The sequence below is a fragment of the Abrus precatorius genome, unplaced genomic scaffold (assembly GCF_003935025.1).
Source record: "Abrus precatorius isolate BTA unplaced genomic scaffold, Abrus_2018 Scaffold11, whole genome shotgun sequence".
Taxonomy (NCBI): domain Eukaryota; kingdom Viridiplantae; phylum Streptophyta; class Magnoliopsida; order Fabales; family Fabaceae; genus Abrus; species Abrus precatorius.
In genome coordinates this window covers 3,364,865-3,425,812 of record NW_020874303.1, presented here as the reverse complement: position 1 = coordinate 3,425,812, position 60,948 = coordinate 3,364,865, and the positions used below count along the sequence as shown (strand labels likewise).

The 60,948-nt window shown below is 27.2% G+C and overlaps 8 protein-coding genes across 9 annotated transcripts; 7 read left to right on the top strand and 1 right to left on the bottom strand.

Moving 5' to 3' along the window:
• The first annotated feature begins 422 nt into the window (after nucleotides 1-422).
• On the top strand, nucleotides 423-2,956 carry LOC113856062 (cytochrome P450 71D9-like). Its single transcript, XM_027487691.1, has 2 exons — nucleotides 423-1,304; nucleotides 2,345-2,956. The coding sequence occupies exons 1-2, from the start codon at nucleotides 423-425 to the stop codon at nucleotides 2,954-2,956; spliced, it is 1,494 nt and encodes a 497-aa protein (XP_027343492.1).
• A 2,448-nt stretch (nucleotides 2,957-5,404) lies between these two features.
• Nucleotides 5,405-7,796, top strand: LOC113854812 (cytochrome P450 71D9-like). Its single transcript, XM_027486050.1, has 2 exons — nucleotides 5,405-6,357; nucleotides 7,087-7,796. The coding sequence occupies exons 1-2, from the start codon at nucleotides 5,452-5,454 to the stop codon at nucleotides 7,705-7,707; spliced, it is 1,527 nt and encodes a 508-aa protein (XP_027341851.1). The 5' UTR covers nucleotides 5,405-5,451; the 3' UTR covers nucleotides 7,708-7,796.
• Nucleotides 7,797-15,341: 7,545 nt separating this feature from the next.
• On the top strand, nucleotides 15,342-18,480 carry LOC113856069 (cytochrome P450 71D9-like). Its single transcript, XM_027487704.1, has 2 exons — nucleotides 15,342-16,262; nucleotides 17,608-18,480. Exons 1-2 carry the CDS (start codon nucleotides 15,387-15,389, stop codon nucleotides 18,217-18,219), a joined length of 1,488 nt encoding a protein of 495 aa, XP_027343505.1. The 5' UTR covers nucleotides 15,342-15,386; the 3' UTR covers nucleotides 18,220-18,480.
• A 3,548-nt stretch (nucleotides 18,481-22,028) lies between these two features.
• On the top strand, nucleotides 22,029-25,228 carry LOC113855391 (cytochrome P450 71D9-like). The gene is made up of 2 exons (XM_027487018.1): nucleotides 22,029-22,907; nucleotides 24,411-25,228. The coding sequence occupies exons 1-2, from the start codon at nucleotides 22,029-22,031 to the stop codon at nucleotides 25,020-25,022; spliced, it is 1,491 nt and encodes a 496-aa protein (XP_027342819.1). The 3' UTR covers nucleotides 25,023-25,228.
• A 7,407-nt stretch (nucleotides 25,229-32,635) lies between these two features.
• LOC113854387 (cytochrome P450 71D9-like) lies at nucleotides 32,636-35,067 on the top strand. Its single transcript, XM_027485344.1, has 2 exons — nucleotides 32,636-33,502; nucleotides 34,453-35,067. The coding sequence occupies exons 1-2, from the start codon at nucleotides 32,636-32,638 to the stop codon at nucleotides 35,065-35,067; spliced, it is 1,482 nt and encodes a 493-aa protein (XP_027341145.1).
• A 4,739-nt stretch (nucleotides 35,068-39,806) lies between these two features.
• On the bottom strand, nucleotides 39,807-44,475 carry LOC113856524. 2 transcript variants are annotated; one of them, XM_027488369.1, is made up of 3 exons: nucleotides 43,318-44,424; nucleotides 42,748-42,867; nucleotides 39,807-41,664 (listed from the first exon to the last, which is right to left on the bottom strand). In XM_027488369.1, exons 1-3 carry the CDS (start codon nucleotides 43,519-43,521, stop codon nucleotides 41,194-41,196), a joined length of 795 nt encoding a protein of 264 aa, XP_027344170.1. In that variant the 5' UTR covers nucleotides 43,522-44,424; the 3' UTR covers nucleotides 39,807-41,193. The 2 variants fall into 2 exon arrangements, with proteins under 2 accessions (XP_027344170.1, XP_027344169.1); XM_027488368.1 differs by having other exon boundaries at nucleotides 39,823-41,664; nucleotides 42,778-42,867; nucleotides 43,216-44,475.
• A 3,454-nt stretch (nucleotides 44,476-47,929) lies between these two features.
• Nucleotides 47,930-50,169, top strand: LOC113854754 (cytochrome P450 71D9-like). The gene is made up of 2 exons (XM_027485951.1): nucleotides 47,930-48,877; nucleotides 49,383-50,169. The coding sequence occupies exons 1-2, from the start codon at nucleotides 47,975-47,977 to the stop codon at nucleotides 50,001-50,003; spliced, it is 1,524 nt and encodes a 507-aa protein (XP_027341752.1). The 5' UTR covers nucleotides 47,930-47,974; the 3' UTR covers nucleotides 50,004-50,169.
• A 4,530-nt stretch (nucleotides 50,170-54,699) lies between these two features.
• Nucleotides 54,700-56,761, top strand: LOC113854385 (cytochrome P450 71D10-like). The gene is made up of 2 exons (XM_027485341.1): nucleotides 54,700-55,563; nucleotides 56,141-56,761. The coding sequence occupies exons 1-2, from the start codon at nucleotides 54,721-54,723 to the stop codon at nucleotides 56,759-56,761; spliced, it is 1,464 nt and encodes a 487-aa protein (XP_027341142.1). The 5' UTR covers nucleotides 54,700-54,720.
• Nucleotides 56,762-60,948: the final 4,187 nt, after the last annotated feature.

The following is a 60,948-nucleotide window of genomic DNA, read 5'->3' as shown; positions in this document are numbered from 1 at the left end:
TGTAAGAGGGACATAAAAGTGTGAGGGGTATCATGTGTAGTTGTACTCTGTAATTTGTCCAATTATTACGAAGCTTATAGTTTCATATAATATATGTGAAGGATTGCTCTAAAATTTAATGATTTCCACAAGTTGTGCAAGTTTTTAAGCCACCTGATTTTGCTTTGGAGTTTTTAACAATTAATGTTTGTTACATAATGTATCAGCGCAACCACTATCTTATATATAGAAATATATATATCTGTTTTTAGCTTTTGTCTATGTTAACATCCTGGACTATTTTGAACTTTGTGTTGCATTCATCAAATACATCATCAAATGCACAATAATGGATGGTGAGGGTTCTATAATCTATTTATTAGATTACCAAACTAGAGTTTCATCAGGAAACTGAAAACCTTGACATAAGTTCTGCTTCCACCATGGATCTTCAAATCCTCTACTTTACATCCATTTTATCCATTTTCATTTTTTTGCTTATGGCACACAAAATAATGACAAAGAAATCTACCTCAACTCCAAATTTACCACCAGGGCCATGGAAGCTACCTATCATAGGGAACATACACAACCTTGTTGGCTCACTTCCACATCATAGGCTAAGAGATTTATCAGCAAAATATGGACCCTTGATGCATCTGAAGCTTGGAGAGGTTTCTACTATAGTGGTTTCATCTCCTGAGTATGCTAAAGAAGTGTTGAAAACCCATGATCTTATTTTCGCATCAAGGCCTCCTATCCTAGCTTCAAAGATAATGAGTTATGATTCTCTTGGAATGGCTTTTGCACCTTATGGTGATTATTGGAGACAGTTAAGGAAGATTTGTACATTGGAGCTATTAAGCTCAAAACGTGTACAATCTTTCCAACCAATTAGAGAGGAAGAGCTCACTAATCTCATCAAAAGGATTGCTTCAAAAGAAGGGTCATCTATTAATCTCACCAAAGAAGTGTACACAACAATATCTACAATCATTTCAAGGACAGCACTTGGTAACAAGTGTAGGGACCATAAAAAATTCATATCAGCAGTAAGGGAAGCCACAGAGGTTGCTGGAGGCTTTGACTTGGGAGATTTGTACCCTTCTTTTGAATGGCTTCAACACATCTCTGGGTTGAAGCCTAAGCTTGAGAAGTATCATCAACAAACCGATCGGATTATGCAAAACATCATTCATGAGCATAGAGAGGCCAAGTCAAATGCCAAAGAAGGCCATGATGAAGAAGTGGAGGATGATGTTGTAGATGTGCTCATGAAGCAAGAGTTTGGTTTAAGTGATAATAGTATCAAGGCTGTGATTTTGGTAAGCATATTGAGATATTTCACCAATGTTATTAGCACAGTAGAAAAGTTTTTAACAATTTATATCTTCCCTATGGTAAACCAGTAACTTGTGATTTCCTTACTTTTTAATAACTTGCTACTATTTTCTGATAACTTCTGATATGGATGTTAACTTCTAGATAAACATAGAAAAAGTGTAAAATTTGCATACTTCTAGAGTAAGCAAATAGTATCTACACTAATTTTTTTAACTCAATTTCTTCTTTCTCAAATACGAATATCAAATATTTTAAAAACTCTTTTTCTCTACTCAATATTACTTTTAGCAATTCAAAATAAATTCTGGTACTATTAGTTGACCCAAGACACTATGCATCCATTTACTTGGCACATAATAAGTGATTTTCAACTTTCAAAGCACAAATTTTTGTACGATGTTGTGGTATATATACAGGTTTGAAACCTCTAATTTACTATAATTCCTCAGTTTCTCGTTTTATTAGATTAATTTGTTGCCCTTTTGTGTATTATGATATTATCTATGGTTCATTTGATTTTCTTGAGTATTCTTCCAAAATTAGTTAGCAGTTAAAATGAATATCGATATTCCTTCAAACGTTTCCTATAAATTTTAGATAAAATGTTTAATAGTTGCCTTAAATAATGTGTGTTATTCAGTACCCATATGGCTGTTTCTTTCATTTCTAATTTCTGTAGTAAGAATTTCACTTTAACTTGTTGCCTAAAAAATTGCAACAGGGTATTTTAAACAATCTAGTCTTTGTTATATTGGGTACCATCTACCCAGTCTCATAACTGTATTTCAGATCTATTTGGTGGATAAAATAAGAAAATAGGATATGATATATGTTCTTATTTTATCTAATTTCTAGTGTTGGTTAATGTATTTGTTTAACCAACAAGATATAATGAGTCTATTTTACTTGTATTCCATCATCATCCAACTTCCATATCTTGTCCTTCCCTATCATATTTTGCTCACCCAAGTCCTTAAGTGTCTATGAAACAATTAATTAACATGATGTCACTGTTTTGAAGGATATATATGGAGGTGGAACTGAGACATCATCTACTACCATAACATGGGCAATGGCAGAGATGATGAAAAATCCAAGAGTAATGAAGAAGGTACAAGATGAGGTAAGAGAAGTATTTGATAAAGAAGGACAACCCAATGAAAGTGACATGGAGAATCTAAAATATTTGAAATGTGTTGTGAAAGAGACATTAAGATTACACCCTCCAGGTGCTCTTTTGCTTCCAAGAGAGTGTGGACAAGCTTGTGAGATCAATGGATATCATATACCTATGAAAAGCAAGGTCATAATCAATGCTTGGGCAATTGGAAGAGATCCAAATCATTGGACAGAGGCTGAGAAGTTTTATCCTGAGAGGTTCATAGAAAATTCTATTGACTACAAAGGCAATAATTTTGAGTACATTCCATTTGGTGGTGGAAGAAGAATATGCCCTGGCCTAACATTTGGCTTAACCAATGTTGAGTTTCCACTAGCATTGTTGATGTATCATTTTGATTGGAAACTTCCCAATGGAATGAAGAATGAGAATTTGGATATGACTGAGGTTTTTGGGATATCAGTTTGTCGAAAGGATGATCTATACTTGATTCCTATCACTTTTCATCCTTAGGAACACATGCTCTATAAAATATTAGAGGGGAGAAAAATAAGAAAGCTAGAGCTATGAATATAGAAACTTGTTGTCAATTGTAGATTTGTAATGAGAATGGTTCATCCTTTTTTTACTTAGTTTAATCCTTGGCCAACACATGCAAAATTATATTATTCAATTAATGCACTACTTATTCATAGATGGCTTTTAAGAGGGTGGTCTTGATATTTTTAACCTCAACGAATTTTTGTATAAGTAGACCAAGTTGATTGATTTAAAATGAAAAAAAAAATTCCATTCATTTTTCCTTCAAATACACATTTAAATACAATCAATACTTCATCAACATACTATATTTTAATAAATAATATATTATTAAAATATAAATAGATAATCACTATTTAATTACATATCTATCAATTTTAAAATTGTATAAAATTTTATACAAGTGATTTTCGTAAAATACTACAAAAATTAACTGTTGAATAGATAAAATTTACTTTTCATAAAACATCGTCAGAGGTCTCATTTTACTAAATCAGTTTCTAGACTTTTAATGTATTTTGACATTTTTATTACCTTAGAATTTCTTATAACATGAAAATATTATATGTGAAATTTTTTTAAATTATATAATTTATAAATAAGAGAAACGAAAAACTATGAATGTTATGAGAATATATATTTTGTATTCTCTTTATAATAATTTATTAAAGACGAAATTAGTAATTTAGCTTTTTTATTTTATTTGAATATTCAGATTTTATCTTTTATTTTATTTTAATTCTTTATTTTTTACTTTATTTTAATTCTCTAACTTTAGAATGTCAATTAAATAAATATTTTTACAATAAATTATGTTTAACCACCTCAATTGAACATAAGAAAAAATAATGATGACAATAATTTAGAAAAATAAAATTAATTTAAAAACAAGTAAAAATAAACCAAAATAAAAAAATAATTTAAAGATACTAATTTTAAATTTCCTACACATTTAATTATGTGGTGCATGAAGAGAAATGGCCGTGTCAAGTGACAAGATAACCTACTCAGAAGAGCCAACAAATGAGGGGTCTGTGAGATGGACAATTATTATCTTATTCTTATACGTTATCGTCACACTTTGTCTCATGCGTTGTTTTCTTTATTTTGAGTGTTAAATTCATGGAAGGAAGAATTTTAAAAAGGAAAAAGAAAAAATGTAAAATAAAAATATATTTAAAATTTTAATAGTTATTTATATTATTAGACCCCAAACACCAATTGTCCTGCATATAAATGCAAATGATGACCTAAGAATATTTAAAAATTTAATAGTTATTTTAGAAATTTATTTTTTTAGTTCTTATATTTTTTAAAAATTTTGTTTTAATCTTTATTTACTGTTAATATAACATAATAACATAATTAATTCAAATATTATCACATGTCAATTTTTTATTATGTGTAAACTAAAATTTATAGTTTTAAAATATGTAAACTAAAATAAAAAAACTTGAGCATATTTTGAATATATATATATATATATATATATATATATATATATATATAAGTCTGAATACTAAAGATGAAACTTTGATAAGGAATATTCTATTTGAAGAGAAAAAATTGAATATTTGTTTTAGATTTTATTAACTAATTTAAGAAAAAATATTATTTACAGTATATTCATCGTTTTATATAAATTTTTTTATGTGCATATTTATAAAATTAACTTTGATAAATTAGTTAATTTGATAATTTTATAAAAAAAAATTATTCTTTAGATGATCTTTCAAAGTAATGTCTAACTTTTAATTCTAAATAATTTATATATTTTTTTAATTTTTTCTTTAAAAAATGTAACTTTATCAAAAAGGATAACTCTTTTAAAAGAAAGGAAAAAAAGAGAGTAAAGAATACATGTGAGGAAAGATTTATATTATTGGAATTGTTTTTAGTATTTCATTTAGGATATATAGAAGTTGACTTTATAGATTGAATGTTGTATAATTCATTAGGACTTTAACAAGGTATGGGGTATATTCTCGAAGAGGAAGCGATAATGTTTTTTATTTAAAATTGTTGTTAACATATTTTCCAGTGGCTTATATTTGCAGTTCTCAACTACATGAAAGCGATTTTAATCATTTGAAATAGATGAGAAGGACACCAAATAGTGACTTCAAATTGACCCATTGCTGCTATCTTTTTCTTTTTTTAAATCGAATGCTGTGTCTTATAGTTTTGGAATGCTATGAAAAAGTCTTTCTCTTACAATTAAATTATTAATTTTTAATGTGTATTTTAAAAATATAATAACATGATAACATACTATCTAGTAATCTTATTACAATTACATAAACTATGTGAAAATCCCATCAATTCGACAAACAAAAATGAACTAAAGTACATATTTGATGTCACATTTTATTTTATTCTAAAATATAATTAAAATAAATGCCTACATTAGCCATGACTTTTAAGTTATAGAATCTGACATCTGATATGACAAATTTTCCTTCACAATCATGGAGTTGGGTACCCAGAGTATTCCCTCACCTGCAATCATAACCTTCTTCCTTTTCTTGTTCACAGTGTTTGCCATATTTTGGAGAACAAAAACCAAGCCTTCAAGCTCCAAGTTGCCACCAGGACCACCAAAACTTCCTCTCATAGGAAATTTGCACCAGCTTAGTGCAATGCCTCATCAAGGCCTAGCTAAATTATCACAACAATATGGTCCTCTCATGCACATTAAACTTGGTGGACTTTCTACAATAGTGGTGTCTTCTCCTGAAATGGCCAAAGAAATAATGAAGACACATGACATCATTTTTGCAAATAGGCCTTATCTTCTTGCTGCTGATGTTTTATCCTATGGTTCTAAGGGCATGAGCTTTTCCCCCTTAGGAAGTTATTGGAGGCAGATGAGAAAAATTTGCACCTTTGAGTTACTAACTCCAAAGCGTGTTGAATCATTTCAGTCAATTAGGCAAGAGGAGGCTTCAAATCTTGTTAAAGAGATATGTTTGAATGAAGGGTCATCAATTAATCTCACTAAGATGATATCTTCATTCTCCTATGGCTTCACATCACGTGTAGCCTTTGGAGGGAAATCTGAATATCAACAAGATTTCATTTCTGTTATGAAGGATGTTGTAAAAGTTGTTGCTGGTTTCTCCATAGCTGACTTGTATCCTTCTATTGAAGTGCTTCAAGTTTTGACAGGGTTAAGGTCCAAAGTTGTGAAACTACATCAAGAAATAGATAGGATTCTTGAGAAAATTGTCAGAGATCATAGGGAGACAAGTTCAGAAACTAAGGAAATCAATGAAAAAGCAGGTGAAGATCTAGTTGATGTCCTACTAAGGCTTCAGAAGCAGAACAACCTTGAGCATCCTCTATCTGACAGTGTTATCAAAGCAACCATTTTGGTTAGTGATTTGCAATTAAAAATCAAATAATTTCCAGAAGTAGCTCCAAATAGATATAGTCAGATGTAAATTAACTTATGTTGCCTTAGATGGTTATAACATTTTCTTTGTAACTGTTTGGTGCTTGCTGCAAGCAGAGGAAAAACATGATTCATATTTCATAGTACACTTGGATTTTGAATACAATTTGTTAGTTAACCATTAATTGACTTGAAAACTCCACTTTCAAGTCACTCTCACATACATTCAAAAGAAGAATGCTTAAATATATTTGAAATCATCATAAATATGATTAAATTTAGCTTTAGTCTTACCAAAAAAAAAAAAAATACAAGTTTGTTGATTCCAGTCCACAACAACTTTTTAAGATGTATCAAGCTATGCTACACTAGCGAGCATTCTAAGATGACAAGGTAATAGCATGAACCGCTTTTAGAAATTTTAAAATTTATGAGAGCCAAAAACAATTTTAGAGGACTAAAACCAAATTCAATCGTATTTACATGGACTAAACATAGTTTAGCCGAAGAAGAAAGTCATATAGAAGGGCTCAAGTAAAATCTGTCTATGATTCTTGAATTTGAAAAACAAAAGTTTGCCATGGAAATTACTTGATAGGAAAATGAATCCTTTGATCAGTTAGAGTTGTAAATTGTCATAAGATATACTAGTTCAGTAGTGCTGCAAAAATATTGTTGGCAATTATGTTCACGATAGCATTTCTTTCAGGATATCTTCAGTGCTGGAAGTGGTACTTCAGCTAAAACCATAGAGTGGGCAATGTCAGAACTTGTAAAAAACCCAAGTGTGATGGAAAGAGCACGAGCTGAAGTAAGAAGGGTCTTTGACGGAAAAGGGCATGTAGAAGAAGCCAACCTCCGTGAACTGAAGTACTTAAAATCAGTAATCAAAGAAACTATGCGTCTACATATTCCTGTTCCATTATTACTACCAAGGGAATGTAGTGAGAAATGTGAAATTAATGGGTATGAAATACCAGCTAAGACTAAGGTCATTGTTAATGCTTGGGCTATTGGTAGGGATCCACACTATTGGAATGAAGCAGAGAAATTTTATCCAGAAAGGTTCCTTGATAGCTCAATTGATTACAAAGGTGCAGATTTTCAGTTTATTCCATTTGGTGCTGGAAGAAGGATGTGTCCTGGCACTACATTTGGCATTGCTAATGTTGAACTCTTACTAGCAAATTTGCTTTTTCATTTTGATTGGAATATGCCTAATGGTAATAATCCTGAGGAACTTGACATGAGTGAATCATTTGGCTTGTCTGTTAGAAGAAAAAATGATTTGTACTTGATTCCTAATATGTATCACTCATCTACTTATTAAAGCCAGTGCATACACTCTTTTTTATGCTCTAATTCAGTAGGCGTTACTACTTTTGGGTAAACCTTGACTACATGCTGAAAGGTACAATGAAAATAATGGGAATAAGTGCAAATAAAGTCATTTTTTTATTTTTATTTTTCACTTTTTATTTATGGGTTGTATGTTCACTAATAAGTCATTTGCACCCTGTTTGCTGTTGTTGAGTTTTAACAATAATATAGAAAAGATGCATATTATTAACATATTTTACTACTGCACTTTTTATCATTAGTTAAGATTTGTTAAAAATTATTTTAAAAAACATATGGATTTTATTTTTAGTTTAATAATTTTTATTTTATTTATATAAATTTTAACTAATATTTAGAGTTGGCAAAATAGACTATTAGTTCATTCGGATCAATTTATTGTGGGCAACAAGCTTTAGCATATTAAAAAAATGTTAAATCTAATTCAAGCTTAATTGTATCAGATTAAAAAAGACTTAAAAGTTAATCTCTACATTTTCTGGGATGAGTTCTAGTTAACCTAGTTAAATAAGTTTATTTTAACAACTTTACTAATAAATAAAAATATATTAAAAAATATGCTAACTATGTGTTGCGAATATTCTTCAGTAAAAAAAAATTACTTATATGCCTTAAAATTTGAAACTTTAAGCAAATACTTGTGTGCAGAAGGCTTTTGACTTGAGCGGCTTGGGGAGAAAAAGTTGGGTAACCTGATATTTTCACACGCTTTCACAGGAGTGTGAAATAATTGTTGGAAAAAAAAGAGAATAAAAGAAGAAAGAAAAAGTAAAGATGTAATGAATGATATGATAAAAATATAGAAAAAATCGATATGAATAAAATGCAAGAGAAAATAATTATAAATATATGATATTATAAAATGTTATTCCTTGCTATTACTTTTTCAATCCTTGTTTTTAGTTTAAAGAAATTAATTTAAATTAGTATATGTGATATGAAAATAAAAGTGAAGGCAAAATTATTTTTCAATCATACAAAATACCTAAAAATGTGATAAAGAGATTTATTTCCATTTTGAGTGATTTTTCAGTTGATTTTACATTGCCATCTTTTTTATTTTGTGAATTTGGTCTATGCTTTCTTTTAATTGTTTTCAATAGAAGCACTTACTAATATTTGCAATTATACATTTATGTAAATGTAAGTTAAATGATGATTGTCAACCTCTTAAGAGGTTTATTTATTTTAAATAAACATAGATATAAAAAGACCAAAAAATAATATAGAATTAATAATGTAATTTAAAAAATATAGAAAAATTAGTGTAAAAGGAAGCTTAAAATTTTTGACTATATAAATATATTAATGTTGTAATTAGAATAGTTTGATATCCGTACCAAATCTGGCAACATACCTGACTTACCTTCAGCCTAGCAAAAGCAGGGTGGGGTTGGAGTGCACAAGTTCGGCTAAAATTTTATACCATATTTTATATTATATATAATATTTATATTTTATTTTTAATATATTATTAATTAATTATGAAATAGTGTAGATACGATTGTTAAATAAATTTTTATTAGATTAAAAAATGTTTAATAAGGTGATAATTTATGATTTTTTTATGAGTAAAAAAAAGTAATTACACAATAAAATAATAGAAGTTTAATATTTTTTTAAATCCCTTAAACTTATAGGATTATTTGTTTTAAGATTTTTAATTTTTTTAATTGCATAATTTTAGTGTTATTTTTTTATTAGACTAATTTTAAATTTTCATATGGTTGTGATCCAACTTTGAATACCTCTTCTCCTCTTAATAAAAGCTCTCTCACATAAAGCTTGTGAAATGGCCCAACTTCATGGCACTCTCATAAACAAGAAAAATGGTGTCCACACTGAGTTCAAAGCTGCATTAGTTCCTCCTCGAGTTTGACCCGTTCGATCACTTATGACAACATGATTTAAATTTTTTTAAAAATATAAAATTAATTTTAATTTATAAAAGAAAAATTATTTAAAAATAAAAAATTATAATTTAATTAAATTTAACTATTTAATAAAATAGGTTATTATATAATTTAATTTTTAAATAAACTTAATAATGCATGAAGATAATATTTACATACAAATTTTTTTACAATTTATTATGTACAAAAGCCAAATGTTAATATTATTAATTGATATATTTAATTTAGTTAATAAATTAATTATTTAATAATTAAAAATAATATTATTTAAAAGAAGATATTTACATTAATCAATAAAATAATATTTAATTAATTTAAAATGAATGATAAATTATTGTATCAATAAAACATTAATTGTTTGATAATTAAAATAAAAATATTTAAAAGAATATATTATAAAAAATAAAATATTTCATTAATTAAAAATAAATTATTATTTAATTTAAAATTTTATATTACAATGAAATCAATAGCAATGTTAATATATATTTTTAGAAATATTTGTCAAGTTAGTTTAGTTGAGATCAAAATATTATTTTTTTAAGAAAATTTTAAAATGATAAAAAATTGTGTTGTATAATATATCAATTAAAATAGTATAAAAGTTTTTTATTACGTGTAAGGTAGAAATATAATTATTTTTTTCATATAAAAAAAATATGAGAATGTTTGAATGTTGAACGTTGAATGATTGCATTTTTTTGACCCATTCAATTTGATGTTTGAAAGTTGAATGATTCTCGGCAAAGCTTCGGTAACCTCAATCAGACACCACCGCCAGTCACATGCAGACGTAGACGTTTTTTTTTTTTTTTTTTTTAAATAAATGTCAAAAGTAGTTTATAAAAAAAATAGTAAATTAATTTACTAAAACGATAATATTTAAAAAGGATAAATCGCTAAAATAATATTTTGAAATATATTAATATTGATATTGATATCATCAAAATCTTTCATTAAAAAAAATCATAATCTAATAGCGAAGTTGTTTTAATGGATGGATAAGAATATATTTTAAAATATATTTATTAAATATTTAAAATTACTATAAAACTATACATTTAATATTTTTATAAATTTAAAATAATAAATATTTTAGTGTAATAAAATTTATCTTTAAATTTTTAACATGTATTCTTAAAAATACATTAAATATTAATTTAATTATATCTATTAAGTTTTAAAAAACTCAAACATTAAAATAAAATCATTTAATAAATATTTGATTAATTATTTATTTATTTATTTTTATGAACTTGGTTTTTGAATTTAACTTTTGAATTGGTGAAATTTAATTTATAAAAATTTTAATTAATTGATTTTTAAAAGTGCATTGTTTTACTAAATTAATTAGATATAATACTATATCCCTAAAGATAATTATTTATTTTGTCCTTCAACAATATTCGTGGGATCCTTCCATTAATTTAAGTTTGAAACACTAATTTTCAAACTAACTTTTCGTGGGATTCATTTTTGAAGGACCAATCATACGGCAAAAAGGATAAAAATTGAAAAAGAACTAAAATATTTCTTATTCATAATCTTAAAGCAGTAAATGATATTTTTTCAAAGATTAAAGTATCATCTTATTAGTTACAGAAACCAATTTGGTTCTTTATTCATTACTTTTCTAGAAACGTTAGAAATTTCAAAATAAAATTTTGAGATTTAACCAATTTAACTTTGAAACTTATTTCATCTTAGTCATTTAATTCAAAGGTAATGGAAGTATATTGAAATAGTTTATGTAGTTAAGAAATAATTAAACTAAATTATAAATGAAAAGTGCATAATTATAAAAGAAATGTTTAAATAGTTTTTATATTGTTCCTCAACATATTATAATGCCTAAAAATAGTTTGAATATGTTCTTTTATAACTAAATTTATTTATTTTAATAATTTTTATTTTTATTGTCATCCAAATTAAAAAGTTTTATTGAGTACTCCATCCTAACTTAAACCTTATGCGTTAGAGGACCAGTAACCATATTTTAATCTTCTAAAACATTACAATTTTTTTAGTTCTTTATTTTTAATTGTATTAGTTTTGCTTGTCAAAAGTATAAACATTATAATACAATAATATATATATATATATATATATATATATACACTTTTATTAGTTTTTACGTTATTTTTCTTCATATATCTTTCATTATTATTTTTATCTTTCGCCAAAGTTATATTTAACGCAATTAGCTTTTATAAAATAATTAAAAGTAAAAAAAACACTTTTTTTTTTCTTCTTCTAATAAAAACTATAAGTTGAAGTTAAAATTGTTAAACTATCTTATGAAAATGTGAAATGACATGAAACATATGTCTGCATGATATGTAAATTTTTTTTTAATAAAATATGACTATATTTTCAGATAAATAAATTTTAAAAAATAATAAAATATTAAATCATAAATAAAACATGATTCATATCGTTAATTAATAAATATAAATCTATAATTAAATGAAATAAACTAAAGAGTGTTACATAAGAGATGTCTTTTCTCGTCAGAACTACCTGTCCAAGAATGAAAACGACGCCATGACACGGGTTGTGGGACCAATTGGCAAGTGAGAAGTATATGAGTCATGGTGGAATTGGACTTTTCTGCCACTTCCAACTCTTCATCTGCATCACACTTTTCTTCTTCTATCAGAGGAAAATTTGTTTCAACTCAAAAATACTGCTTTATTTTACATTTCTCATCATATAATAACTTTTTAATATAATCATATTATATTATTCGTTAATACAATAATATTTTTCTGAAAATCATTTGATCAAGAAGCAACTTTAGTCGCACTTCTCATCATCGTTTTTCCCATGTGCAAGACAAGCGTTTTTTTTTTAAATATATTAATTAATAAACGAACAAATAATATTTTTTATTAAAATCACGTTAAAGTATATTAAAAATATAAAAATAAGTGCACTCTCATATTTTAATAAATAATAAAAATCTGTAAATTAAGAAATTTAACAACTAAATAGTATTTTAGTAAAATATATAATCTCAACTTTTAAACTAAAATTTGTCCCAGAGTCAAAATTTGAAGACAGTACATTCTAAGATTATATACCTAAAGAGTGTATAATGTTGACTTTTTCATAATATTAATTGTAGAAGCCCGACAACAAAAGCTACAATTAAGTGATTGTTATGTAAAGAGGGAAAATTCGACGTTACCAACTTGATTTTGTTTTTCCTATTTCAAAATAAAATACAGTATATAACATTTCTCGTTTATATATATATATATATAACAGTTACGTGCTCAGTCGTATGCATGAGACAAAATGTGACGTAGGCTGAACTATATATATAAGAAACATTAAATGTATTATACTAATCTTTGAATTTTTCTTGAGATTGAAGTTTTTTGTTTTTTGTTTTAAAGATCCACTGAATAGCTTCTCAAAAGGGAATTAAGTACAAGATTAAAAAAAGGATTAAATAACTTCAATTTTATTTTCTTCTTTTCTTTGCTTTTAATTTAATTCTGTTTTTTAATTTTAGTTGCTAGCTTTTTTCTCTTTCTAATTTAGTTTTAATGTCTTCTATAACGCGTAAATATAGATAGAAACTGAAAAAAAAAAAAAAGGACTAAAGACAATAAACAATGATTAAAAGACAGAAAAAGCAAAGAGTACCGGCATTTCAATTTTAAGGCTTTTGTATGGTTTTCTTTAATTATAAAAATATGAATTTTTTTATAAAACTATATAAATATATATTTTTTTTAAAAAACTACATGTCAGCTATAATTTTTGGTTAAAAATCGTCGCTAACATATTTTAGGACTTTTCAAATATTTTATTATTATTTAAAAATCGATGCGGGTGAATTTTAAATTTTTTACCTTTTAATATTTTTAAAAAAATTATGATTGATGATTTTTAATATTTTATTTATTATTTTTAAATTTTTGAATTTACACTAAAAATTGTTATTGATAATTTTTAAATTTTATATTTTTTGTGTTTTTCAAAAATATCGTATTTTAATATATATATATATATATATATATATATATATATATTATTTCTTTTTTAATGGAACGCTGTCTTTTGTAATTTTGAACTACTTCCTTACTTTTAACGCCCCTATCTTCTCGGCCCCTTGGCCCTTCCCTAGAACACAACGCTCATAATGAATCATCTCATGGACGATCATTAATTAAAATTTAAAAGTTATGCGAATTTTTAATTAATGTTCCTTATTTTTTTATTTTTAATTCATAATTTTTCAAAAATTTATTGTTTTCCATTTTTTTCACTGATGTGACATATTAAAAATATATTAATATTTTCATAATCACATCATCATTAAATATAAAAATATTTAATTTAGAAAAATTAAGAATTAAAGTCAAAAGAGATTTAAATCAAAACCTCGCAAAAATATAGAGATAAAAACATATATGTAAGCTAACTAAAAATAAAAAATTTTATAAAAATTTTAAAAACAATTACTACATGCTAATGCTATAGTCTTATTTAAATTACTTCAACTATCTCGTGGTTACTAAGAAAAATTCTCTATTGAAAATGATGCAATTTAAAACTTAAAACCTAACCTACCTCATGAGCTTCATTACAAATAAATTGACCAAACTTAAAATACATTATTTTAACTAGTCTGGTTAATTAGGCTTGCAAAGTATGTGCTATAAAGTGAATATATAAAAGAATGATCTTCCTATATAGATATAAGTTTAAAAAATTTTATATTTAATCTAAATTTTTTATTTAACTTATATTTATCGAGATATAATTTATTATTTACTAATATAAATTAAATAAAAAATTTAGATAAATATAAAAAATTTTAAATTTACATTCATATACAAAATTTTACCCTACACCCTCTGTACATAATTTTCTCGAAAGATAGGGATAAAAAAATTGGGGTGATGCTGCGATCATGAATACGTTGAACTGTTTTAAGTGAATAAACTACATTCTCAAAGCAAAAGTTTCAAATCAAGTTATGACTAAGACAAGTTTTAATGTTTTACGATTCCATTAACAAGACGTCATCAATTCACGCTAATCCTAAGCAGCCATTGACCCAAATGCTGGAAATGCACATTCAATTATCACGACGATCTATAAGAATCCCTGAGTTAGTGTATTGTATTAAACTTAAGTACAATATTTAAGTGATTTTAATATCATTATTCAATTAAAATCCAAATATTATCCTGTTAATCAACATTGACTTTGAATATTGAGCTTTACTATGCATATTATTAAAATAAAATCTTAATTTTAATAATATTAAAAATACATTCAGCATTATACATAAGTTTTGACATATTTTATTAGCCATTTTTTTCGGTACGTTATTAGCTATTTAATATGGCTAAGAAATTTTGAAAACAGATTTATTCGGTTTCTTAAAATATTATTTTTCAATGTTTATTTTTGAAGAATATGGCACCTTTTTTTCATTGTGTATAGTATATTGTGTTTAAAGATTTATAAATGAAATAATGAAATATAAAATGTTGCATCCTAAAACCGTTGCTTTTCCCTATGCTGACCAGCAATCCATTCTGAACTGCTGTTGTATTAATAAAATGTAATGTATGTTGAAATAAGGAGATTAATTAACAATATTCAATGACGGACTATGAAGGTTACACACTCTATATATTAGAGTTGCAAACAAAGTATCCCCAACACTAAACTAGACAAAGAGAAGCTTTTTGATCCAAGTGTTATTTTCCCAATGGATTTTCAAATTCTCTATTTAACATCCATTTTCATTTGTATGCTTATGGCATACAAGATGTTAACCAAGAAATCTCACTCAACTCTAAATTTACCACCAGGGCCATGGCAATTACCCATCATAGGGAACATACACAACCTTCTTGGCTCATCACTTCCTCATCATCAACTAAGAGATTTAGCAGCAAAATATGGACCCTTGATGCATCTCAAGCTTGGAGAGGTTTCTACCATTGTGGTTTCATCATCAGAATATGCTAGGGAGGTGATGAAAACCCATGATCTTTTATTTGCATCAAGGCCTAATATTCTTGCTACAAAGATATTAAATTATGATAGTAAGGGTATAGCTTTTACACCCTATGCTGATTATTGGAGACAGCTAAGGAAGATGTTTACATCGGAGCTATTAGGTTCAAAGCGTGTCCAATCTTTTCAACCAATCAGAGAGGAAGTGCTCAATAATTTCATCAAACGAATTGCTTCAGAAGAAGGATCACCCATCAATCTTTCCAAAGAAGTGATGTCAACAATATTTGCTCTCACTTCAAGGACATCACTTGGCAGCAAGTGTAGGCACCATCAAGAACTAGTATCAACAGTAGAAGATGGCACAGAGGTTGCTGGAGGTTTCGACTTGGGAGATTTGTACCCTTCTGCCGAGTGGATTCAAAACATCTCTGGACTGAGGCCTAAGCTTGAGAAGTTGCATAAAAGAACTGACAACATACTGCAAAACATCCTCGATGAGCATAGAGAGTATAAATCAAGTGCCACACAAGATCAAGGTGAAGAAGTGCAGGAAATTCTCTTAGATGTGCTCATGAAGGAGGAATTTGGCTTAAGTGACGAAAGTATCAAGGCTGTGATCTGGGTAAGCTGCATGTTGATATTTTCCACTATTTTTATTTTTCATGGCAGAAAAATGATGAAAAATACTTGCATGTTCCCTTTTGGTAAACTAGTAACATACCTATAGTTATGTTCCCTTTGGTAAACTATAAAGTAACTTACCTAGTTAATTACCTTGCTATTGAGTTGTGATAGTTTTTTAAATGTGAGTTTACTTCAATACCGATTAAAAAAAATTATCAACACAAAAATGTAAAATATTAAAACAAATTAAGCATAAATTACTCTTTTGACAGTGATCCAGAAAGAGTAAAATTCACACTTGTATAATAGAAAAATAATATTTGGACAACTTCAGTTTCTCCAAGGCACTTCCTTAAATGAGTGTAAGAAAAAAATTAAAAACTTTCCTTTTTCAATACTTGATACTATTCTTGCTACGCAATTCCAAATAAGTTAGGTGACCGTGTATACCATGCATCTTTTTAAAATTTAGCATAAAACAATTAAAGCATAATTACATCTTTTAAATTTGGCATAAAATAATTAAAACATAAATATATTTTCAACTTGCAAATCAAAAAGCCGTTTACGCTTTTGTCTTGTTCGGATTTAAACCTATATATTTTTCTTAAATGTTTTGTGCTGGTGTGTTGGACTAATTCCTTATACTTATACTAGTATATTCTGCTTTTAATTGAGTTTGATTTTCAAGCGTTTCCTCCAAAATTTGCTATAACATTCAAAACGATTTTATTATTCAAATAGTAAAAAAATTTCACCACATGTAAAACATGATTTGCTTCTTCCATAATAAGAATATTTTAAAATGAAAAGTGAAAATATATTAACTGTTGATTTATTTACAAAGTATTTTAATTAAATTAACACTAGATATAATCTTACTTTATACACATCTTCTTACTTTAAAACAGTTAAATTTTACAATACTATATATAATTACTTCTATTTCTCACTAACAGTCCATCTTTTCTATATGCATACTTCTCATTAAAACACTAGAAAAATAAACGGACAACTAAAGTCGTCCAACAAAGTTAATCAAAAACATATTATTAAATTTAGATACATGTTTAAGAGTTGCCCATCAAATAATTAATTTTTTTTTATAAAAGAAAAAACTCCTCTTCAGTACTTTGTGGGTTTCAGGACTCACAAAATGCATAGATTTTTCATGCTGCACCATCAAGTAACTAGAAAGACCAGATACTCATTTTTTTAATGGCTTCGGCACAGCATATCTACGTACCCATATGGCTGCTTCTTTCCTTTCATGTTATTGTAGCAAGTAAATCACTTGACCTAGTCTTTGAACTTAATTATAATTGGTCTCAATTATTTTGAAGGATATCTTTGGAGGTGGAAGTGATACATCATCTACAACCATAACATGGGCAATGACAGAGATGCTTAAAAATCCAAGAATAATGGAAAAGGTTCAAGCCGAGGTAAGAGAGGTATTTAGCAAAGGAGGAAAGCCAAATGAAAGTGGTATTGAGAATCTGAAATATTTAAAATGTGTTGTGAAAGAGACATTGAGATTACACCCTCCTGGTCCTCTTTTGCTTCCAAGGGAGTGTAGACAAGAATGTGAGATCAATGGGTATCACATACCTATCAAAAGCAAGGTCATAGTAAATGTTTGGGCAATTGGAAGAGATCCAAATAATTGGATTGACCCTGAGAGGTTTTATCCTGAGAGATTCATGGAAAGTTCTATTGACTACAGAGGCAATAATTTTGAGCTCCTCCCATTTGGTTCCGGAAGGAGAATGTGCCCAGGCCTCACCTTTGGCGTCCTCAATGTTGAGTATGCACTTGCTTTGTTGACTTATCATTTTGATTGGAAACTTCCCAGTGGAATGAAAAATGAAGATTTGAACCTGAGTGAGCATTTTGGAATAACAGTTAGGCGAAAAGATGATTTGTATTTGATTCCCAAAATTTATCATCCTTAACCTCCTTCACAAGCTTTACAGTGGTGCAATTGTTTGTAACCACATTGATTGTGTCATCAGTTAAGTGCTACAAGATGTAGCTTATGTATTATCGATAAAAATTCGTACAGTATATGTGAAACTTACTAGTTATCATTAAATATGTAAACTTTTCGTCAATGTATTTACGTCTCCCAGATCATAAATAGTTCTAGGAACACCACTGGATGTGCTATTTTGCTCAATATTCCCATATAATAATGAACTATATATTGTTGTCATTTATGTTTTCGTTCTTGATTGGAATTATTCCTATTGATATTTTCAACAATTTCTTCTTCCTGAATATTGCTATTATCATTATTCTATTACCCTCGCAAATCAATATTATGAAGAGTGCCACTTTTCCTTTGAGTTAATATACATTGAATGGAAGGATATATTGAGTTAAAGTAGAACATTAAGAAACTTATAAAAAGAAAAGATAAAAAATATTATAAATATAAAATTTAATTTTATATTTATTTATTACAACAATATATTGTTGTTTAGTGTACTGGAGCTTTAAGTTTTATCTAATAAAAAATTACAAAGTAATAGAATTATATTAGAATTTAATAGATGTAGGTAAGAAGTAGCAAGCCAAGTTAAATTTTGTGTGTTTATTATTGTTTTTTTATATGGGTACTTCTAGAAACAGAGAACACAAAAAAATCATTTTTAAATTTTATTTTATATTTTATCCTTTTAATCTCTGTTTTGTTATAGGTATTTCTATCGGTGTGATTGATAATTAGTAGCTGTGCCGTTGAAGAATTTAAGAAACGGTTTGGGTACAGTTTTGAGATATTTGGGGTGCATCCGCGGGTAGTTGCAATGAACGGTGATCGTGCGGGTGCGTGGCTCAGTGACAGCCTCGAGATACAAAGTAATAAAATATAATAATTCAAAAAATATCAATAATGATTTTTTAATATAAATGCGTATTTAAATATAAAATAGTCAAAATATAAAAAAAAAAGTATCATTATTTGTATTAAAAAATTATTAAAATTTAAAAAATCATAAATCGCCAATTTTAAATTTTTAAAAAAATAATAAAAAATTTAAACTACTAAAAAGTGCTAAATAATTATTTTTCTGTTCAAAAAGTAATAATTAAATTTTTTATTTTTGTAATTTTTAAATTAATATATTTTGATATTTAATTTTTTTCTCCATATAAAAAATCTTCATTTTCCTTTTTCTTTTTTCATCTGACAACAAAGTGTTTATTTTTATTCGTTTTACAAATATTGTGAGTTCTATAAAATGTCATTTGTTTTAACCCTTCCAGTGATCTGCAATTTTTTTTTTATTTGGCACGATAAAAATTATCAATTCTGTAGTCTCAAATTCCAAGATTTCAAAGTGTACAGAAAATGCTAAAACGGAGTAAAATTTAATAGTAAATGTACCAACACACTTTTAATTTTTGATTAAAATTTTTAAAACTTAAAAAACATAAATTTTAATAATTTTTATATAATAATTAAAATACATAAAAAATATATTAAAATTGTGATACCGACCTTCATCTTATTTAATATTTAAATAGACAATGACAATTATTTTAAAAGTTGTATGTTTAAATTTGAGCTTAAAAATTTGTAAATTTATATTTATTTTAATATTATTAATTATAACTTTTATGATAAAATCTAATTCAATATAATTTAATTAAATTTTCAGACAGGGACTTATATGAAAAAGTAAAGCATATTTTTTTTTGAGGTTGACAGCATATAAAATTGGAACTTGTGAGGGCATTGTGCCTCGCAGACTTAAATGCAATGCAACAACTTGGTTCACCAAAAAGACAAGAAAGTTTACTGAGAGCTTTCAATGAAAAGGACACGTCATTATATACTGGCTACTCCTGTCAGTCACAAATTCAATTTTGCTCAGTATTATTACATATATTTTTAAATTACTTCATAAAATTCATTTTTTTATAAAGTTTATTTAATGATATGTTATTCATATTTAATATTATTAAATCTAATTTTACTATCAAAATTTGTTAACTTTAATTTAAATTTCAACTAACTTTATTTAGTACAATTAGTTAATAAAAAATGTAAAAAATATTGAAATTATTACAATTAGTTAATAAAAAATATTTTTAATAAATAAGAGTATGATTTAAAAATGATTAATATTTTAATGGTTTAAAATTAAAATTATTTAGAACAAATAAAAATCTAAAAACAAAAGTAATAATTGTTGATGTTGATAGTAGTAGGACTGGAGCTTCCTTGTTCTTTGCTATTCTATCAACCAAAGAATCAAACCTATGTATAAATAATTCAATTAAAGGAAATAAAGGAAAAGCCCTCCAAAATTCTCAAGGTGTGGTCCAGTTATGTTAATTGTGCTGTACACATCCAACACTGTCACGTGATATCTATCAGGGTATGATGTGCATTCCTAAGGCTACATACTTTAAAATTTATTTCACCTTTCGATTTTATTATACACATAAAAACTATGTTTAATTAATTTATTTAGGTAATTAATTTTAATTAATATTATTTCAATAAATAGCTTTAAAATTCAATATTGCAACTCAGTCCCCAACCTAACGATCACTTGAACAACTGTTATATTGCAAACATAATCATGTGTCGTTTCCCAAGTTGGAGCATTAAGTACTTGATTGAAAGAAAAGGAAGGAGAGAACCGTTCTAATGCACCAAAGAAGAAAAAGCTTTCCAAGATGAGGCATATATAAATGGTGTATCCACGTATCACACACACACACACACATATATATATATATATATATATATATATATATATATATATATATATAATTATTAGTACGCTAGAAAAGAGATCGTCAGAGTAGTTGTGTTTTAATTTAGAGAGTATTTAAGAATGTAATATAAATTTATAACATATTACTTTTAATTAGTTATTTTATATAAAGAGAAGGCTAAAAGTAAGTGGAGTTTCTAAGAATTGGCTCTTACAATTGTAACTAAAAGTAACTTTCCTTGGTCATTTAATTCACCATGCAATTCACTTCTAGTAACCTTCAATGGATACAATAAAGATTTCCAATCTAATTTATGATAGGACTTTACTTAAACAAGAAGAAAATAAGGGTTCAAATCTCATCTTAATATTGATTTATTTATTAAGACAATGAAACGTAACTTAATTTTCATGGAAAAATTTTGATTTTTATAAAATGTCATCTGATATGTAATAACTTCAACATTATTGTTCATAGAAGAAAAAAGAGAGACGTAAACCTGATTGCCTAATACAGCATATACGTGATTTTGAGATATTATATTCTTATAATAAATTAAAATCTGAATCCGTGATTTTAGCTTTATTCTATGACGACAAGCGACCCATTTTTAACTGCTGTTGCATTAATCAAACGTCATGTATCTCGAAATAAAATATTAATAACGACAATTATGTAATAGAAAATACAACAAAACTTCCCTTCATAAAAATTTTATCTACAAATAAGGTAAGAGTTCCTAAAATTGTACAGATTAACTCTTAAACCTATTTTGACGAAATCTTTTACAGAAGAATTAAAATAATAAAATAAAAATTGATATATAATAATTCGTGTAAAATTAATAATATTATTAAATATTATAATTTTTTCAAAAAATTGTCACTTTTTAATTATATATCTTCAATCATGCCCAAAAGAATACCCAAAGACAGAGATGAACAATGAAGGTTGTGTGCCCTCTATATAACAGGGTGGCAAACAAGGTTTCATCTCTACCAGAAAAGCCTTGATCTAACTTCTATTCCCAATGGATCTCCAAATCCTCTACTTTGCATTCATTTTCTCCATTTTCATCTTTATGGCACACAAAATAGTGACCAAGAAATCAGATTCAACTCCAAATTTACCACCAGGACCATGGAAACTACCTGTGATAGGGAACATACACAACCTTGCTGGCTCATCACTTCCTCATCATAGGCTAAGAGACTTAGCAGCAAAATATGGACCCTTGATGTATCTCAAGCTTGGAGAGGTTCCTACCATTGTGGTTTCATCCTCAAAGTATGCTAGAGAGGTGTTGAAAACTCATGATCTAACATTTGCATCAAGGCCTATTGTGCTAGCTCCCAAGATAATGGGTTATGATTCTCTTGATATAGCATTTGCACCATATGGTGATTATTGGAGACAACTAAAGAAGATATTTGCATTGGAGCTATTATGTTCAAAACGTGTCCAATCTTTTCAACCTATTAGAGAGGAAGTGTTTTCTAATTTCATCAAAAGGGTTGCTTCAGAGGAAGGATCACCCATCAATCTCACAGAAGAAGTGATGTCAGCATTGTTTACAACCACTTCAAGAACTGCAGTTGGTAAGAAGTGTAGGCACCATGAAAAACTAATAGAAGTGGTAAAGGATGCAACAGAAGTTGCTGGAGGTTTTGACTTGGCAGATTTGTACCCTTCTGCAAAATGGCTTCAACACATCTCAGGGACAAAGTCTAGGCTTGAGAAGTTGCACCAAAAAGCTGACAACATACTTCAAATGATAATCAGTGAGCATAGAGAGTTTAAATCAAGAGCCAAAGAAGAGCAAGGTGAAGAAGTGGGGGAAGCTCTTTTAGATGTGCTCTTGAAAGGAGAGTTTTGCTTAAGTGATGATAGTATCAAGGCTCAGATCTGGGTAAGCATACTCACATCTTCTACCTATGCTGTCTGCATGTTTAATCAGTATTCAAGTTCAAGATATCCAAAACTAATTTGCTGATAGTAAATTTTAGTAAAAATTACATAAAATTAAAGAATTTAATGTATTTATAATACTAAATATTATAAGCTTTATTAAATTTTTAGTGTGTGTCCTATACTCGCGTTAAAAATTATTATAAAGCTTCTTACTCTTTATATTAATGATTTTTCTTAATTATTGACAAAAATTAAATATTTTTAAATTAATAAATATATTCTTTTTATTTAATATTCATTTTATGAAGTAATAAAAAAAGTTATTAAAAAATTGTACGGCAGCAAGAATAGGTGGTTATTTACTTGCCTGCACTAGGCACAGTGATCATTCTAACTTATTTATTGTATTAAAATATTTATATTTCTTATTTTTTTAATAGATAATTTAATAGTTTCGATGTTCAAGATGCTTTCTGATAAAAGTGTCACTGTACAGTACAGATCCATTTCTCTCCCTCTCTCTAAATGCACCATGCATCTTTTTAAACTTAAAGAGTAAAACTACCAAAGGGTATTTTTCTGCTTCTCTCACAATAATTAAGGGCAAATATGTTAATAATGTTACATCATTATTCATACAATTTTTAAATATTACAGTGTAGTATTTCATTAAATTTTGTTATTTAATCCGATCTACTGAAAAGTATCTCTAAAATCATTATTATCCTCCAACCTTGATCTTCTAAATAATATTTAGATGAAAAAATTTAAAATTAAAATATATATATATATATATATATATATATAAGAATAAAAATTTTAAATTGAGATTAAAGTATGAGAGAAATTATATAAATGATAATATAAAAAATTAAAAATAATAAAGAAATTTTTAAATTCATTCTAAAAGATAAATTATTTATTTTACAGTCTAAATAAGTCATATTAATATTTATGCTTATTGTAGCAAAATGCTTAGCTTTTCAAGAATAATTTTTTATTCAATAATGAACATTAAAAAATTCACACTCTCTTCAAGATTTCATCCACCAAAGCTTATGCAGTATTGACCGTATGCAAAGTTATGCAGTGCTCGCATGGTGTGTGTAATTGGATGACTTGGAAAGCTCACATCGAATTGCAATAAGAGTTCCTTATTCCTTGCAATTTCTATGCCTCCATTTATTATATTTTCTTTATACACTTTTCTTTGATGTGAGCAATGAATGTAAAGCTGCTAGCAAACGTCTTAGTCATCTCCATTAATAAAATTATATAACATCATTATTAAAGCATAATTAACTTCTAGTGTAGGGTACTGAATTTCAACCTCTAATTTTCTGTGCTCTCTCTGTTTCTTGTTATGTTTGACAAATTCTTTATACTTGGTAGTGTATTAAATTTTCTTGTGTATTATTCCAAAAGTAGTTGCAATGAGTACCGACATTGCTCCAAACATTTCCTACAAAACACAATTTGACTTGATGCGATGATTTTGAAGGATATTTTTGGCGGTGGAAGTGATACATCATCAGTTACCATAACATGGGCAATGGCAGAAATGATTAGAAATCCAAGTATAATGAAAAGGGTACAAGCTGAGGTGAGAGAGGTATTTAAAAAAGAAGGAAAGCCTAATGAAAGTGGCCTTGAAAATCTAAAATATTTGAAATGTGTTGTCAAAGAGACATTGAGATTACACCCTCCTGGCCCTCTTTTGCTTCCAAGAGAGTGTGGACAAGCTTGTGAGATAAAGGGGTATCATATACCTATGAAAAGCAAGGTCATGGTCAATGTTTGGGCAATTGCAAGAGACCCAGAACATTGGAATGAGCCTGAAAGGTTTTATCCTGAGAGGTTCATGGAAAGTTCTATTGACTACAGAGGCAACAATTTTGAGTTCCTCCCATTTGGTTCTGGAAGGAGAATGTGCCCAGGCCTCACCTTTGGCGTCCTCAATGTTGAGTATGCACTTGCTTTGTTGACTTATCATTTTGATTGGAAACTTCCCAATGGAATGAAAAGTGAAGATTTGGACATGAGTGAGGTTTTTGGAATCACAGTTAGGCAAAAAGATGATTTGGTCTTGATTCCTAAAACTTTTCATCCTTAGCCTATTCCTCTACCTCGATCCTAGTGTTATGTTTGGAACCATATATGTTGCAACACAGAGAACATGTTTACTGGAACGCTACAAGATGTAACTTACGCATGCATTAGTACTTAAATTCCAGGGTTTCGTGCATAATTTATATCTATTATCTACTCTTGATCATCTCATGTTAATTACTTGTTTGAAAATAAATGAAGAATGTCCATTATTTTCTGCTTTTGGATATATTCTAACTATTATGTCTAATTATATATATCATTATCTATTATCGTTTGATTTACTATTATCAATCCTCAATATGTTGTTCTTGATTGAAAATAGGACTATTGGTATTTCAACATTGCTATTACCATTGTTATATTGTCCAAGTAAATTAGCATTATTCATCATGCGTACCATTTCATCATCGACTAAATTTACGAAGAGCACCACTTTTTATTTTAGTGTAATATCAGTATATTTTTTTTATATTATTGATTAATTAAAATATATCATAAATATAGTTTTTATATTGTTATACAAATTAATAAATTTTATTAATATTATAATTTATAATTAAATAACAGTATATTTTTATATCATCAATATATTCAAATTAATTTAAAAAAAAATTAAATTCGTACATTTTAGTTAACAGTATAAACGACAGTCCCAAGTGATGGACTGAGAGTAATCGAAAACCCTGAAAACTGAAAACGACAAGACTACGTAAAAAAATATTATTTATCATGGACCACGTGCGTTCGAAGTTCCTTGTTAAAATCAATATTTAATATTTTTTTTTCTTTTAAAAGAAATGAAGAAAGAAAAAAGTTTATTTAGTAACAATTTTTATTTAAATATTTTTAAATGAGAGTGACTTATAAACTTTTTTAAATACATATTTTTTTAATTTAAAATATCTTTTTATTAAACTTTCTTCATTTTTCTTTCTCTATTCTTTTCTTCCTTTTCACATTATTTTCTTTAATTTTTCTACAAACGAACCCAAGTAAATGAAATAATAAATCATTAGCAAATATCTGTTAAGGACCAAAAAGATATGGTGAGGTCTTGGAAGCAATTAGATAATTATATGATGCAAAATGCAACAAATCCCTTTGAGGCACACATGCTAAAATTCAGTGATAGTTATTGAATAAAGATAAAATTATATGCAGCGATCATTATTACAGTAGTTAAGGAGTGTGCTAAGTTTTCTCTTTTCTATTTCAAGTAAATTTTAAAAATACTACACGATGACTAGTTTAGAACAAATTTTGATCTAAACTAAGTTTAAGTTCAAACTAATTATAAAAGTATTAAGATGAATTTATACAACTAAATTTATATAACCAGTTTGTCTTAAACAGTACTAAACTATAATAATTATGAAGAGGGATTGATCTGATTTGATTTTATTTGATAAGTTCTTCAGTAAGTATATAACTATCTATGTATATAATCAAATTTAAAACCAAAACAATTTTCGCCAATTAAATAAAATATGTAAAACAAAGCATTAATCGAAAAGTTGACAAGAAGCACTTGGTGGGATTAAACTAAAACGAAACTTTTCGACTATAAAATAAAACAACAATAACATGTTGATGTTATAATCTTATTTTACTTAAATTACATTAATTGGCAAGGAGATGTTCTAAATTAACTTATGGTTTTGCAACTTATAGCCTTATATATATATACATGCATTACATTTAAATAATTATTATATCTTAATTAAAAAATATTTATTTTTAACATAATTATTAATACAAAAATATCAATCTACATACAAATAACTAATACATCATCTTGATTAAATAAATAAAATTATTAAAATATCTATTAATACAAATTATTACTGAATAACAACATTTAAAATTTACATAATGAATAATAATTTTTGCTAAATAAAAACGATACAATTAAATTAAATATAGTAAATTATTATTATACACTTTTCTTAATTAACTCTAATTTTACTATGCTACAATTAAAAAAAATTAAAACTATGTAATATTCAACATCATACAAATAACATTATTTTTTACCCTAAACTATATTACAAACTATTTTTTTATTAAACTGATTTAATGGTTTTCCTAAATATAAACACAATCTAAATTAAAATATTAAAAATTTTAAAAATTAAATTTTGTTACTAACCTTTGCTACAATACATTTCTTAGCAGTGCCCACTCACAAAAAAGGTACATAATTTTTAAACCGCAATAGTTAACAAATTACAAAATTAGATTTATATTATATTTTAGAATATTAAAATAATAAATAATATCTAAACATACATATAAATAATTAATACTTTAAATAAAAGTTAAAAGATTGACACAAAATATCATAAATTAGCTCTAACACTTCATAAATTTTTAGAGAAAAAAAAATATGAAGGATAAGAATAACTTTAACACAAGAGAAAGAAGAAAGAATAAGAGGAAGAGAAGGAAAAAAAAAAAAAGATAAAGAGAATAACCTTTGATACCTAGCATTCACATATGGACAAGGAATTATTTTGAAAAAAAATATTAATTTGATTATTTGTTTTATAATAATAATAATAATAGAAAAAAAGCCTTAACCATTAAGGCATTAACCACTAAGAATGCTGAAGGTTAAAACCCAATCTAAATACATTGATTTCAACTAATCACCAAATTTAAAATTCATCTGTTGAACAAACAGTTAAATTTGTATTAACTTGTTTCGACCGTTCTATTAATAATTGAATTCGATATCATTGGACCAAATTTGAAATTTTATAACCTCTACAGTGACACTGCTATATTATCTCTGTAGATCTTTAAAAGAATATTAAGAAATAAAATAAAAAAACATCTCAAAACACTTACCATTCTATTTTTTAAATTATCTAGTAAATTGAATGGTATTTTTAATTAATAAGGTTTAAATTATGAAACATCATAAAAGATAGAAATAACACATACAAGTTTTTTTCTTTAATATAGGATTTGGTAATTAAATTTACCAAAATATAATATTTTAAAAGAAAATACGAGAATATGGGGAATGATTAAAAGTCGTCAATGGTGTTAATACCGGGAAGCTAATAAAGAAAAACCAAAATTATTGTTGGCGAGTTTAAAGCTACAAAAAGTAATTTTTTGTCAAGTAAAAATTTGTTATTAGTGAATTTTAGAGTAGATTTTTTTTTTATTTAAAACTTATCTTTGATAAGTTTTAAAAATTACTATTGGTATTTTTTAAAAATATTTAGCTATATAAATTTAGTATCTCCTTATTCTAAAAATTGTTTTAAAATTGACAAAAAAAAAAAAGTAAATACAAATATAATAGTATATTTTAATGATGATATTATTAGAGTTTAAAGTTTAATATTTATATGCGAGAAGTTAATATATTTATATCTTTTATATAATATATTATTTAGAAAACTAAAATATTAACTTTTTCAATGCAGTAACGTAATACATATTTATTATTAATTAAAATTTATTAAAAAATATTTAAGAAACAAACATTAATTCAGGAGTACTATGAAGCGAGAACTATGTGATTTTATAGTTTTTAATAAATTTTAACTAATAATAAAAAATGTATTACAAATAGTGTGTTGCTAGCATTATTCTTATCAATTTATTGAGGTCAAGACTCTAAAAACAGTAAAAAATCTAATATATAGATGTTTTATCTTAATTTTTTACAATTTCATATAATACCAAGTAATTCTAATAATCAACAATAATGATGTTTAACAAATATTTAAAATATATCAACAAAATTATATTCATAACTCTTACCATTGAGTTATATATTATCTTTTGTTATTTTTTTTAAATAATATTGACATTTACAAATATGTTTATAAGAAGGAAGAACTTGACTATATCACAATTTTAGAGAAAGAAAGAATGAAAACAAAATATTAATAAAATTAATGATGATAATAACTTTGAAAAAAAACATAAAAATAATAGTGATGATGCAAATTATGATATAAATAAAAAAAATTTACATTTATTAAATATGGTATATAATCAACATTCGTTTGAGAGTCATTGTTCATGCATACTTTATTATATTGTTAGCTAAATCACAATTATATATATATATATATAATTATCAATGGGACAAAATGCCCAAACAAAATAAAGATTACCTAAACAAACTAGGAAAACAAATTCACCTATCATCCTCTCTTAGGATGTGAACAAGCTAGAAGGGAGGATATTCCAAAATAATATCACTTTTTGACCTATCAAAAGTTCAGTTAGAGCCAATCACACAACTATTAGCTTTCCTAAAAATATGATAAAGACTAACAATTCTAGTTAAACTTATATATAAAGAAATTTCCCTAATAATATAATGCAATATGTTATTTATGGAAACACCAGATTGAACTAATTGAATGGATTGTTTAGAATACATTTCAACCAAAACTTCTTTTAAGTTGAGATATCTAATCAACCTAAGACATAAAAGAAGAATCCATAACTCTAATTCAATGACCAAACAAAGAAGAACAAATAACTCTAATTCAATGACCAAACAAGAGCCTACCTTCTTGGCAAAGTCTGCACAAAACTTTCCTTGATTATCCCTTAACAAGACCTCCACAACATACCCTTAACTACCATGGAGAGAGCAATCCACATTAAGCTTAAATTTACAAAAAGGAAGAGAAAACCAGCTAACAAGAATCTCCTGCTTGCAAGTCTTGAAAAGAGAAGAATAGGAGGAGGTAAGATCAAAAGTTATATTAAAAGTATATCTAGTATATTATAAAATTTAATATACTATAAATTTTAATAATATTTGTCTAGTGAATATTATAATATATTAACATTTATATTCACATAACTATAACAAAATATTATATTTAATCAGTATATTAAAGCATTAATTCATATATTCATTGTAAAAAATTTATACATAATAATATAAATTATACCTAATAAAAAATATTGTAACGCATTAATCTTACAACGCAAATATTTATTAAAAAAAACATACAACTTAATTAATTAAAATAAATAATTTTTTTTACTAAAAATACATTATATTAAATATTTAGAAGAAAAACTTTAGCATCTATATTGATTCGTGTGACTCGAAATCGACGGTTAAATCTTTTTAAAAACATGTCTTTCAAAATCCATATTTTAATTATTTTATTTCTCTTTTTTAATTTTTTTAAAAATTAAAATGTGACTCAAAACACTAACCCTTTTTTCACTCTACCCTTTGTTTTTCAATCTTGCACCCCTGAGATTTTTCAGTCTCGCAACTTTTACTTTTTATTCTTTGAGCTGCCCTTTTCATGGCCTGAAATCTTCTCATTGGCGAGTTTTGGAGGCGTTGCGATGAAACTTTTCATGATGGGACTTAGTTGCAAGATTTCTTGCCATACAATCTCGCAATTGCTGAATTTTGGAGAGCTGAGAACGACGAGACTATCCTCTGCCACCTTTTGCTGCGGCTCTTAGCATTTTTAGGCCATATAATTTTTTTTATTATATGCGCATAATTTTGACCAAAAAAAAAATCATATTTCAGTAATTCATTCACTTAAATTCCATATTAAAATTAATTTTTCACGTATACAGTATACATGCAAAGCAATTTAAAGTCATGGTCTGATTATATTACATAGTTCTTATAACCACATAGGACCTAATATCGTATTTTTTTTCTGATGTATTGAATAAAAATAAATTGTTAGATTCTATTATTTTGAAATCTTTAAAATGGTCATTACTGTATAATAAGACAGAGATCTTATTACTTTTACTAATTGACACTTGAACATACATCTCTGCTTATTGAAAAGTATAAAATAACTATACTTATATTTCTTTGTATTTTTTTGACTTTTTAAAAAATATCAGTTTAATTTTTTTGTTTGCGGAAGGATTTTGAGTATTCCTTATACTCATTTAAATAATATTTATTTGTCTGTAAAAAAAAAAATAGAAAGTCAAGATATTAAAATATGTGAAAGTTGGCGTTACAGGAGAACAAGAAAGATCTTAAAAATGCAAATCGAATCACGCATGCTCGGTTCAGCGTTTGTTACCGCACAAACGTGATTTTGTTCTTCCTTTTCAAAAACTACTTTGTGGGTTAAGTTGAAACCTAAACTAATGATGCAGTTTACGAATTTTTAACGCGAACTTGTATTTGAAAATATATCTTTAATTAATCCAAAATCGTATTTGGTTGTCTATTTTGCTTTGGCATTGTATATATTCAACAGGCTCTTGTCAGCCATGACGTAAGTCCATTAACATCAGTCAGATTGTCAATTAAGATTTTACTATTAAAGCCGCACATTCCTTATTTGACTGCCTCAATTCACTGCGCAAAGAATCTTATTAGATCACATTCTTTAATTTCTTTTAACACGTTTTCAAATGTATTCTTATTGTTAATTAAACTTTATTAAAAAGTACAAATCTCACTTTTAATTTAATATTTATTTATGTTTTATAGTCAATTCTAATCCATAAAAAACATATTACCGCACAAAATTCAGGTGCCTATCTTTCTTTATGGGCTTAATATTCAACGTAACACTTACCAATGCACCGAAATAATGGAACGGCGCTAATGTCACGAGTTGAACGGTGTAAAGTGAATAAACGACATTCTTAAGATCAAAGTTCGTAGTAAAATTAAGACCCGTTTTAATTTCCTCCCTCAGAAGCACGAAAATTGAATTTTTCTCTAAAGCTTATGTTATTTTATTGGTAACTTTTACTGGTTTTTTTTATACACGTGTGATAATTATTATCTTAATATTAATTAATGTTAAGATTAATGATTCATTTTAAGAAATAAAAATATATTTTAATCTTTAAAATATTAAAAAATTATAATAATAAAGTACAAAGCGCTTCACAAATTTATAACTACAGTAATAAACAACTATTTTGCTAGCCATCGAAATGGATTGGGAATTTTTCAAACTAAATGACGTCGTTTAGTTAATGTTTCGCACAATCACGTAACCACACTGCCTTATTTGAATTTTCGCGTCTTTTGACTTCTTTCTATGTTGACGTTTGAATTGAATGTATAGTATTTTGAAATGAGGAGTTCGACAATATCCCAAAAATGGATGAGTGATGACTTATTTGTTAAACCATGAGAATGGCGGTATCCAAAAATAGATGATTGAATATTTTCTTGTTTTTCGGTTAAACTATGGGTTTGACCATATCCAAAATACATCAGTATTTATTTCATAAGTTTCTGTTGAATTTATTGAATAAAGTGTTATCATCATAAAATGTCAATAAATTCTTTTAGATATTTTATTGAATTTTAATATAATTAGAATTTTATTTTAATAACTTGCAAAATAAATGTTGACATTTGAGGATGGCATGTATGATTTTTTTTTTAATTTCATTAAAAATAATATACAAATATTAACAAATTATACTTAAATTTTATCTTTAGTTTATATAAGCATCTTGATCACATTCAATAATTTAAAATTAACCTTACCCATCTTTAAACTCAAGTAAAGTGAAATGAGTTATAAACTGTATATAAATAAGATCATGCATGGCGAACTGAATAGCATTACCGAACTAGAAAGCCTGAATCTAAGTTCTGTTTTCCTAATGGATCTTCAAAAGCAAATCCTCTACATTACATCCATTTTCTCCATTTTCATTTATGTAGTACATAAAATAGTGACCAAGAAATCTAACTCAACTCCAAATTTACCACCAGGGCCACGGAAGTTACCTGTGATAGGGAACATGCACAACTGTGTTGGGTCACTTCCCCATCATCGACTAAGAGATTTATCAACAAAATATGGACCCTTGATGCATCTAAAGCTTGGAGAGGTTTCTACCATTGTGGTTTCATCTCCAAATTATGCTAGGGAGGTGTTGAAAACCCATGATATTATCTTTGCATCAAGACCTCATGTCCTAGCTTCAAAAATAATGGGGTATGATTCTTTAGATATAGCTTTTGCACCTTATGGTAACTATTGGAGACAACTAAGGAAGATTTGTGCATTGGAGTTATTAAGCTCGAAACGTGTGCAATCTTTTCAACCAATTAGAGGGGAGGTGCTAAGTGATTTCATCAAACGAATTGCATCAAAAGAAGGATCACCCGTTAATCTTTCCAAAGAAGTGATTTCAACTATGTTTACAATCACTTCAAGGACAGCACTTGGCAACCAGAAGAGGCACGAACAGAAGTTAATATCATTGGTAAAGGAAGCTGTTGAGGTTGCTGGTGGTTTTGAGTTGGGAGATTTGTACCCTTCTGCCAAATGGCTTCACCACTTCTCTGGGTTGAAGCTTAAGCTTGAGAAGTTGCATCAACAAGCTGATCAGATAATGCAAACAATCATCAACGAGCATAAAGAGTCTAAGTCAAGTGGCAAAGAAGTGGGGGAAGTCCTTTTAGATGTGCTCTTGAAGGAGGAGTTTTGCTTAAGTGATGATAGTATCAAGGCTGTGATGTGGGTAAGTATATTGACATATTCTTATTCTACCATTGTTATTTTGCACAGTAGAAATATACTGAATTACTTATATGTTTCGTTTGGTAACTATACAAGTACCTAAATTATTCCTTGCATTTTGTTAACTTACTATTGTGTTTTGATAATTTGTGAAGTGTGGAAGTTAACTTTTACAAGTAGATTATATATACATTTTTTAAATATAAAAAATATATAATTGAATAATATAATTATGTATATTTATAAGATAAAAACAGTTAATACAAAATTAATTCTTCAAAGTATAGTAACTATGATGAATATTATATTATTATTTCTCTTAAAAAGAAATGAGGCTCTAACAAGTTCTGCATCTGTCCCTGTTGTTGGCATAGGAAAGACAAACTTTTGTTATCTCTGCTTCTCGAGGGAATAATCTCTAACTGTCGGCTAGGGAATTCACTTAAAAAAACCTTATGATAAAAAAAGTACATTATTAAGAAGCAAAGATAAGTTGCTATTTCATATAGAAAAAGTGTAATTTACACCACTTGTATGATAAACAAATAATATCTATAAATCTATGGAGTCAGTTTCTTCTTTCTCGTGGTGCTTCCTTAGAACTTTCTGTCTCTCTACTTAATGTTGTACTTGGAAGTTCCAAAAGAAATTCAGAAGCAAGAAAAAGATGTTAAATAAAACATAGCACGAAACAATTAAATCAAACATATATTTTTTAATTTTCAAAGCATAAGGTATACTGGTTTTTAAACTCTAACTTACTATGCTCTTCTCTGTTTCTCTTTGTATTGAACTAATTCCTTATACTTCCTAATGCATTTTGCAATTATTTGGGTTTGCTTTTCTTGTTTTTAACAATCTAGTCTTTGTTATTTTGGGTGTCATCTACAAAGTCCTCTTACCATTTGAATACTTTTAAATCAATTTTAACTTGATATCATGATTTTGAAGGATATATTTGGAGGTGGAAGTGACACATCATCTGCTACCATAATATGGGCAATGGCAGAGATGATTAAAAATCCAAGAACAATGGAAAAGGTTCAAGCTGAGGTAAGAGAGGTATTTCATAAAGAAGGAAAGCCCAATGAAAGTGGCATTGAGAAACTTAAATATTTGAAATGTGTTGTGAAAGAGACATTAAGATTACACCCTCCAAGTCCTCTTTTGCTTCCAAGAGAGAGTGCACAAGATTGTGCAATCAATGGCTATGACATACCTATGAAAAGCAAGGTCATTATCAATGCTTGGGCAATTGGAAGAGATCCAAATCATTGGACTGAGCCAGAGAGGTTTTACCCTGAGAGGTTCATTGAAAGTTCAATTGACTACAAAAGCAATAGCTTTGAGTACATTCCATTTGGTGGTGGAAGGAGAATATGCCCTGGCCTCACATTTGGCTTGATCAATGTTGAGTTTGCACTAGCATTGTTGATGTATCACTTTGATTGGAAACTTCCCAATGGAATGAAAAATGAAGATTTGGACATGACTGAGAAGTTTGGAATAACAGTTAGTCCAAAAGATGATATATGCGTCATTCCCAACACTAGAAATTCGATCTAGTGCCTCAGGGAAAATTCAAGTCCTGGACCTGTTCTCCATTTGGCAAGAAAATGAAGAAAAAGGCTATTGTTTTAATCTTTTGGGAGCAGATTTTACAATTAAATCTCTCAACTTTTCATCAACATTTTTCCATTGTACCAACTAATGAACAATTTTAGGAACTAGACTTGATGTACCAATAAGACATATATATTATGTCCAAATTCACTTCTAATAATAAACTATCTTCATTTAAGCTTTCATCATCTTCTTATTCTTCTTTGGTACAAGAATTATTGGTGTTTTCAACATTTCCTTTACAGAGAAGAGAAAAGGTAAATAAGCTGAATCTTGTGTATTAGAGGGTGTGTGAGTTATTTATAAGGTATCAAAATCAATTATAAATTAAATCATATGCAATCAAATTTCTTAATTAGGGGTAACGATTTTTTTAATAATAGTAATTACTATTTACAAATATCAACACATTAAATATGCTTTATAAAAATAAACAAAAAATAAAGTATGAAGAAAGGAACTGAATAGGTTTCATGAATCGAATTAATACAATTTAGAATTTAAGCAACAACACATGATTTTACATTGCAATGCCACAGTGTCCCTATAGGAACGAGCTTACTGTTAATTCAATAGCAGGAATAGTGCTAATTCAACAATACTAAAAAAAAATAGCAATGAAAAATATAAGACAAGCATAATTTCTTACAATAATTTATTTACTTTTTAAATATGAAAATATTTTAAAACTTTGTTTAAGAATTTGTTTAAAAGAAGAAACAAAACTCTCTAGAATAAAATTGAGAAAGAGGAAGAAAAGAAAAAGAACGAGAAATGGAAGTTAAACTTCTTTATTTAAATATAAAAAATATTTTAAAACAAGAAAACTAAAAAATATATAAAATATGAGAGTTCAGAAAATATCTAAAAATTTTCAATTCTCTTTAGTAATTATTAATAAAAATTATCTTTTAAAAATCTTCCCCCTTTTTTTTTTCTCATTCCCTCCTAAATTAGACTTACAAATAAATCATAAGAAATCTACTATCTAAATAGAGGCATCATGTTTTTACAATTGAATTAACACCATAAGCATATTAACAACTATCATTTTACCTTCTTTTTTTTCCCTATACTGAGAGTATTATATCCTGAAATAAACCAATATGATTAATTGTTGAGATTTTTTTTCTTAAAACACAACAAGTATACCAGATTACTGTAAGTAATAACTAGTGAAATACCAAAATATTGTCTTTAAAAATAAATTCAAAATATAAATTATTAAGATATAATTTGATTGAGCTTATATACAATAAAATTGATTGATGGTTTTTATAAAATTTGAGTGACAATTATAATGTAAAACAATGATGTAAAATATAGTAAAAATTAAATTAGAAAAATTGGGATTAGATTTCATCTATCTCCTTCTTTGTATTTCAATAATTCAGTGATAAACATAACAATTATTTCCAATGATGTTGATGCAAAATACAAAAATCATATATCTCAATTCCTTGAAATTAATATATTTTAAAGATAATTTCTTAAAATGTTAACCCTCATTCAATTAACAAATTATCCGACATTATAATCAAAATTTAAAAATAATCAATAACTTCAAATCTATTCCTAGAATAACTAGTTATCGAGTAATTTTAAGCAAATCTAGATCTAAGTAATACCTTTCCAGATATAACTCAGATCTTGGCTTAAGAAGCTATCAGTTAGACAAATTCAAGCATTAACACAGATTGAAATTACTAAATCAATAGAAAGAAAGAAGAAACAACTATATTTATATAAATTACTTAGAATACATCAAGTTTAAATATTTATATTTAATTCCACAAGAGTTTTAGCTACTTATTACAACTATAATAATAAGAAAAGAGATGCAAATGGTATAAAACATGAGAAATTAAGTATTCCCACTCTTTCTCTAAGCTCTTCACCGCTCTTTCTTTGTTTTTCTTCTTATGAAACAGTAGCCTTTTTAGAAAAACAAAATTGGCTTTTATACCATTCTGAACGAAGCTTCTCTCGCTCTCGCTACAGTGACACCTACAGTGAGACATGGAAGCAAAATTAGGTCATTATGTTTGTTTCTCACTGCAACGAAAAATGTCTCGCTTTAGCGAGAGACCTCCAGAAGCTTTCTGTTCTTCAAACTTTATGTTTTTTGTACCTCTTACTTGAATTTATATTTAAAGATTTGTGTTGAAAGAGAATTTAAATAATGTAAGTTATAGATAAATCTTTTATGATTTATTGGACAATCGAAAACAATGTAAATTATATAAAGATATTGCAAAAAATTTTATAATAAATTGAAGACATATTTGGTTATTTAATTTATCAAAATTAGAAATATGACTTAAGAAAAATTAAAATATAAAATTAATTCTATTTAATGAAAGGAACAAATGTATTTAAATTGATTAAAGAAGATAATTATTTAATAAAAAATTAAAAATTTATTTGATAAATTTATATTGCACAAGACTTAAAGTAACGTTGGTATACAAAGTTTTAATGATTTAAAGTGTATAAAAATAGATATGTTATACAACAACACTATAAACCGTTATATTAATATGATGAAAATATTATAGATGATAAATTTTAATTAAATAAAAAAATATAATTGATTAATTTTAGAAATAAGATAAAATTATTTTAATATATTAATAGTGTATAAAATCTAAAGTAACATTAGTACCCATAGGTTTTGACAATTTATAACACATTAGCATTATAAATTATTGCATTAATAAAATAATTTTGATATAAATTGATTGATTAGTAACATAGTAATTAGCGTGAAATATATTTTGATTAATTATTAAGATAATTTTTTAATTAATTAAAGATAACATATAATAAATTAATATTGTATAAAGTTTCGATAATGTTAGCTTTATCAATTTATAATACATGACGATATAAAAACTATATGTTAATATTATAAATTGATACAATTATATTATTATTTATTCATTGATTATATAAAAAAGAAGTGATTTATTATTCATAATATAAGAGGAGCTAAATCTGAAATGTAAAGTTAAATCACATTAATATTCTATAAATATATAATAAATAAAATAAAATATAAAAATCCTAAAGAATAAATAACCAACATAATAATTAAGGCATAAAAAATAAAACATAAAAAAATAGAAAAAAATTTTAATGTTAAAATGAGATAAATTTTACAAATAAAAACACAACTTAAATATAATATGATAAAATAAAATAAAGAATTATGTTTAATTAATTTTAATAATTTTTTATTATAATTATTCTAAATTAAATAGAATCAAAAGAGTTAAATTAAGATAAATAAACAAATAAATAAAATAAGAAAGTCAAATATTTTTATTTAACTTAAACTAACATTAAAAAATAATAACAAAAAAAATAAGAAAAATAAATAAATAAAATAATAAGAACTTTATCGTTTGACAAAATAATATATACTAATAATAATACTAGAAATAATAAAAATGATAAAATAAATAAATAAACAATAAAATGAAAATAAAAAAAGAAACTAAAATAATAAAAAGTGTGTTGAACTAAAATGTTCAAAATTGAAATTTTCATGTTTAGGGTATAGGATTTTTGGGTTATGAAGTGGGTGTAGATGAGGTTGATAAAAGTCATGGTTTTGGATGGAGGTTAGTGTTAGTGAGAAGAGAGAGAAAAGAGGAAAGGTAAGAAAGGAACTTCCGTAATAGGTCTTGTACTTGGCAATGACGATGAATCAAGCAAGAGAAAAAAAATGGTGAACAGAGAGGTGGTGAATCTTAATGCTTGAAGGTAATGGTTTAAAAGAGAGGAGAATGAACGAAGAGAATGTTAGATTTTGAGTGTTTGAATGAGATATGATTTGGAAGAGAGAAAAAAGAAAAAGAATAGTAAAGGAAAAATATTTCATGATGGTGAGTAGCCAAACTCGGGCAAAGGCATGGTGGGTGGCAACAAACAATGGTTCATAAAAAAAAAAATATTACGGGATTGAGTTGATGTATGTAATGCTCGTTCAATAGAAAGGATATGTAATAAATAAATAAATAAATTTATACAATGATAAAAATTTACTTAAAAATTTTGCACCTTATATTTGCTTACTTTTCTTTTTTTTTTTTCTTCTACTTTCTTTCTCCTCCACTATTTTTCAGCAAAATTTCCTCCTCTCTAAATTTTTCCAATCTCCTATTTGATGCCCCTTCTTTGTTTTTTATGCTCTTAGAATTAGGAAAAAGCCAAATTTTTAATCTAAGTTTTATTTTCATGCTCAAAAACTTTGCTTATTTTTTAGTTTAATTTTTATAATATTTTTATTCCTTTTTTAGAGTCAAATCTGAAAATTTTCTAATTTGTTAAAATAAATTCTAATTTTTATAAAATATTTTATTTTCATTCCCGTTTTATAAAATAAATTCAAAATTTTAATAAAATAAAAATAAAATTTAGATATTCACAAGTAGAAAGATTGTTTTCATTCCCATTCATTTTATATAAAAAAGTACTCATTGAAAAACCAAATCAAGATATTTTTGTACACAACAAAACGAAAAAAGCAAAAACTACTTAAATTACATCAAGGTCTCGTTAATTGGAAAAAGAAATAATTCAAAATGTTACAAGTTATCTATTCACAACTTTATTCCAATATGTTGATTAACATGGTTAACATGAACAAAGAAAGAATAATTCTCAGAGAGTTGTTGGTGAGAGAGATTATTGAAATCAGAATTCAATTCAATATTTACAAATGTACAAGACACAACTATTTATATCTAACCAATCTAACTGAATGTCACTAGCAATACATCTGTCATCTAATAGAAAACTAACTAAATGATAAATAAAATAACTAACTAACAGAATAATTAATTATCTGTAATAGTCTCTCTCAAGCTGGAATGTATATATCAGTCATTCCTACCTTGGATACAAAGGTATGAAAAACATGAGGAATCAAGGGTTTAGTTAAAGTATCCGCAAGCTGCTCTTTGGTGGATACAGGTAGAAGATGTATGACACTCGATTGAACCTTTTCCCTCACAGTATGGCAATCAATTTCAATGTGTTTTGTTCTTTCATGAAAGACAAGATTAGCCCCAATATAGATGGCTAATTGATTGTCACAGAACAAAGTAACAAGTGTGAGTTTGTTAAGGTTAAAGTCTGCCGAAAGATAGATAAGCCACTAAGCTTCACATGTTGTTTGAGTTAAAGCTCGATACTCAACTTCCGAAGATGAACGAGATACGATGGATTGTTTCTTACTTTTCCATGAAATTAATGATGAGCCAAGAAAGAAATAGAATCTTGTGACTGATCTTCTCGTGTCCGGGCAAGCACCCCAATCAGAATCACTATATCCTTTAAATTTCAAATTGAATCAACAGAAAAGAGAAGACCCCCTTCCCAGGACTTTGTTTGATATATTTGAGTATTCTAAGAGCAGCCTTGTAATGAGCATTTGTTGGACTGTTCAAGTATTGACTAAGCCTTCCCACTGTATAAGAAATATATGGTCTGGTATTGGTCAAATATATAGGTTTTCCAAGGAGTCTTCTATATGCAGTAACATCAGAAAAGGCATCCTCAGAGTTTTGTTGAATTTTCACAGTATGATCCATAGGAGTGTTACAGGATTTTGAACCAAGCAACTCTGTTTCTTGCAACAGCTCAAGAGCATATTTTCTTTGGCATAGATTAATGTCTTTTTCAGTCCTTGTAACTTCCAATCCCAGGAAAAAACTCAAATTTCCTAGATCCTTTATGCTAAACTTTTGGTCAAGCAAAATTTTAACTCCAGCAATCTCCTCGCTGTCAGTTCCTCTCATAATCAAGTCATCCACGTAGATCAATATAACAGTCAAATCTTTGAGAGTCTCTTTCGTAAATAAAGAGTAGTCAGCCTTTAATTGTTTGAATCCAGAGGTAATAAGTGTGTTTGTCATCTTGATGTTCCACTGCTTACTTGCTTGTTTTAGTCCATATAGGGACTTTTCAAGTCTGCAGACCAATGTGGAATCTGATAATTGAAGCCCTAGGGGAGGCTCCATGTAAACATCTTCTCTCAAATCTCCATGCAAAAAAGTTGTATTAACATCTAATTGGTCCAGCTCCCAATTGCAAGCTGTAGCAATACAAAAGTATTCTTATTGTGGTCATTTTAACCACTGGACTGAAAGTTCTCAAATAGTCAATCCCAACAGTTTGAGTAAATCCTTTTGCAACCAGTCGCGCCTTGTATCTCTCAGTACTTCCATCCAAATTATGCTTGATCTTAAACACCCATTTGCACCCAACAGTCTTCTTTCCTTCAAGAAGTGAAGTCAGAGTCCAAGTATGATTCTTACTCAGAGTTGTTAGTTCTTTTTCAATAGCATGCTTCCAGTAATCATTAATAATAGCTTCCTGATATGATCTGGGCTCAACAATAGTAGAGATAGCCAAAGAAAAGTGTTTTTGGGAATCAAGTAGTGAATCATAAGAGAGAGAATTTGAAAGAGGATACCTGACAGATTTGAGTGTTGGTGTGACTCCTAAAGTAATCAGTGTGCAATGGTAATCCTGTAAATATAAGGGAGGTCCCATAACTCTTTTTGAATGTCTTGTTTGTTCAATGGTTACATTTTGATTGGAATTCATATGTAATTCCTCATTTTGTTGTTCATTTGTTGAGCCTTGATTTAATGATATCTCATTGTTCTCAAAAGGGTCATCATCCAGATATGGAATTTGATTCATGACAATAATAGGAGTTGGTTTATCAACACTAGCAGTGTTATCATTATTATGAAAAGGAAATAATTTTTCGTAAAACATAACATCTCTAGATATGAAGGTTTCCCTCAATTTTAGATCATATAAAATATATCATTTAGTTCCTATTTTGAATCCCAGAAAAATACATTTCCTAGACCTTGAGTCTAATTTTTTTCTTGATGCTGCAAAACTTGATGCAAAACACAAACATCCAAAAACTTTTAGGTTTGATATCTCAGGTAAAGTGTTCATGGTAAGGTGATTTATTTTTGAGATACCTGGTTAACATCCTATTGATTAAGTGGACAGCATGACTTACAGCATAGTTCCAGAAAATTTTTGGCAGATTCGATTGAAAGATGAGAGCTCTAGCCACACTAAGAATGTGTTGATGTTTTCTCTCTACAATACCATTTTGTTGTGGTGTTTCCACACAAGAGGTTTGATGATTAATTCCTTCTGAAGCGTACCATTCTTTCATAAGGAACTCAATATTATTATATGATCTAATGGTTTTTATCTTTTTATTGTTGTGTATGAATTAAAGAAACAAAATTCTTTAGCAGGTTTGATGTTTCATATTTTTGTTTCATTAGGTAAATCCAAGTGTACCTAGATTTATCTTCTACTATGGTTAGAATGTACCTATGACCAAAAATAGATGGAATGGACAAGGGTCCCCAAATATCAACATGCACCAGATCAAAAACTTTCACAGAAGTATTCACACTGTCACTGAAAGGCAATCTTTTTTGTTTAGCTAAATGGTAGATCTCATAAGGATTTGTTGTTTTATTACATTCAATATGAGGGTACAAGTTTTTTATTACATTCAACTTCTCATTAGATAGGTGACCTAACCTCATGTGCCAAAGATCAGAATCATACGTAAAAAAAATTGTTGATACAGTGTTGTACCAATTTTGATTGATCATTGGGAACCATTGCATAAAGTCCTGACTTCAGCTTAGCTGCACCAATCATCTCCATAGAGTGGGATTCCTGAATCTGACAATTAGAATCAGAAAAGATGAATTTACAAGATAACAATTTTGTTAGTTTAGAAACTGAAATTAGGTTAAAACTGATATCAGGAATATACAAAACGTCTGTTAGGTTGAAGTCTTTTGACATATATACTGTTCCTGAGATTTGAGTACAAATTTGACTCCCATCAGGCAACTTAATAGGAATTGGTTTAATTCTTTTGTGAGATTGAAATTTTTTTAAGGAATTGCATACATGATCTATAGCTCATGTATCAATGATCCAAGAACTGGAATTGCAATTTTGAGATAAGGTAAGGATTATACTTGAGGTTTTTGTAAGTGACTGATGATTTAAAGAACTAGTTACTTGATTCACTGTATGCCCAGTTTGATTTCCTGATTGTTGTAGTAATGCAAGTAGTGCCTTATGTTGCTCTAGAGTAAATATCATACTTGTACTTTCACTCACTTCCTTTCGGGAAAGAACACTTTGAGTATCATCAATATCCTCTTCATCATTAGTGCTACAGTGATTGATGACATTTGACTTTTTGAAGTGAGGGGGGAAACCATGCTTCTTATAGGTATCCACTAAATGACCTGTCTTACCACAATATGAGCACACCTTTGTGCTTTGTCCTCTCCCTTCATTTCCTCTTCCTCCCGAGCCCATGTTTTGTGCTCTAGGACCCTTATATTTTCCTCTTCCTGAACTACCAACTATATTAATTAGCACTTGAGAATCTTCAACCAGTACTCCTATCTGTCTCTCTTGCTATACTAACAGGGAAAAAACCTTATTAGTTGGAGGAAGAGGATCCATTAACATAATTTGCGATCTTACAGCTGCATATTGCTCATTGAGCCCTTTCAAGAATCTAATGATATAGTCATTTTTCCTATAAGCTTTCATTGTAGGTATCAAATCACAATTACATCTAACTGCACAAGAACAATGAGGAATTGGTCTAAAATTGTCCAATTCTTGCCACAAGCTCTTCAAATTAGTGAAATAAGTAGTTATCGACAAATTTTCCTATTTATGGAGTAAACCTTCTCTTGCAATTCAGAAATACGAAAGATATCTCCCTAGTAATACCTTTCACGCAAATCATTCCATACTTCATATGCTGTTTCCATCCAAATGACACTCTGAACTATAGAGGCATCCAATGAATTATTGATCAATGACAACACCATAGTGTTGCATCGATCTCATACCAAGAATGATGGATCTCCTGCTTCGGGCTTCGGTAAAGAAGCATCAACAAGCTGCAACTTATTTTTCGATTTGAGTGCCATAGTCATCGCTCAAGCCCAAGAATGGTAATTCTCACCGATTAACAAAACCGGCACCAAAGAAATTCTAGGGTTCTCGTTAACATGCAAGTAGAGTGGATTTGAAGGATCAATTGCTTGATTCACCATTGGAATTCAAGCAAGAAGAAGAGAAGAAATTAACAACGATGAGAAGAAGAAATGTTTCAGAGTTGGATTTGCACAACAGAGCCCCTAGGAAAGGAGCTCTGATACCATGTTGATTAACATGGTTAACATGAACAAAGAAAGAATAATTCTCAGAGAGTGGTTTGTGAGAGAGATTATTGAAATCAGAATTCAATTCAATATTTACAAATATACAAGACACAACTATTTATATCTAACCAATCTAATTGAATGACACTATCAATACATCTAGCATCTAACAGAAAACTAACTAAATGATAAATAAAATAACTAACTAATAGAATAATTAATTATCTGTAATACAATAAAATAAACAAAAAGAAGTAATAAAGATTTGTGGTTCAATTTTATTCTGTTGTAATTATCAATTCGTAATTTATAACTGGAGATGTTGTATCTTTATCATTTCTGCCTTCTGGTGTGGGTTGATTTCGCACATGTTCTTCATGTTGATGTGACATTCCCCATAGTTGGCTGGGGCCTTCTTGTCAATACTATATTTGTTTGAAGTTTGAGACAATTTGTGCCTCACAATGAGCGTCAAAATGTTCCTGTTAATTATACACTTGTCTTCTATAGTTACTTTTTTAGTCCACTGATACGACGTCTTTGTAGAATATTCAAGATTCTCTTCTATAGTGACATGGAAGAAAGGTACTTACAAAGACACTTCGATGGTGAAGTCAGTGTTCGGGATAGGACAATAAATACTATTTAATATTCTGAAGTAAACCCTTTTATATACTTTCTTTTTATAAACATGATATTGAGCTTAATGAACTTCATGAGTCAGTTTTATTTTATCTTTCTAATTACTTGAATGATTAATTTTTTTTATTGATTAATTACCTTAATTAGCTTGTTAGCTTACTTTGATATAGCTGAAGGAGTGTAAATACCTTTCATCTTAATTATGGTTGAACGGATATGAATATCTTTCGTTTCATATATTGACCGAGAGAATATTCAGTTTCCTTTATTTTTTGGTAATATCCGCGTAATTTCTTATCTTGTATATATCTAATAATATATATTGCATTGGTTGAACCAAATAAACGTATCATTGAGAAAAAAAACCAGTCACAAAGGTCTAAGATCTATGGAAATTAATGGGATTATCATTCTTTGACTACTTAACAACGCGAACAATGTTGGGAACATTGGATTCCTCAGCTGCTATCTCTTGAAATCCTTTATGGCAAAATGACAACTCTCGATTCAATCTACTTTTTTATATTATTTTTCAGAAAAATCTTGGCCTCTTCCAATATTAGCTATTTGTTGTAAAATAAAAAATTATAAGATCATCAATCGATATATTATAAGTACCTCATTTTGAGAATAGGGATAGCAGTATACAAAATGAAGCACTTATATATTGGTTAATAAAAATATAAAAACAAAATAACTAAAACAAGATAAGAATATTTCATAGTATTTTATATTTAATATACATTATAATACTAACTTAGATAATATTATATTTTTTATTTCATTTAAATTTTATGAAATAAAATTTAATATTAAAGGGATGAAAAAAATAAATCTATTCAAAGTAACATAATATAAAAAAAAATAAGTTTAAACAATAATTTAGTCTCCTAAATAATATTTTCATTTGATTTCTTTTTTTAATATTTTTATCTATTTCTTGAAAAAATTATTTGCATCTTATCCTGATATTAACAAGGAGTTAACTTATTTCCTTATTCGTTTTTATAACATTCGAATTATTTAATATTATTTGATTGAGGCGCAGTATGAATGAGATGAGTTATTAGTAATATTATGTTTTTATTTTTTAATAAAGTTTTAATTTATAAAACTAAAATTTTCAAAAAATAAAAGTATAAATATCGTATTACAATTTATATTAATTTTATGTCATATAAGAGTTAAATATTACAAAAGTATATATTAAAAAATAATAATTGATATATAAATTATAAGAAAAAGAAAAAATAAATTGTGAAAGACTTATTTAAAAATAAAAAATTATAAATTTTAAAAGATCAAAATTTTATTTAGAAAAAGTATTATAGTAACTTCTTATTATATATGAAAAATGATATGAATCTTCTCTCATATATTTGAATTAGTACGTCCAGTTTTAATTTTACTCGAATGGTTAAGTAGTCAAAATGATTTTAATAAATTTTTACCTAAGCTGTCGAAGAAAATTTTCGTTTAAAAGAAAAAAAAATAAAAAAAAGTTTAATTTCTATTTTAAAATTGATTTTATATTTTTTAAAATAAAATATAATAAAAATTTCTATTATATTTTCTTTTTAAAATTGTTGGAGAGGATAGTCTTAGAAAGAGATGTTTTGTTCTGACTTCTGAAGTACCAATTGTCCTTTGTCCTTTTCTTCAGGATAGACTGATTAGACTCCAAGTTGACACAAGAATCACCAAATATGCCTTTTTTATTTATTTAATGAATTAATATTATTTTACACATTTTAATGAATTAATAATAAATTTTTATTTATTTAATTTAAAATTTACAAAATCAATTACAAGAATCTCAAAAGATGGACAATTTTTTTTCCACATCGATGTTTTGTTTATTTTTTTGCTAATCCACATCGATGTTTCAATATGTATACCAAGAAATTATTAAACAGTAATTTTTATTAAAAATTATAATATTAAATATTACTAATATATTAAAACGAAATAAAAACAAACTGACGTAAATAATAAATAATAATTGTTATTTGACATTTCTTAATGTGCGTGCCAAAAATATCTCCATCCGCAGTCGATTTCAATTACCAAGAGGTCAAAACAAGCAGGCTGACATTTTAATTAGGTAAGGAGAGAATTTTTTATAGAGAAAAAAGAAGAGAGAATATATTTTTTAATTTTAAATTAAGATAATTATATATTATTTATAATAATAAATATATAATTAATATATTAATTTTTGTTCATTTATTAATTTATATTTTTTATTTTTCTAAATATATTTATTTAAAATAAAATTTTATTCTCTTCTCTCCTCTTCATAAACCCATGTTACCCCTTAAACTTTTTGAAAGACACAAAACACTGCAAATTATTTGCCTTACATCTTGCTCCAATAAATGAACAAATAAAACAACAAAATCACATAACGATGATTCCATTCTGTTTGATCTGATAGTAATCGTTTTCTTGTCAATATATTATCATCTAATTATACGTCAACACATGAACGAGTACGTTTTCCATTGGTTGCAGAATCTGCAACTTAAACAAAGATCACAATTCAAGATGACAATATCATAAAGAAAAAAAAGCCAAAGATAAGAAATTATTACTCATGGACCAATTAGGAAGAAGACAATCTTTAGAACTACAGATTCATCGCCTCTTCAATTCCTACAAAGACATTGGACAAAATACAGCTGTAACATTGCATATCTTTCTCGAATATATAAATTATTTTTTATCCTGTATTTAATTATATGAATGAAAAAAATTAACAGTAATGTAAAAAAGAAAGATATATTTGATCAAATTTTGTTAAATAGAGAGTATAAATGAAATTTGTCTCATTTTTAATAACGTTTTCTTAAAAAATCTTTGCCTCTTTAAATATTAATATTTGGCCATGCATGTCCAGTTAAGTTGAGTAAGCTGATATCTGAGCTAGCTTATTTTCCTTTACAACCATGGATTTGAGTCTCCAAAATCTTCCCTCACCTGCAATCTTAACCTTTCTCTTCTTCTTCATAGTGTTCAGCATAGTTTGGAAAACAAAAGCCCAGCCTTCAAGCTCTAAGTTACCACCAGGACCACCAAAAGTACCTATTATAGGGAACATGCACCAGCTTGGTGCAATGGTTCATCATGGTCTAGCAAAATTATCAAAGCAATATGGGCCTCTAATCCACATAAAACTTGGAGGACTTTCCACAATAGTGGTGTCTTCTCCTGAAATGGCCAAAGAAATAATGAAGACACGTGACATCATTTTTGCAAATAGGCCTCATCTTCTTGCTGCAGATGTTATAACTTATGGTTCTAAGGGCATGACCTTTTCCCCTTATGGAAGTTATTGGAGGCAGATGAGAAAAATTTGCACCTTTGAGCTACTAACTGCAAAGCGTGTTGAATCATTTCAATCAATTAGGCAAGAGGAGGCTTCAAATCTTGTTAAAGAGATATGTTTGAATGAAGGATCATCCATAAATCTCACTAAGTTTATCAATTCAACATCCTATGGTTTAACATCAAGACTTGCCTTAGGAGGCAAGACTGAAGATCAAGAAGCATATATAGCTCTTATGGATGATGTGTCAAAAGTAGTTGCTGGTTTCTCTATAGCTGACCTGTTTCCTTCCATTGGAGTGCTTAAAGTTTTGACACGAATAAAGTCCAAAGCTGAGAAGTTACATCAAGAAGTAGACAGGATCCTAGAGAAAATTCTCAGATGTCACATGGAACCAAGTTCAGAAACCAAGGGAACCAAAGAAAAAGAAGGTGAAGATCTAGTTGATGTCCTACTAAAGCTTCAGAAGCAGAACAACCTTGAGCATCCTCTATCTAACAGTGTTATCAAAGCAATCATGTTGGTTAGTGTTTTGTAATTAGAAATCATTCACATAATTTCCTATAGTTCAAAATAGATATTATAATATTTCCAAGATTAATTTACTATAATTTCCTTGGATGCTGACCACTTTTTTTCCTTAGAAGCTGACCACTTTTTCAAGCAAAACTCATAGCTTAAACTTTTCTATTAACAATTTTATACTACGAGTCTTGTTTGAAAAAGTGCTTAGCATCTAAGTCAGCTTTTCCATGGAAAACTTTTCTTTTCAAATTCAAGAATCATAAACACAATGGATTAAACCTTTCTATGAAACTTTCATCATTTAAATAATGACTTTCATCATCAGTTACTCTTATGCACATTTATTTAAGTTTCATAGAAAGGTTTATAACATTTTGTTATGATTCTTGAATTTGAAAAGAAAAGTTTTCCATGGAAAGTACTTAATAGAAAAAAGCATCCTTTGTCAGGTTATATTTAAAAAACATTGTTTGCAATTATGTTGATGATAGCATTTCTTTCAGGATATCTTCAGTGCTGGAAGTGATACTTCATCTAAAACCATAGAATGGGCAATGTCAGAACTTGTCAAAAACCCAAGTGTGATGGAAAAAGCACAGGCTGAGGTAAGAAGGGTATATAATGAAAAAGGGTATGTAGATGAACAAATTCTTCATGAGCTGAAGTACTTAAGATCAGTTATCAAAGAGACATTGCGTCTACATCCTCCTGTGCCATTGTTACTTCCAAGGGAATGCTATGAAAGATGTGAAATTAATGGGTATGAGATACCTGCCAAGAGCAAGGTAATTGTTAATGCATGGTCAATATGTAGAGATCCTAACTATTGGAATGAAGCTGAGAAGTTTTATCCAGAAAGGTTCCTTGATAGCTCAATTGATTACAAAGGTGCAGATTTTCAGTTTATTCCATTTGGTGCTGGGAGAAGAATGTGTCCTGGCACTACATTTGCCATTGCTAATGTTGAAATCTTACTAGCAAATTTGCTTTTCTATTTTGATTGGAAGATGCCTAATGGTAATAAGCCTGAAGAACTTGACATGAGTGAATCAATTGGTTTATCTGTTAGAAGAAAACATGATTTGTACTTGATTCCTAATATGTATCACTCATCTGCTAATTAAGAGCACTATGAAGGATTTCTTGTTCGATTTTTAAATTTTATAATTATGCATGTAAAAATTATGTTAAGTTGTTTATATTTGTGATGATTTTTAAATTTAAATCATCTGTTCATGTTAGTTACCTATGTGCACAATGTTTGTATGGAAAGAAAATCATTTGCTATTGTTATAGAAGTGTATTCATTTTGTACTTTCTAAAATAATTGAGATTAATTTACATAAAGGGCGGTCACACAAGTCATATAATACATGTTTGAGAAAAGTTCAACTTATTAGTAATAATTATAATAAATATAGCTAACTTTGGTTCATTTTCCCAAAAGTTTTATTATTAATCTCAGCCCTCTTAAAATTTAGATATATATTATGGCTCTAGATCCTAGTACTATTATCTAATAAGATATATTACATTTTGTTTTCATTAATTTAAATATTAATTATTTAAATACTTATATTTTAATTATATATGATATATTGTTTTTATTATATTATAAATAAATAAAATACGCTAATATACATTTAATTATAAAATTACATTGTATAAAATAATTATCCGTACATCCTACAAGTAACATTACTAGTCTTTATATACGTGTGAGTCTCTGTTTTTCTATATGCAACTAAAACATAAAAAATAGAAAAAATTAAAATTATTTATTAAAATTACTTATTTTATATAATTTTTACTCAGTTGCTCTAATAATTGTATTTTACACGATTCTGAAGACATCTTCAATGACAACTATGGTATCTTGTATAAAACGAAGCATTGTTTCAGTTGCTTTAGAAACAGAGATCTAAGGGGTTGTTTGATTTTCTTCTAAAAACAATTTTCTCTTTTTTAAAATGAAATATAATACAAAATTTATAAAAACTATTTTTGAGAAGGAAATCAAACAAGCTTAAAACTTTTTTAATAGATTGAAAATGAAGAAAGAAAAATGTATATTCTTTTATCAAACTTCATTTTTACAATAAATATTTTTAATTTTAATTTAATCTAAATATATACTTATATTCCAGTATTTTTACAGTTCATCGAAGTTAAATTATTAACATTAAAATAGTTATACAATAATATGACAAGATAAACTAAAACAACACTATTAATTTACAGTACTCAGTGACATCATGTGTTCATTTTAAATATCAGTAAATTATTATTTTTTATACTTTATTTTTTAAAACATTAAAATATTATAAAAATTTAGAAAATAAAATGATAAAAAAAACAAAAAAAACTTGCATAACAATGTTAACTATTTTTTTTTATATAATTTTACTTTTTTCCTAAAATTAAAATGTTTATTATGTTTAAATATTTGGATAGCAAAACAAGTTAAGATAAATAAACAATTGAAATGATTTACTGAACAAAGTTAATTTAAAAAAGTTAGATTTTAAAAAGGTATTTATTATGATACATGTAAACTTAAAAAGACATTACATACCCTCCTTAAATTGATGCTGTAATTTTTTTTGATGTGTGAGAAATCAAATAATATTTATATCACTAACATCATTATTTATTAATATACAATTAACAATAATATATGATGATTGTATGTGTGAAAGTATATAGATTACTCTTTTAATTTATAAGACATTATAGAAATTACTTATTTATGGAAACAAAATAAATTTTAAAATATTTTTTGTAAAATTAGAAAATTTTAAAAAATTATGATATTTTTTTCATAAATAAATAAACAGTGAGTTCGCACTCTTTGATCAACGCAACAATGGATTTTTGTATATAAAAGAGTAAGTTTAAATCATTATATTTAGAATGACAATAAAAGAATAGTTTTGCTATTATTAATTTTTAAGTTGATAAAAATATAAAAAATAATAAACTTTTATTAAAAAAGTATTTATCATATTTTATGTAATAAATATTAGTTTTTAATGAAATTTTACAATTTTTTAAATGTGTAAAATTAATCTATTAACATTTTCTAAAATAAATTAGAAATTTAGATTAATATTATAATGTGCCACGTGCAATTATGTAACTATTTAGTTGACTTTACACGTTTACGTTATCCAATTTTTTAGTTGTTATAACTTATCAATAGAAGCAAACCGTTAAATTTAAACGTATATTGCGACTCTAGATCCTAGTACTATTATATAATAAGATATATTACATAATGTTTTCATTAATTTAAAACTTAATTATTTTTAAATATTTATATTTTAATTATAATGATATTATTTTTAATATATTATAAATAAATAAAAACATACTAATATGCATTTAATTATTAAATTATATTGTATGAAACAAATTATCCATACATCGTATGATTTTTTTGTAAATAAAATAATTAAAATTAGATATACGTAAATATTTTGAATTTAAATTTTTTTATAAAAATATATTTTTTAAATTACATAAAATTTAATTATAATTAAATTTGCTGTAGTCATCTTCACAATATAAAAGTTAATTATAATTATTTTTTTAATTTTTAAAATATATTTATATGTAAAAGTTGATTATAATCAACTTTTTTTAATTTTTAAAAAATAAAAATTGATTTTAATAGACTTTTATATAAAACAGAAGTCAATTTTAATATATTTTTATATAAAATAAAAATTTATTATAATAAATTTCAATACATTCTTATACGTTTTAAAAATGATTTATAATTAATTTTTATTATATACACAATTGTTTAAAACTTTTAATTATTATAATGCGGTAGTTTAAAACTTTTAATTATTATATATTTTGAATATTTAATTTTATATATTTCACCTTAATATATTTACATGTGTTGAAAGATAGAATATAAAAATAATATATTAAATTTTTCTTACAAAAGTGATAATATAAATTTATAATATATCTTAATCAAATATTAACATATTATAAAAATATAAATTTTAAAAAATAATAAAAAATAATAAACAACTTGCATAATAATATTAATTATTTTTTTTATAGATTTAATTTTTTTCTTAAATTTAAATTTTTCATTATATTTTAATATATAAAAAATTAGAAAAAATTAAAATAAATAAACAGTGGAAATCACTTTTCTGTTCGTGATTTAATGAAAGAAGTCAATTATAAAAAAAAATTTAAATTTAAAAAATTTCACGATACATGTAAATTTAAAATAGTATTATAGCTTAGAAGAATATTGTATATCATTTTTTAAGTGATTTTTAATTATTTTAATATCTTTAAAATATTTATATATTTTTAAATAAATTACTAACTTTATTATTTATTAATTTAAAATTAATGATAATAAAATATTCTCTTAATTCACGAAGTATCATAGAAATTATATTTTTTAATAATTTATGGAAATAAAATGAAAATTTAAAATATTTTTTTGTAAAATTAAAAAAATTTAAAAAGATATGGTATTTATTTTTATAAATGAATAAATAAATAGTGAGTTCACACTCTACGGTCACTACATCAACTTTTAAGATTAATATTTAGAATGACAATAAAAAATATAATTTTGTTATCATTAATTTTTAAGTTGATAAACATCTAAAATACAGCATTTTTTTATGAAAAAATTATTTATTATTTATTATATTTTTATGTAATAATTATTTAAAGTATGCTTAATTTTTATTTTAAAAATAGTTTTCTGTTTTTAAAAATATAATATAATATAATTTTATATTATAATTTTTTAAAAATATATAAAAATATTTTTAAAATAAAAATCAAACATGCTGTTAGGTTTTTCATAAAATTTTATAATTTTTTAAATACTTAAAATTAATCTTAAAAATTGTTAAGATTTTCCAAAATAAATAAAAAATTCATATGAATATCATAATTTGCCACGTGCAATTATGTAATTATTGAGTTGACTTTACACATTTAAGCTATCCAATTTTTTAATCATTATAACTTATCAATAGAAGTAAGGCATTAATATTGGCAAATGTATGTTTGTATAATGGTGTAATGGTTGGGTGCACTGCAAAAGTCAATCAAATAATTTTGAAATTTTTGTGGTGCACATTTAAATTATTCATTTAGTCTTCATTATGCTGTCATATCTATCACATTCCGTTGGATGATAGCCTCATTTAAGTTAAAAAATGAGTGTATCTTTGAACAATAATAGGATTTGAATTTCCACTTTCTCCAAGCCATGGACAGATTAACCCCCCAATGTCAAACACAAGGTAGACATGTTGTAGGTAAATATGATACACTATTTCAGTAATTAACTATATTTATAATAAATTTTCATTATTATTATTATATGTTCAGATAAAATGGGAAAATAAAAATTAAATAAAAATAATTGATGAATTTCAATTATAATATTCAAAATTTTACTTATAATAAAAAACTTTTTATCATAAACAATATTATATTAATAATTTTATCAATCATATTAATTCTTTTTGTTTAGTCCCAAATTTTAATCTTTAGCAAGCACAATATTGGTGCAAGTTTTCATTTTCATTTTCATTTTATGATTACATTTTGACCACACACCATCGGCAATCATAGAATTAGCAACAAGCAAAACATGGTAACTTTTTGTTCTCACATAGATTACAACAAATGCATTTTCTTTCCCATACTTTAAGCCTCAACTTTTTATTATAAATACATTCATGAAAGCCTTATAGATAACTAACCCAAGTTCGTTTTTCCACAGCAAGTATGGGATTGGAACTTGGTGTTACCACATCTTCAATCCTTGGTTTCCTCTTATTCATGGTGATCAAAATAGTTTGGAGATCAAAAAGTGTTAACAAAGCAAACTCCAAATTGCCACCAGGACCAAGAAAACTACCTCTCATAGGGAACATGCACCAGATTGGAAAATTGCCACATCAATCCCTAGCAAAATTGGCACAACAATATGGTCCTCTTATGCATGTGCAACTTGGTGAGCTTTCAAACATAGTGGTATCTTCTCCTGAAATGGCCAAAGAAGTGATGAAAACACATGACATCAACTTTGCAAATAGGCCTCTTCTTCTTGCAGCAGACGTAATCACATATGGGTCTAAGGGGATGACTTTTTCTCCGCATGGAACCTATTGGAGACAAATGAGAAAGATTTGCACTGTGGAGCTATTAACAACAAAACGTGTTGAGTCCTTTAGATCAGTTAGGGAAGAAGAATTGTCAAATTTGGTCAAAGATATAATTTTGAGTGAAGGGTCACTCATCAATTTCAGTGAGAAGGTTGATTCATTGACATATGGATTGACATCAAGAACTGCTTTTGGTGCAAAATCCAATGGTAAAAAAATGTATAGAGAACTATTGAAGGACGTGTCAAATGTGGCTGGAGGGTTCTCTGTTGCTGATCTGTTTCCTTCTATTGAAGTTCTTCAAGTTGTTACAGGATTTAGGCATAAACTTGAGAAGCTGCATCATGAAATGGACAAGATACTAGAGAACATTGTAAGAAGTCATAGGGACAATATTTTGAAAACAACGGCAAGTGAAGAAGCTGGGGAAGATCTAGTTGATGTTCTTTTAAAGCTTCAGAAGCATAGTGATCTTGAACATCCCTTGACAGATATCATTATCAAAGCAACAATTTTGGTTAGTATGTTACTTTTAGAGTCTGATTAATTATCAATATTAGTAAATCAAATAAAATATGTTCAAGATGATTTTTTTAAAATTTTTGTTTCAATATTATAATTGCTCCGAGCAGGCAAACGGGATTCCTATTGCTGGTCTTGAAGTAGAGTTTTTTGCATTGTTTTCTAAGAATCCATTTTGGTTAGAATTTAGAAACTTTTGGACAGTTGCTAAAATTGTTTCTATTACTCATCATAGGTTGCTGCACTTTTTTAGGAAACCATTAAATCGGTTCTTCAAATATTATGATATTATTATATCAGTTCGTCAAATATTTCTACAGTAGATTACTCCAAAGATCAATCACCTTCATTTCTATGAATATAAGAAAATGGCTACATATAAGGACGGAATTGAAAATTGTTTTATAACAAGATCTTAATTATTTTTTGAAATAATATATTTCAAAATTTAATTAAAATACACTGACAATGTGTCATCTAATATGAATAAATATATCTGTAACTTATACAAAAATTGATTTAAAATTTTATCAATAGATAGAGTATTTTGATTGCTACATGATCTCTTTCAGGACATCTTTAGTGCTGGAACTGACACCACATTTACAACCATAGAGTGGGCAATGTCAGAATTGATGAAAAACCCACTTGTGATGGAAAAAGCACAAGCTGAGGTAAGAAGGGTATATAATGAAAAAGGGTACGTGGATGAACAAAGTCTTCATGAGCTGAAATACTTAAGATCAGTTATCAAAGAAACATTGCGTCTACATCCTCCTGTTCCATTGTTACTTCCAAGGGAATGCCATGAAAGATGTGAAATTAAAGGGTATGAGATACCTGCCAAGAGCAGGGTCATTGTTAATGCGTGGTTAATATGTAGAGATCCTAACTACTGGATTGATGCTGAGAAGTTTTATCCAGAAAGGTTTATTGATAGCTCAGTTGATTATAAAGGGGTGGATCTTCAGTTTATACCCTTTGGTGCTGGAAGAAGGATGTGTCCAGGCATTGCATTTGGTATTGCGAACATTCAAATATCACTTGCAAATTTGCTTTTCCATTTTGACTGGAAGATGCCTGATGGAAAAAAGCCTGAAGAACTTGACATGTCTGAATCATTTGGCTTGAGTGTAAAAAGAAAACATGATTTGTGGTTGGTTCCTATCACTTATCACTCAGATGCCATTTAAGGGTACTCACAGCAAAAGAATAAATACATGTAAACAGTTGTTATCGTGTGCTTGAAAATGTATAATAAAATAATAATATTTAACATTATCAATGTATTATATTTTATACTTTTAATAAAATTTATGGTATGTAAATTTTTATTGTGTGTTTTAAATTTATATTGAAAAAAATTAATTATAAAATGAAAGACTTGCTAACTATGACTTCTTTAATCAAGAAAGAAAATATATTGACATCTTATTAGTTAGTTATATTACTAGATTTTATTTGTTCAATTCACCAAATACTCACTAGGTTGATAATTAATAATTAATTTTTTTATTAGGCACAATATTGTACAAAATAATAAATTATATTAATAAATTTTTATCAAAACTATAGTATTTAAACACTAAATTATATCAATTTTTGTAATTTTAAACAAAAAATTATAATAAAGTGTTATCATGCTGTTTTTACACTTGATATTTAAGTGAAATTTCAAAAAAGTACATAATAATGATGAAAAAAAAAGCACAATTTTATATTTTTAATAAAATATTTATTTTAATTTTTTTAATCAGTATTTTTAAGAAATTTGTTAGATTTTGTAATTTTATATAATCTCTAAGATAAATTTGTTATTATTCAGTTTTTCAAACAAATTTGGATTTTCTAAATTTATGATAAAAGAAGTTGCGGATTTTGAGTAAATTTAAATGATTGATTTGGAATTTAATGAACAAAATTTTATTATTTTTAAAAAAAAGAGAGAATCATGTCTGTTGTGGTGAAATCTTGTCCATTAAATTTAAAATCAATGATGCAAATTAACTCGAACTCAAACACTTGAACTTTTTCCACTGCAAAATCTCATAAACCAGATCCTTTTCAAACACAATAGTTCAGTCAGTCACATTCTTTCCTTTTTGTCTCGTAACTGTAAACTACGTTCGCTTTGTACAAAGTGACAGTGCCACTTCTTCTGTCATTCCCACGTACAAAGTTTGCAACTTTGGAACACACTTATGGCTCCCCAACCCGAATCCAAAACCGGGTTGGGTCAATTGTTCGGGTTGGTTGACCGGAGCCAGCTTAACCGCATGAGTATCTCCGAGTTGGTTTCCGAGTTGCGAGACTCGTTCCTGAGTAGCGATTTCGACCGAGTCGAAGAGGCCCTGGTGGCTAGGGAAGCGAGGCTGAAGGCAGAGATTGAAGAGAAGGAGAGGGAAATTGGGTGCCTGAAAGAGAGAATCGATTTTGAGAAGTTGGAAAGGATCAGTGTTGAGTTGGAGCTGCAGAAGGTGACGCAAGATAGGTGTGAGGATAAGGTGGTAAAGAATGGTAATGGGTTTGGTTTGAATGGTAAGGTTGAGAAGGCTCAAGTGGGGTTTCAAAGGTGCAATCTTGAGGGTGGTGGTGAAGTGGAAAGTGAAAAGGTTGAGGTTTTGGAAGAAAAGAGGGAGAACCAGAGAGAGTTTTGTGGTGAGAGAAAGAAAGTGATTGGAATTAGTGGTTATGGCTCTGCACCTCTTAGACTGAGAAGGAATGAAGATGCTGATGGTGCTTCAGGTATGGAGATTGAAAGTGTTTATTTGCTGGCTTTGCTGTATGGATATGCATTGTTATTAGTTGCTTATTCTAGAATTGACACTTAACAAAACTCAAAAAATAAAAAAATAAAAAAATGAATTGGGTTTGTAATGTGATGAATATAATTGGTTTTTATTTCTGAATTCTGTTAAGCTCACTCTTAAACTTGAGTTGAAGCATCTATTAAAAAAATTTATGACAAAAGTAAATATTTATTATATCAAAGTTATAAGTTATAAAGTATAATAAATATTTTTATGTTAATTAAGTTTTACTGTTATAAAACCTTTTATTTTTTTAACACTAAACTCTCAAATGGTTTCCTTAAAATAAGAAGTTTTTCAATTTGTCTTCCGAGAGAAGGAATATTAAAATTAATTCGTTGAATGTGTGGTATTTCATTTATTTTAGTCTTTTTTTTAGAATTTCTTAATTAATTATCACAAAATGGTGATGTGGCATGTTAATAGCAATGTGACACATTAATGTGTATATAATTTTGTCAATTAAGGATGTTACATCATAAGGTAACTAGGAGAAATACTTCGTTTTTGTGCATATTTTTATTAGTCTTATATGAACGACAAAAATAAAATATTTTTTAATATTTTATGTTGTAGCATTCTTAATCAACAATGTTAAAAATATATTAGCGTTTCATATTCAACTTAACGTGCTACATGACTATTTTTTTAAAAGAAATAATTAACAAATTCTAACAAAATGATTAAAATAAATAGCATACCACACGTTTAGCGAATAATTTTAATAAAAGAATGCTAGCAATATATTCTTTAATATATTCTTAATTGTTAGTTAAAGTTTATTGAAAATTATACCAGAAAAAAAAAATTATGAGTGGGAAAAAGTGAGATTTATATTATTTTTTAGTTTTCAATAAATTTTAGTTAGTGTATTGGATGTGTTATTAGTGTTATTCGTTTTAATATTTTTTTTTGAAATGAACCTAATTGAAAGATTTTTTTTATCTTTTAGGGACTAATTTGAGGTTTTAATTTTACTTTCTAGCTATCTAGGAGAGTGTTTTTTGTGATTTATTGAGGCAATGTTTAGGGCATGATTGTAATTAGTTGAGTTCAGTGAGAATATGGAATGTGTGGTGATTAATTTTGTCAATATGCTGCACGGAACTTTCTTTAGGAGGAGGGTTTGATGAACTATGAAGCATGGATGCAGTCCCCAAACAGAACACGGTACTGCAACACAGCTTATGTTTAAGATATAAGAAACTAGGATTTCACACACACACATACACGTGCAGTTCTGTATATGAATAAGCCTCACAAACGAATATTAAAAGACATTATTTTACAATATAACCACTTGGCTCTTTACAAAAATTCCAAAACTAAGATGAAATTATATTTTTCATAAAAATGCATGTTCACCTTCTCAAACCAACATGCTAAGTTTCATACTTTTTCTATGATAACAAGCCTTATAAAAAATAAGAGGCATTATTTTTTAAATTTTATATTATATTTCAAGCTAACTTTTCTAAAAGTTAAAATAATGAATATTTTTCAATAATACTAATATGTGTTCATTCATATTGAAGTGTTGGTCCAAGTTTGAGCTCTACAGAGGTGTGAGCTTAAGTGTTAGAGTTAACTAAAAACATTTTTTTAATTAGACATTTATGAGGAGTGTCCCATGCATATTGAACAAGTGTCTAACAGGTGTTGGTGCTGATAATGTGTCTGACACTTCAAAAGAGAGGTGTATGCGCTTCATAGTTTGTGATGAATATTGTGGTATTAAACTTATGTTAGTCTGCATATTTAAGAACAGTCACCTGTGTAAATAAAAGCTTGCACCTGTGTGGTAAAAGGGCTTGTTATTGAGCTTTCCTTTTATATTTACTTGAATGTGAAACTGGCTTTGCGTTTTTGATAGGAACTGAGATTTATATTGAAATAACAGAACAAAACACAGGGAAGACCTTGGAATTACAAGAACAAACAACAATACAAAAAACAGAATGCGAAATAGCCTCAGTATCCTTCCAATAACCACCCAGATAAAAATCCCCCCCTTCTCAATTGTGCGACCCCCATATATTCCCTCTCACTCCACACAATCTCTCCTTTCCTCCCCTTGCCACGTCCGCTCGTGTGTTAGATTGTTAGCATCTTGCCTAACTGTTTTCTGAATTGACTTCCCTATTCTGCCCCTCTTTCTTTGGTATGTTTTTAATGGGGGTCCCATTGGTTTAGACCCAACAATACTCCCCCATTGAGAGGAACCTTGTCCTCAAGGTTGAATTGGGGAAAGATGGCTTGCAGCAGTTCATATTCTTCCCACGTGCTCTCCTCCTTAGGCAGGTTCATCCATTTAACAAGCACCTCCCAACGACCATTCAACAACCGCCTGGCATCCAGCACCTCCTCAGGTTCAACCTGAAGCTCTAATTCCTCTGTCAAAAATGGTGGCAATGCTTGACCAGCTGGGCTAGTTGGAGGCGCCCGTTTGATGGGATGCAAACGGGATGATTTTGGCAGCAACAACTTGTAAGCAACAGCTCCAATTTGTTCTTCCACACGAAATGGCCCATAGAATCTTGGGCTCAATTTTTCATTAATTTTCTTGGCCA

Excerpts from the sequence above, each read along its gene's own strand:
- LOC113854385 (XM_027485341.1), top strand. The coding sequence starts at position 54,721 with ATGGTGATCAAAATAGTTTGGAGATCAAAAAGTGTTAACAAAGCAAAC. Across the intron at positions 55,564-56,140 it reads TTATCAAAGCAACAATTTTG|GACATCTTTAGTGCTGGAAC; the intron begins GTTAGTATGTTA and ends GATCTCTTTCAG.
- LOC113856524 (XM_027488368.1), bottom strand. The coding sequence starts at position 43,521 with ATGGGCTCGGGAGGAAGAGGAAATGAAGGGAGAGGACAAAGCACAAAG. Across the intron at positions 42,868-43,215 it reads CTGGGCATACAGTGAATCAA|ATTCAGGAATCCCACTCTAT; the intron begins GTAACTAGTTCT and ends TCTAATTGTCAG. Across the intron at positions 41,665-42,777 it reads CCAATGATCAATCAAAATTG|GATTACCATTGCACACTGAT; the intron begins GTACAACACTGT and ends TTATATTTACAG.
- LOC113856062 (XM_027487691.1), top strand. The coding sequence starts at position 423 with ATGGATCTTCAAATCCTCTACTTTACATCCATTTTATCCATTTTCATT. Across the intron at positions 1,305-2,344 it reads GTATCAAGGCTGTGATTTTG|GATATATATGGAGGTGGAAC; the intron begins GTAAGCATATTG and ends ACTGTTTTGAAG.
- LOC113854754 (XM_027485951.1), top strand. The coding sequence starts at position 47,975 with ATGGATTTGAGTCTCCAAAATCTTCCCTCACCTGCAATCTTAACCTTT. Across the intron at positions 48,878-49,382 it reads TTATCAAAGCAATCATGTTG|GATATCTTCAGTGCTGGAAG; the intron begins GTTAGTGTTTTG and ends CATTTCTTTCAG.
- LOC113854387 (XM_027485344.1), top strand. The coding sequence starts at position 32,636 with ATGGATCTTCAAAAGCAAATCCTCTACATTACATCCATTTTCTCCATT. Across the intron at positions 33,503-34,452 it reads GTATCAAGGCTGTGATGTGG|GATATATTTGGAGGTGGAAG; the intron begins GTAAGTATATTG and ends ATGATTTTGAAG.
- LOC113855391 (XM_027487018.1), top strand. The coding sequence starts at position 22,029 with ATGGATCTCCAAATCCTCTACTTTGCATTCATTTTCTCCATTTTCATC. Across the intron at positions 22,908-24,410 it reads GTATCAAGGCTCAGATCTGG|GATATTTTTGGCGGTGGAAG; the intron begins GTAAGCATACTC and ends ATGATTTTGAAG.
- LOC113854812 (XM_027486050.1), top strand. The coding sequence starts at position 5,452 with ATGGAGTTGGGTACCCAGAGTATTCCCTCACCTGCAATCATAACCTTC. Across the intron at positions 6,358-7,086 it reads TTATCAAAGCAACCATTTTG|GATATCTTCAGTGCTGGAAG; the intron begins GTTAGTGATTTG and ends CATTTCTTTCAG.
- LOC113856069 (XM_027487704.1), top strand. The coding sequence starts at position 15,387 with ATGGATTTTCAAATTCTCTATTTAACATCCATTTTCATTTGTATGCTT. Across the intron at positions 16,263-17,607 it reads GTATCAAGGCTGTGATCTGG|GATATCTTTGGAGGTGGAAG; the intron begins GTAAGCTGCATG and ends ATTATTTTGAAG.